The sequence below is a fragment of the Buteo buteo genome, chromosome 7 (genome assembly GCF_964188355.1).
Source record: "Buteo buteo chromosome 7, bButBut1.hap1.1, whole genome shotgun sequence".
NCBI classification, from domain to species: Eukaryota; Metazoa; Chordata; class Aves; order Accipitriformes; family Accipitridae; genus Buteo; species Buteo buteo.
The window spans coordinates 2,923,046-2,983,993 of NC_134177.1; the positions used below are offsets into that span (position 1 = coordinate 2,923,046).

The 60,948-nt window shown below is 51.0% G+C and overlaps 1 protein-coding gene across 4 annotated transcripts; it reads left to right on the top strand.

Moving 5' to 3' along the window:
- Positions 1-10,617: 10,617 nt before the first annotated feature.
- On the top strand, positions 10,618-52,859 carry SCHIP1 (schwannomin interacting protein 1). 4 transcript variants are annotated; one of them, XM_075031304.1, is made up of 7 exons: positions 10,618-11,277; positions 44,744-44,862; positions 47,630-47,747; positions 48,407-48,604; positions 49,160-49,283; positions 50,754-50,847; positions 52,223-52,859. In XM_075031304.1, the coding sequence occupies exons 1-7, from the start codon at positions 10,783-10,785 to the stop codon at positions 52,272-52,274; spliced, it is 1,200 nt and encodes a 399-aa protein (XP_074887405.1). In that variant the 5' UTR covers positions 10,618-10,782; the 3' UTR covers positions 52,275-52,859. The 4 variants fall into 4 exon arrangements, with proteins under 4 accessions (XP_074887405.1, XP_074887408.1, XP_074887407.1 ...); XM_075031307.1 differs by having other exon boundaries at positions 10,856-11,277; positions 44,744-44,866; XM_075031306.1 differs by lacking the exon at positions 10,618-11,277 and adding an exon at positions 32,287-32,428.
- Positions 52,860-60,948: the final 8,089 nt, after the last annotated feature.

Here is a 60,948-nt window from a genome sequence, read left to right on the forward strand (position 1 = left end):
AAATGGGCTCACCATTTAATAAGATAATTATATTTGGTACCTATCCTTTTCACCTTTTCTGGCTGCGACTGCAGAACATTCCTCCCACCACCTGCACCCCATGCGTGCTCCCACTTCCATCTTTTCTTAGGGAATAAGGCTCCCGGGGCAAACCCGTTGCCCGTCTGTGCTGGGGATTTGCTGCCAGCCACGCCGCAGCTGCGTTACGCCAACAGCCATCCTCACCGGTCATCCCAGCTCCAGGGAAGCCTGTCCGGTTGGCATCACGCCATAAATTAGAGACGATATTAATCAAATTGCAGAACAAGACCCGTGGCTCTCGCAGCAGCTCCCATCTCTGGCGCTGGGTCGCAGAGGCACGGCACCCACCCCGGCCTGTCCCTCCACCTTTTCTTGGGTGCCACAAGCCCTAAGGCTCTGCCCATCGCTCGGGGCTGGGGAGATGCCATGCAGCAAGGTCGCTACGCGGTCTATGTCCCCTCGCTCCCTCGTTGCGATTTTGGGGCTGGAAAAGCCAGGGAACGGGGCTGTTTGCCGGAGCGAAGCTGCGCTCGGAGGCCCCAGCCCAGCACTTGAAGGCAACCAGCTGAAAAGAGCAGTGAGTGATGGAACCAAGGCAAGACAAAGCACGTACAGTTGCTTTCAGGCTAATATGTAGATTTATGCAGAAAACAAATATAAAGAGCTGCATCTGTTGCAAGCGAAGTATAATTCATCATCAGGGAAGAGGGCTTGTTTCCTCGCAGCTACATTTGCTGTAGTTACATATTTTATTTTCCCTGGTTTTGCGTGTCCTGTGGGGGTTTGGAGGTTTTTTGAAGTTACGTTTCTTACTTTGAATACAGATGAGTACCAAAATACTTCCCAGTGATGGGTGACCAGATTCCTAATGTGGTACATTAGAAATCTACGGCCATTGGCTCTTTGGTATGTTTTGCAAAACCAAGTGGGTAAAAAGCCAGCAATCAGGCTTTGAATGAGTGCAGAGCTGTGAGGTGTGATAACAGATAAGGCTTTCCTGGCCTTTCCGTATCTGCAATCTGTTTAGTCTTCTGCAACCCAAGGGATGACGGAGGAAAAGCTTCCTAACGGAAATTTGCCCTCTAACAGGCGGCTGTTATGCATGCACATATATTTTGCAAAGCAATTCTCCTTTGGTGCTTGAAAGGAAGCTGTGACCGTGCAGCTGCATGTTCTGAGACCCTTTGCTGCCTCTCTGGGCTCCCGCGTTGCCCCCGCTGCTATGGGGCTGCCCCACGGGCACAGCACCCCGAGCCCAGGTTTCAGGGATAACGGCAGGGAGACGCTGGGGGAGGCTGCTGGCTCTGCCCCAGACCACAAAAAATGGGTCGGTGGTCTCGGCGATACCCTTGCAAAGGCAGCTCTCATCAGCCAAAGCAGAAAGGAGAGCAAAGGCGGGGGGCTGAGGGGGGATATCCCCACGTCACCCAGCACTGTGCTGCCTTTAGTGAAATAAATGATAGGAAATGCCGTGGAGGAGAAGGCAGTACAGGGATTTCGATCTCGTCCCTGAAATTTAGGCGAAAATAAACCCAACTAACTAAGAACAGTTCATCCTTAGTCTGTTTATTGAGCTGTTATGTTAATATTGCATTGCTGTGAACGGCTGTATTAAGCATATCATAAATCATTAGAGGAAAGCAAAGCAGCAGCATGTACTCCGGTAAACCTGAACTGCATCTAAATGCACATGGCCTCGTAAAGATGCAGGGACAAAGAAATAACAAAAGATAATTGCCCTTGACTGGACACTGGCAATCAGCAACAGTTGTAGGCTCAAAACGAACTGGTAATTGAGCAGATTGATGGAACCCGATCCCACCCTTTGAAGGACACCTGCGGCAATATCTCTTTCAGCAGTAATTGCACCTTCCCCTCGCCCAGCGCACCGGTTCCCTCCGCGTCCCAGGCTCTGGCTGCTTTAGGCTGGGCCTATTTATGTGTAACCTGAACTGAACAGAAGAGAGTGGTGAAAGGATGGTAAAACTTCTTGGTAAACATTACGCTTGGGAAGAGATTGCATGACTGTGTAAGGAATATCCTAACTTTATTTTTCCAAAGCGTTTCCTGTGACTCTCGTTTCATAGCTTTGGGCAAGAAATGATTCACTATCAGATATTTACGGTCCCAGAAAAAAATTCTCAGCCCTAATTCAGGCAGCGGGCTGGATCGCCCGGAGTGCAGCAGAAAGTTGGGAGAAATTCCTGAACGTTGGCTCTTGCTCTAAATGTTACCAGCTTCAGCTCAGCCAGGCGGGACGAAATCTGCTGCAATACCGATGGAGCTGAGCGCTGTCCTCCCTGGTTTTGTTAATAGTTACCTTCAAACCCCAGCTACGGTAACTAGAGGCCCCCAAGGCAGATATCGCTCTCCTCGTTGAAGCTTAATTAAGGGGCCGATTCCTCCGCTGGCTCCCGCTGCCCTCGCCCCACACCTCTCTCTGCAGGGCAGCAGCGGTTGTGCCCAAAGGTTCGGGAGCAGGAGGGGTTTCTGTGCAGACACACCGCACAACCTTCTCTGCACACGTTGAAATTTGTGAGTTAATGTGTTTAGACTAACATCAATATTAAGATCCAGACTCGTGCATTTGAAATATTTCAGCTATTTCCGTACTTGCATTCTTTACCCACGTGCCTGCGAAACCAGTTTATAAAAGGGCATTTTTTTTTTCCACAGCCTTGATGATTACACCAAATTCCAGAGGCCTTTTGACAGATAAGGAGGATCCCTATTGACCTTGCTTTTTGTTTACCCTAAGCGTTTTACTGGCCCTCCTGTGCCTCTAGACGGGAACTGGCACAGGGAAAGCAGCCCCGGCAGGATGGATAACAGAAGGAAAGAGGAATTTATAACCTCCCCGAGTGTCGGTGAACCCCAGCAATGTGTCCTGGTTGGAAAAATATGGGATAGCAGACGTATTTCTGGCTTGGTTGAGAGGAGGAGGAGGGATGATAATCAGGTTTCCTAAGGTACCAAGCACATCTGCGTCAACCCATCTCAGCTTCCCAGTCCCGGTCCCCAAGATGCCCCGTGTGCCCCCCAAGGGCAGCGGGACAGTGGGGTGCGTTGGGTGATGCCGTGCTGGAGGCGATGGGCAAGGCCAGGGCAAGGTGGAGGAGGTGGACATCCACACCAGGAGGAGTCGAAGGAGAAGGGATAAGCAGAACTCTCCATCAGGAGATAACCATCATCTGAGCAGTCCTTGGGGAATGCCGGCATAGGACTGGTAATAATGTACCTTTTTTTTTTTTACTCCTTGAAGGGTACTTTTTGGTAATTTCCTTTAGTGCATCTTTGTTAAAGCAATGAGGCAGTATTCACTTCCTACTGATGTCAGCATAATTTCAGTTTAAATATATTCAGGTGGTAATCCCCACCTTGCCGAAGCAGTGATAAACCCTGTGGTGTGTGTATCAGCACATTTCACAGTGTTTGGGAATAAAATTAGTTATCCTGACTGGCCGCTTTGGTCTCCTGAACGACAGATGTCAAGAGATTTCAGCCCTTTTCTGTTCTACTCTATTAAAATGGTCAAGAAAAATTTAATTTAAGGGGATTTTTTCCTTCCTTGTTTTCTCCTTCATAAGCCACCAAGAAGCAGAAAGGCATGGTGAGTGCCTCTGAAAACAGAGGTGTGCCCTTTCCTCTTCCTTCCCCACTGTTATCTTTTTGAGTATTCCCCAGATGTCAGAATGTGAATTTGGCATTGAGTTTGGTCAGAGATGCATATAAAAAGAGTTAAATAAGATATTTAAGAAAGGTTGTTTAAAAAGCTCGCCCCTTTCCTTCCACTCGGTTCATTCATCCTCCGCCCTGTAGCAAATTATTTAGAGGAAAACCAGTTTGGGCAGGACCATCTTTTTTATTCTCCAATTCGTACAAAGGATAGGAGGCAAAGCGGTCCTTGCAGATGTGTTAGGACACCAGCAACAGCCATTTTTGCAGCCGTTCTATTGCCGCAGCGGTCTCGACACGGCCGTTGTGCTGTGACCCCGGTGGTGTGGGGAAGACCTGCGGGAGCTCCGGGCTTCCCCGAACCTCGGCGAGGGAGCTGGGGAAGCCCTGGCAGGGCACGCGCCGTCCCAGCGGCTGCTCTTGCTGTAAAAATTGAATCCCAGTATGGGGAACTGGGGCCCACCAGCGCCAAAAAAGATGAACACGAACTAAGAGGGGATTAGTTTTGAGATGCTGCCGTTATCCCTCTCCTCCACCTCCGTTACCTCCTCTGCCAGCAGAAGAGCTTTAATGAGAGCGTAATCACACAGACTCTTGCTGCCTCGTGCCATTTCCCTTCCCCCTTATCCCCCCTCTAAATTAAGCAAAGGATTAATTTGCTAAATTTAAATAGTTAAACCTGCAAATCCAAATGGCAACGTACAAAAACAATTCCCGCAAAGGTTTTTGCTTGCAGCCACCTCAGCTGCCCTGTGCCGTGCCCTCCAGCAGTGCCAGGGGAGGGATGCTGCCACCAGACCCCCCGTCTGCACCCCGCCGGGCTGCAGGCGAGTGTCCCAGCCTGTTAATTTTTAAATGAAATGGCGTCATTTTGTGCGTTTCAGGGGCGGCGAGCGTTTGGTTTGTCGCTGGAGTCTCAGTTGCAGGGATGCACAGGGCTGGCTGGGAAACGTGGAGCAATGCAGCATCCTTGTGGTTCTAACTCCCGAGGCCAAACCGTCGGGATTGTGACCTGTGATAGGGGTAATCTGAGTGTGCAGGGACTGCAAGATGTTATTTGTGATTTTGAGAGAGGAGATGACCCTTTATGTATGAATAAGCAGTAGTAAATCAGTAAAAAAAAAAAGTTGAAATACCAGATGCAATGCAAGTTGATATCGAATGCGGTGAGTCAGCAGCACACAAGGGCATTTGGCTGCTCGAGCTTTTAAAAGTTTGTGAAGGAGTTGAGGACCACACTGCACAGGGCTGGAGCCAGAGCTGCGGCAGCGGTCTGGATGTGCACCTACTCTTCCAAAATATTTATCCTTGTGAAGGGATTGCAGAATTTCTGATCTGATCCGGGGACCATTTTCAAGCATTTTTATCACGAGGCTCTTCTCCTGCTACTCTCAAGCCAAAGCAATCTAGTTTTCTTCCTTTTCTGGTTTTATTTACTGGGTGGGGATGTACGCTACCAGCCTCAGAGGTCACACAGCACTTAAACGGGGCTCAAACGCTCCCTGAAACAAAAGTGCTGAGCAAAATCCCATCCCAGCGCCCTGGGGTGGGGAGAGAGCTGGAGCCTCTTCTCCTTCACTTGGGACAAGATGGTGCAAGAAGCCCCGGGTAGGTTTGAACACGGCTGCCCCCAGAACAGCAGAAATCCTATGAGGTGGGAAAATCTTACAGGTGAGACCTTGTGCTCAGGATAAGGAAAGTTAGTGCAGGTAAAAAATAAACCAAAGCATTGGTGCCCGGCTGCACGGGTGAGCAGGAGACGGCCGAGGCGCGGGTACCGCCTGCGGCAGGCGGCACCGAGGACAGCTGAGGGAGGGAATAGCACCTCTTGCACGGGTATATTTATAAACGCATTATAGTCATCACTTCTGTATGAGTGATACATTCCTTTTCCCAGCAGCATTCGAGCTTAAATTTGACCTTTTTTTCATTCCCCTGCCTACTCTGATGGCTGCGGAAATTATTTTAGAGGCACCAATCTGCCAGCTCGGTTGTATCTGGGACTCTCAGCGTCACCTGGGAAAATAGCAAAGTAACACCAACCGCAGCTGAACGCGGTGAGGGCGATACTCCAACGTCCCCGCGTTGTGGCTCCATCCTCCCGCAGTCGTCCCCGGCCCCTCCGGTAGCTGGTGGTGGGACCTTGGCGTGGCTTGTCCCGCTCTCTCCCACGCGCTGCAAGACGTGCGTGGGAGGTTGGCACGGCTCGGCACGGCTTGGCCAGGCAGCAGGCCAGGGCTGCCTTGCACAGGAGTTCGTTAAATCTCTCCAACAGAGCTTAGAAAGCGTGAGCGGTTCCTCCCAGCGCTAGCTGGGGGCTAGGCTGGCTGTGGGGAATTAATCAAGCAAAGGGTACTAATAGGAAACAGCAACAGATGTCATGCGTGTGTTGCTCCTATATATAATTTGGCCTTAAAACACGAATTCATGAGTTCCTGTTTGCTTTCGTAATGTTGGAAGGTGTCTGTCACCATGGTATCTGTGTGCTGCAGGCAGGACAGAACCAGGCTCTCCTCCACACCAAAAAAAGCAGGTTTGGTTTTTGGGTTTTTTTTTCCTTGGAAATGGCATAATGCCCATCCTGAGCTGTGGGGAGAAGCTGGGGGGTGTGCAAGGGATGGTGCTGCTGAGGGATGTCCCAGATGGAGGCAGCTTGTGGGTTCTCTTCCCTCCTCCTCCTCCTCCTCCCCCAGACGGTGCCGGAGCAGGGCTGTGGCACGTTGGGGACAGCTGTGGTTCCTGGGACGGCGAATATTTACCAGGGCGGATATTTTAAAGATGCCTCAGAATTAAGGCAGTGACGTGAATGAAGCCAGGGACCCTTCTGGCTCCTGCAGGCTTGGGAAGAAGAAACCACAGCTATTGCACTTGGCTTACGCCTTATGCAAAAGCTGGCAGATGCATTATTTGTAATGAAAGATTAGAATACCTCCACAGCGAGTTCAGCAAGGACAGACCCACGAAATGTGTGGCAGAAAACTTTTCTAGAAGAGGAATGGGTAAAAAAAAGCTCCTGAATAAAAATGGCCGGTTTAGAGGCCAGGGAATATATCAGCCATCCAGTTTTTGGAGGCCTACGCTCACTTGTGTGTGTGTGTTGGGGTCCGGTGCAGACTCCAGGCAGATGCTGACAGCCTTTCTCCTGCCCACAGGGTGACAAAACCCAGAAATACTTAACAGAGGGCTTGTGCCGGGAAAAGGAAATGTGCATTGATCTCAGTGCAACCCTTTTCCTGTTTAGGGGTGGTGGGAAGCATAAATTCTTTGTGTTTGGAGGAAACTATGCTTTCCTGTACTATCTCGGGGCAGGTAGGTCAGCATCATTTCCCTGACAAGTCCCCACCTGCATAATGACAGAGGTCAGCTCCGGGTGGAAGCTGATTTAAGAGAAATCCCTCCGGAAACCCCAGCCGGACTTTTAGGGTTTCCTTGGACCAATTACGGGTCTAGTTTGGGGCTCTCAGTGGGCTCCTGGTTGCACAGGTATGAGCTGCAAACCTGTTTGCTATGAGGAACACAATCCAGTTTCAACTCAAAGTACCCGCAGGACGTGGTTTTGTCCTCTCCCCTTAAAACGCAGCCCAGACTGAAGTAGCCCACCTGGAAATCCTCTGGCTGAGGCTCCTCGAGGAGAGGAGAGACTAAATCAACGAGCCTGGCAGGAAAGACAGACTTCCGAAGCTGGGAAAAATCCAAACTTTTTAAAAAGTTACAATCCAAAAGCATTTGGTTAAAAAATATCAGATCAAATATCATCGGACAGCGTGTCCTGTGCAGGGCTGCTTAGGGTTTGGGAGCTCAGGGTGGAGGTGAGGGTGCGGAATGGTAGGTGAGATGAAGACCCAGCTGGCGGAGATGTTCTCGTACTTCTGGATTTGGATGATGTCTGTGAAGGGCAGGAGAAGGAGGCAGCTTAAGGGTGGTTGTTAATTTGCTGTCTCCTTACCTTCCTCCTTCCCTGACCCAAAAGCTTCTGCAATTTGGCGTGAGAGAGAGAGCGAGAGCACATGAAACGCATTTTCGAATGGGGTTAGAGTGGTGCCAAACTGGTAAAATGAAATAAATTTAATAGCTTATGATAATAAGCAAATTGGCTTTTAAAACGGCCTTGCATTCATCCAATGAAAGTAGTAAGTATCTTATTTTTACGATATATTTCTGTTTCAGAATAAACTTTTAACAAGCCTTGTTTGTATTAAAACCTCCTTTGCACTGAATAAAATAACTGTAAAGTGCGTTCTTTCATCTACAAGGGCTTGTGTTCACACTCTTCACCCTTTAAAATTCATATGAATTTCAAGTTTTTCATTGCATTGGAGAAGCAACCTATTTGATGTAGGCTTGTAAAAGAGATAAATTACATATGTGTTTTGAATAACAATAGCTGGTTTCTTCTTGTGAAGGGTCGAGTGGAAATAGACTCTCCGTATATAATTAGAAACGTAGAGGGCTTACTACAAGACAAAAAATGATTGTATTTGCACGGAAAAGAGACTTTAAAAGAAAAAAAGAGAAACTTAGAAAATCATCAAACACATGTATTCTTGTTAACCTCGTGAGAGAACGCCATCGTTTGAAGACAGGGCGGCAGGCAGGTATTTGCGAGGTCTGGCAGTATGGAAAAGCAGTGCCGGGGAGTCAACTGAGTCAACTGTGTGGGTTGAACGATGGTCACAGTGGCTGAAAGAGTCTTATTCCACCCAGAACAGGCAAATTTGCGATGGGAGGTGGCTGCCACCCGCATCGCGCCCCTCCGGGCACCGCGGACTGGTGCTGCACTGGGAAATTCAATGGGCTACGTGGGCGGGGAGCGCTCTCATCTTCCACGAGATGTTATCAATGCACTCGTCGCATTGAAGAAAAGAAATCTTCCTAATCAATCAGGCACACCGTGACATCCTATAAATAAAGCTTTCCGCAGCCTGCCACTGCCAGACTGGAACCAATGAGGCAGCTCCTCCGCTTTGCTCAGCAGATATTCGCTTCTTAGGGTGGTGGCGATGTAAAAATAGACTCAAATAAAGAATTACTCCCTGCAAAGTATGTCAAAAGCCATCCCCCTCCTAACCTTACAGGTGTGCGCCTGGTAAAAACTTTTGCCAATATAATCCATTTCCAGGATTGAGGCTTAACTCTTGCACCCTCCTGTCAGTTGCTGGAATTATTTTGAAAACTGCGTTTTGCACAGTTACTAATTTTATGAGTCACAACCACAAGTGCTGGCAGCCTGGGGAGTCAAGCAGGGACCGAGCGGGGAGGAGGGCTGCAGCCTTGAACACGGCTGCCCTGGGTTAACATGAGTGTAACTTGAGTAAATCTGTGCCGGTAACCTGGAGAGCGCCCAGTAGAGACACTTAACCAGAGAGGTTAATATCATCTTGGCCAAATAAGCCGTGTTACTGTTCGCCATGGATCGTTGTCCCATTTTATCCCTCCCAAGCTGTGGCTAGGAGCCAGGGTCTCCCAGCCCGCGGGGCACACTTAGATGGGAGAAAAGCGGGTGTCTCCGCGACCCCTAAAACATTTCAGCCCACGTCTGTGCCCTGGCTCCCGACAAGTTATGCCATCTCTTTTCTGTCTGCCTCACGGTGTCGGTTTTTCAGTAGCCCGCGTGAGTTCCTGGGACTGAAATCGTGACCCTCCGCGGCACTCGGTCTCTGCTGCCAAAGAGACGACCGTTGGATAAGACTTGTAAGTCAGCGGAGTAGGCATGTCCTCCCCCCGCTCCTCCGGTGCAGGTCTCTACTCTCCTCCGGATGAACAGCTGCATAGCAACGACTTCAAAAATCCCGGGAGTTAACCAGCTGCAGATGTTTCCCTCCTTCCCCTTTTCCCTCTACCCCCTTTGGAAGAACTGACAACCCCAGGCTGGACTGCCTGCGTGCAGGCAGGGCACCGGCAGCGCCGGAGCAGGGAACCGCAGAGGATGGATTCCCCCGGCGCTGCCACGCCAGACCCGAACACGCTCACTGCCTGTGCCACGTACGTGCTCCGGCGTGTCGGTGCTTGGCATCACCCTCGCCATCCGACGCAACGGGACATTTTTAAACCCCACGCAACCTTAAGGATGTGTCTCGTACATGGCTTTCCTGATTTCTGCCCAAAAAATAAACTCTCGACCCAATTAAATGTTTGAATTTAATTATAATTACAACTAGTATCTGGCTCTCCCTCTGGGTTGGGTCTGTAGGTACCCGCCACCCAAAGCTCAGAGGCCAGCCGGGTGCTGCCACGTCTCCCAAATACCGCGTTGAAGGTGCTCTTCAGTGTGATTAATGCTCTCCATTTCGACCACGCAACCTTAAAAGGTCTTCTTGAAATGAATTTGGGGATGAGAACATTTGCATGTTAAACTTGGCTTCAGTGACCCAGAATACATAAATTAGGTGAGTTTTTTAAGCAGAGTTATTTATAGGCTACTCTTAACTAGTTACTTTACTACCAAAAAAAAAAAAAAAAGGAAAGAAATGGGGGAGTGTGAGAAGTGGTAATTTGTAACGTGCGCCTGTACACGTCCCTCGGGGTGCGCGGTGGAGGATCCCACTCGCCTGGTAATTAACGACGAACCCCCCCCGCAAACCCGGGCATCCTAAACCTGACGCAAAAGGCTCCACACGCCACCCACCCCCTTTCCCCAACCCCTTTTTTTTTTTTTTTTTTTTTTTTTGCCCCGTAAGACCTGCGTTTGTACGGCAAACCAGCCTTCCCCCCCCACCTCCTGAAGGGCGGAGGCCCGGCCCTGCCTGCAAGCAACCGGGCGGCTGCCCCGGCTCCTCCGGCTGCTCCGGCTCCCCCCGCGGCTGCAGCGAGAAGTGCCGCCCCCCCCCCGCCCCGGCTCCCCGGCCCCGCTCCCGCCCGCGGGGGGGCGCTGCGACCGCGGGGCCGCCGCCTCCCTCCACCCCTCCCGCCCTCCCGGCCGGGGCCGCCCCGCGGTAGCGGCGGCTCCGGTGCGGGGCGGGGGGGGGCCGGCCCGTCCGCCCCGGGCCGGCGGGTTCCCCCGTTGTTCCCGGCGGGTAGGACCGGCGGCGTTTGTTATCTGACGCGGAGCCTCTCGCTTCTCTCCGGCAGGACTCCCGGGAGGATGGGATGGATTTAGGGAGCGACGCCGGCAGCAGCCGCTCCAGCTCGGAGTCCAACTCCAGCAAAGCCACGCCGTGCTCGGAGGGCAAGTCCTCGCCGTCCCCCAGCAGCCTGGACCTGGCGGCGCTGGAGGACTCGGAGGAGGAGGAGGAGGACGGGGGCTACCTGCCCTCCCCGCCGGCGCGCCGGGACCCGCCGCGCTGCCCCGCCGGCGATGCCCGCTGCCGCGCCGCGCCCGCCCGCCGGAGCGGCTCCCCCGCCGCCGCCGCCGCCGCCTCCCTCCGCCCGCGATCGCACCAGCGGCCGCCGCCGCTGCCCCCGCAGGAACGGCGGCGCGGCGGGGCGGCGGGACCGGGCGGGCGGCGGGGGCGGCGGGGCGGCGGAGAGCAACCCCCGCGGGAACCGCAGCCGCCGGCCATGGACTGGGCCGCCCTGGAGAGGCACCTGGCGGGGCTGCAGTGCCGGGAGCAGGAGCGGGGCCAGCGGGCCGACCCCGCCTCGGTGAGTCGGGCCGGGAGGGCGGAGGAGGAGCGGGCGGGAGGGAGCGGCTCGGCCCCGGGGCGGTGACTCGCCGCCCGGTGCCGCGGCCGTGGGGGGCTCCCACGGGGGGGGGAGCCCGGCTTGGCGGGGAGGGCGAGGGGGACGTTCTCCCCGCCGGGACCGGCAGCCGGGGGCGGCGTGGGGTCGTGCTTCGGGGCGGGAGAACCCCCCTCCCCGGTGCGGGAGGCCGGGGGAAGGTAACTTTGCCGGAGCATCTTCGGCCCGGCTCCGGGGATGGGGCAGAGGCCGGTGGCCGGCGGGAGCGAGGGGTCTCCGGCACCGCTGGGCCACCCTCCGAGGTGGTTTTTCCCTCGGGGAGGCTGAGGAAGAGCAGCCTTCCCGCTGGCTGGGGGCAGCGGCTGCCCAGCGGCGTACGTTGTTCCCCTTTGGTGAGGGATGATGATGGTGAGAACCTGGTGCCAAGCCAAGGTGAAACCCCCGGGACGCGTTTTTAGAGAAGACCCTGTAAATCGTTGCGCGATCGCGTTACCTACAGGGTGCTTTAGAAATTGTACGCAACTTCTGAGACGCAAGCCGCAGCGACGGTTAGATGAACAAGCACTGCACACGCGCCTGTGGCACCGCGCCGGCTGAGACTCTTCCATAATGTATGAATTAAAAGGAGTCTACAAAATCTCCTGAAACCGCTGCAGGAGCCCTCGGATGTGATGACACACGTGATGAGAGATGTGTGCCTCACCACCCACGCCCTGCGGCCTCGCCGCTGGCGTGCCTGGTTTTATTTCTTTATTTTTTAAAAGGCATTCCATCCCCTGACTTCCCGTGAAGTCATCTGGCTCCGGGAGGTGGGGATTTCCCCCTAAATCCTTGAATTACAACTAATTGGTGAGAAATCTGGGTGGCAGCTGGATATGATAAATAGCCTGATAGAGGAGTGGGGCAGCTGCTGTGCAGGTTGCTTTTTCCGAAGCCTGAACATTGTAGCCTCGGTGCCCTGAGGAGCTGACAGGTAACATCCTTAATTATAGTCATTTGTGCAGAAATTCGGCTTAAAAAAAAAAAAAACAACTCATTTTTGTGGTTTGGGAGCTCATTTCTACAGCGTTATCTGATAAACTCCTGCTGCCCGAGCTGCTGGCAGCATCTGCTTTTCTGGAAACTCTTTGCCTCTGGCTATGTGCTTAACCAGGTGAGGTGTCACCTAAGGAATTTTGCCTGTTCACCTCTGTAAGAATTTTCCTCCGCCGTCCTTCCGTTCCCTCCTGCGAGCACAAGGGCACTAGAAGGCATTGACGGCTGCCTCACGCCCTGACTTGTCCTGCCGAGAGTCGGGGTTCGTAGCTTGTGCCGTGCAGCCCGAGCGCTCCTCGGCAGCACGCGGAGCCGGTCTGAACCGCGATGGGCACCCAGGTTTGGGCACTGAGGAGCCCAGCGCCTGGAGAGCGTCACCCATGGGTAGGGCTGAGCTGCCAGTCCCCTTAGAAGCAACTGGAGTTTTCTGCTCTGCAGACGTGAGTTTTCCGGCATGCGTGGCCCCGGAGAGACTTTTTCCTCAACCTTCCACCCAACCAGCGGTCCTGGAGGCACCTGAGCAGGGCGGCTTTCGGTTTGCTTTCCCAGCCTTGTCTTCGCTCCTGCGATGCCGGGACTCCCCTTCCCCTGGTGCACAGAGAGGAGGAAGAGGAGGAGATTTTCCAGCTCTGCTCCTTCCATTTCCCACCTGGGGCAAAGGGAGAGGGCTGTCGGCAGCAGCCCAGACCCTGCTGGGAAAAGGCATTTCACCTCCTGGCCAGCTCGGAGGAGGTGGTCGATGTCCCCCATGGCACCGCTGTCCCCTCCCGCACGGTTTGGGCTGGGTCTCTAGCACCCAGACCTATGCCCCACAAGCTGCGGGGACTCAATACCTTCAAGGCTAACTAAAATCAGATTGAAGAGCAATCTCTCTCTTTATTTTTTTTCTCCTGCCTTTGACATTTTCCTGCGGTTCAGTATCTTGCTATTTATAACAAAACCTTGCCTTGCCCTGCTGGAAGCCAAAGTGTTTGTAAACATGAAAATCATGAAGTGAAACCAGCCAGGAAGCAACTACAGAGAAGATGGACTAGCTTGCTCCAACTGCTAGCAGAATATATTAGAAAAAGGGAAATTTCAGTATTATAGGCTTTGGCTGGTGTAGTCTGAAATGATCTCGTCACCAGGGATGAGATGTGAAAGCAGCTGCTGCTTTGAGTGGAAGTGTTTCTTGGGCTGGTTTATGTTACTGGGAATCCAGCGTAGATGTTCTAGTAAGGAAAATAAAATCCTGAGCAACTTGTGTGACGTTAGAGAAATAGAGAGTTCTTTCCGCCCTCGGTACCTGTATTTAATTGCTTTTTATCATGCTCCAAGAGCAGGCGGGGCAGAGGCCACCGTGCTGGGACAGGAGTGAGCCCTCAGGGCTCCGTCTGGCCTCAGCTTTGCTGCCCGGTTGGTGCTGTGCTCCTCATCGGGCCAGACATGGTGCTGGGTGCTGGGAGAGGATCCCTGCCCGCTCCAGCCCTGCCTCCTGTCCCTGGCTGGCAGCACCCAAAGCTGGTTTCAGGAGTTTCTGGTGATCCACGAGCCTGCAGTGCTGAGTCCTTGCTGCAGGGTGCTGGTGGGGCTGGAGTCACAGGAGAAGGAAATTTGAACTTCTAAGGAAACGCTAACCTGGTTTTAGGAGGTTTTCTAGGCGAGGAGGATCTGGGCTGAAATGCGAGGAGGAGTCGGGAGGGCTGCAGCTGGACTAAATAAAAGGTTTAAGCTGAAGAGGGACCGTCAGTCACATCTGCACGTGCAGAGATCCGCCCCAAGTTGCAGGGAAGGTTGGAGGAAGTGAATGTTAATTATGTGGGAATGGCTGCTGTTAAGCTTCCAGATGCAATTACACAACACAAACGAGACGTGAGGGCCAAGGCTGGTTCCTCAGGTTGCAGATGGGGTAGTGGTGGCTGAGAAGCTCCTACCAGGAGCATTCGGGAAGAGGCTGGCGACTCCTGCTTGGCGTCGGCAGCCCTGTTAAGTGATGCTGGTGAGAGAACCACAGGACCAGCTGGGTTGGATGGTGCTGGGCTGTGGGTCTGTCCGTCCTGGCCATACCGTGTCCACGGGAAGGTTGTTCTCAAGACATGGGGGGGTCCCTAACACCGCATCGGTCTGGTGGCTCTGGGAGGGTTCACGTGGGCCAGGTACCCGTGGAAAGATGATGTCTAGAAATGGAGAATGTTTCCTTCTTTCTCCCCAAATGAGGGTGAAATGGCTGTTTCTGGAGCTGCAGTTGGGCAGACAAGCTGCCTGCAAGCCTGCTTGTTGACATGCACGAGCCCAACGGGTTGCGTTAGATGGCTCTCGAGTCTGCTGGACATCGACCTAAGAGAAGAAATGACATCTTCTCTGAAGGCAGTTGATGCGTAGAAGGTTCATTAAAAAGATGCTTGGACCAGTCTCAACACCCAGCTGCGTGAAGCCTGCCCCTCCCATTTTTTTTCTCTTTGCTCAATTCCTGGCTGTATCTGAAGCGGCAACAAATGTGCCGTGAGATGATTTATGGCGCTTAGGAGCTGTTGAGGTGCTCGGGAAGCGACGGCGCTCTGCTTGCCGTTTCACTAATGGGCCTAATAAAATCCAAATCAGCGTTAATGGTTTTAATATTCTTTCCATTGCATCTCGGAGGAGGGTAATTATAATCAATAGGATGTATTTTCTGAAAAGAATATCTGCAAATTCCATAGTCAATTAAAAAAACACTTGCAGGAGAGGAAGCGGCTCAGCCAGCCGACTTACCCTGGCGGAGACTTGGATGCTTGTGACAGTCTGTAGATGGATGGCACTACCGAATGAATTTTGCTGTCCACAAAGTAGGCTTATTGCAGGCAGCGGTGATAAAAGCTCATCCCTGCAGCCTCCAGGACTTCTGCAGAAGCCTGCTGTATGGGTAAGATTGTGCTGGAGTCTGTATTTCCCCTTTTCATCACTAAAATATTCCTACATACGCTGTCAAGACAGATAGATGCCCGTTATCTGGTACCTTTGGCAGTACATATAACAGATCGCGCATCGGCCCTGTCTGCCCAGACGCACAACGTTTAGCCTCAGGCCTGTGGGCTCGTGCATTTACAGCGTGTGAGGAGGTTAAATTTGTTTCCTTCTGACTCACTTGGTCCTTGAGGCTGTCCTGAGTTAGCGGAGGTGGGCACGGTGGTCCTGCTTCGCTCAGAGCTGCGTTTGATCGGTGACTGGCTGCCCGCGGAGGTCTGCGGACCGCTTTGGGGGGGACCCTGAAAGGCAGTGAAGAAGAGCCAGAGCCGGGGGTGGCAGTCCTAAATTCACTGTGCGTGGGTTGGGAAAGTTTCAAGTCTGTGTCTGAAAACGGTTGGAAACCTCTGCAAAAGGCTTTAAGGGCTAACACGGGAGATGCCAAAAGCTGGGAGGAGGGAAGTTGTCATGGACCATGTAAATATCTGTTTCTTCTGCCTGTGGCTGCTGAAAATTTGAAATGAATTCAAAGTGTATGCTACAGTGCGGGATGAAATCTTTAAATAATTTAATAATTGGCCATGGAGAGGGGTCTGGTTTTGACGGAGCTGTAGGGCAGCTCTGAAGAGAGAGCTGGCTCAGAGCAGCCATCGTGGAAGGAATGTGTAGACCGGGTTGGCAAGAGGGAGTAGAGGAATGGAGCGAGCAAGGACGCTTCTGTGCCCGACGAGTGCTTGTTAAAGCCCTGCGAGAGTATCTGTGTAGCAGGGCTGTCAGGAACGTGGGCCGGGATCAAGCGCAGAGCCTTGGTGTTGCACGTTGCAAAGCTTTGGTCTACCTCAGCGTGTTGTCCCCAGCATGTAGGGAGCAAATATTTGCTTGACGAGGTTGGCAGTGAGTTTGTTCTCACTTAAAACAAGTAATAATTGCTTGTTTGAGCTTGCTTGAAGTGCTAGGTTCTTCGTCCCTAGATGATGTTCGATGTTGGCTTGGCTTGCAAGTGTTGGGAGCGGGGAGTAACAGCCAGGGGTTTAATGCGTGAAAGCAATTTTCCCCAGACAAGAACTGTCGGTGCATTAACTTCTGACACACTGATTTTCAAATCAAACTTCTGGCTTGCAGGAAATTGCATTTCTGTTATTCCTACAGCATAGAGGCCCAGCAAGACCTCCTCTCTCCACCTGACAGCTCCTTCACCTATTCGATTTGACTATTTAACTCCTCATTGGGCACCTGAAGAAAGTCAGAGTCGTGATGAAAGAGGTTCTTCGGGGCAGTTCGTTTGTTTTAAGGCCTAGCTGAGTTGAAAAACAAACCTTTTAGCTGTGGAAAATACTGTAATTTCCATCAAACCAGGGGTTTGTGTTTGCTTTGTGCCAGCGTCCCCTCAGTTTCGCTGAGGGTGGGACGTGCGGGGATGTATTGCAGTGGGCGATGCATCGCTGTCGTGTTCTGCTGCGGAGGAATCAAAGCAGCACTGTACTTTGGCCACTTTCCACCCAGCTCAAAGGTTAGATGAGGCTGGCAAGATATTAATGATTCTGCCAAAGTGTGCAGTGTCATTAAGCTAAGAAAACATCTATAGGTACTCTAAAGTGCTTGTTGCTTGAAGAGCGTTGGTAATTACATAGATTGGAAAGATGTACATTTGCTGCTTCTGAAACCGGGCCAGGCAAAATACCTGCGATTAATAATCTTGAGCAAAAACTTTATCTCCATTGCTGCTGCAGAGCCTTTCATTAAAGAAAGTGCTAAATACATGGGGTGACAGCATACAGATTTTTTTTTGATGAATGATTCTCCTTGATCTGAGTATTACTATTATGTGAATTCCTCTGTGTGATGGACCCCAGTGAGCTGGCAGTGCTTCCCAGTCGACTGGTAAGTGAACGACTCGTATGAGATGTGGAAATTGCTGAAGAAAGCTGAGAAAGTTGGCTTGTTCTAATGCTAATTGCATTGCAGGCAGCAGTAAATCTCCCTTTAATGTACTTGTGTGCAATACTAAAGGGTGCTATTTGTGATGCTGGCTATATAAGGCCAATGAGTGTATTTTTGGCGTTGGGTATCGTAAGTAGCAAACACTAAGGATTTCGAAAGAGAGAAGTGAGCCTTTACACAAGACAAAATTTTTATTGTCTCAGAACATCATTTTGTTGGTATAATCTTGAAATCGAGGGATTCTGCGGTCTGGAGCCCTGTACCCCTCCCCTGCTGCGCCCTCACTAATACTTTCAAATTCCCACTTAAACCCGAGTGAGTATCTCGGGTTGAAATCACAGTGGGCAGCAGGAACACTTATTTGACAGGATAATAATTATGTACTTACACATCTGTTTCTTGCATATTGGGTGTGCTAAATGCAAGGGTAGTGGTTTTGAATTCTCAGAATCGACCCGTGCTGTGTAAAACCTGTTATTTTTACTGCTGAAGGACAGCAGTTACTGCGGTTGCACTCTGCCTGGCAGTGGCGTGGGATGGGGTGTCGGTAACACCTGGCACTATGGAAAATAATGCTCTATGGGGAGAGAGAAATTCGAGGCAGAGGGTATTTAAAAACCGTATGAAGAGAAACTGCAACTCAAACCCACATTGCAGATCTACCGAGGAGCACTCGAAAGCCAAGCTAGCTCCATCCCAGCAGCGATTGCTGGAGCTGCTGCTGACAAAGCCTTTCAGGAACAAGTATTAAACTCACCAGGCCCTCAAACTCTCGCGAGCACGTAGTGAAAGGTAATAAAATAAATGTAGCGAGCAGAAAGCGATAGGCTTGAAGTCTAATCAGGCGGAGATTGCTGGAGGAGCTGGAACGGCGAGTGGGGATTTGCGAAGCGCGGAGCAGCCCCTCCTGCCTCGCCGGCATCAGTGGGCAAGTGGTCCTGGGTCTGCCGTGGAGAAAGCTCTGCCCTTTTCGTGATCCGTCCTCGACTCCGAAGCTAATGGTCACGGTTGTGGCACGGGGACCTCGGGCACGTCTGCTGAAACGCCTTATTTAACTATTTTAAATAATACTCCAAATACCCCCAAAACCTTACCACGTGTGTTCATATTAACAGCAGAATTGGGTTAGCAGTGATACAGACAGCAAGAATTGTTGTGATTTATTTCCTTATTTCTCGCTGCCTGGATTTAAGGCGGCTTTGCATTAACTGGCTGCTGGTTGGAAAATCAAGTGCGGTAGTTGGTTATTTTTAAAAGTTTGTGTAGAAACTGGAAAGAAAGAACTGGGTTCTGGCTGCATTCAGGGCATCATTTCTCCTACTCCTAACAGCAAAAAAAAAAAATCAGTAAAATTCATGTCAGTGGTGTAAAGCTGGGTCCTCATCTCCTGCAGAGGCAGGTGTGCTTGAAGCACCTGAGCCAAGCAATGCTCCTGCTATAACCTGGTATTTTAAACAGCATTTAGAGAGAGATTTTCCAGGCGTACTGCTTCATGGTGTGCTTTAAATAATTCCTCGATATTGTTCATGTAGCATCAATAGGAGTTGCTCCAGAGCGGAGATGCTGCCTGAAGCTTGTGCGCACCGGAGCCCGATCCTGCTCCCAGCGCGTTTCTGATGCTGCTGCATCTCCTCCCGTCGGGAAAACGGCTGTCCTGTTCTCCGGCATAACTTTTGTTATGGGGGGAAGGAGCGCCTCGGCTCGCGGTGCCTGTAGGACGGGGAGCGATGGGAGCGAGCGTGCGCTGCAAACACACGAAACCCAAACTGGGTTTGCAAGGGCTACTTGAGATGTTCTCTTGCATCTTAAGAAAGCAAAGGGTAAAGAGAAAGCCAAAGTGAGCTTCCCGGCGCTGTGTGATCTGGTTTGTGAATGCTTATATGTGAAGCAGACCATTGACCAATATTTTGGCTAAGCAGCCTTTGAGAAGGCAAAATAAGCGTTCTGAATTCCAAACCGGGTTGTGTTTGGAACCGTACGGCTTCCCCCACTGAAATAAAACGTTTCCTTTCTTGTGTCAGGAGACTTGTGTTTGGTAACTATTTTAACAAATAAGCTTACACACTTAACTGTGCAAGTTACTGTACTTACAGCAGGGCTAGGATGTGGTCGTACAGCCCAAAGGAGGTTTCCAGGGAGCACCATTTCATACCTGGTGGGAAAAATGGACTTTTGTGATGTTTTTTGAGGGGAAAGCCTGCTGTGAGGGTGTATAAAATTCCCATGTTAGGCTACGAAAATTAGGAATAATCACTACTGGAAGGAAATCTGATTTCCCAGTTTCTCCCAATGTCTCAGTATAGGTATTTATGTTCTAAACCAAATAGCTGTTTAAAATAATCACATCATCTGATCAGTTTAGTGTTTTCCAAGGCTGGCCACCTTGGCCCACGAGTTACTGTGGCTCGGGGCTGCTCCCCCAGAAAGGCATCTCCCAGCTGAGCATCGCAGGTACAGGGCAGAATAATACTGCCGAGGAGCGGCTGCGACTCCTCCAGCAGTGGGGTTTGCTCCGGTTTTGGCTGTTAAATCTGCAAATAATTCCGCTTTTGTGTGAGAAGTTTCCTTAGCTATAACTAAAAAGATTCGAAAATATTTCCTCCAGCTCCCACGCTAACCTGGATCTGAACTCAATCCTGCTTCTGTAAGCAAAGCGCTGATGGCTTCCGTGGAAAACGAGTTTCCCTCTTGCAATTATCTGCAGTTGTTGCCGTAGACGTGAGCTGCTACATAATCGCTCTTCTCTTCAAGGATTTCCAGCTTTTTCAAGTGCTTGTATCGTTTTGGGGTGCTTTGTCTTTCCCTGTCGCGCCTATGGAGTCATTTGCGTCACAGAAGTGGTAGATCTTATTTATATCGCCAATCTGGGTTTCCTGCTCAGTGATCTATAGATCTCCTTTAAATGAGAAAATCGTACTAAGGCCATTTATTTCAGCTCATCCGTGCTTTGTTAAAATGAAATCCAAGCGTTCGGCTGGGCTGGAGGAAATAGCTGCAATTCAGAGGGGTTGGGGAGGAAAGGGAAGTGCCGGGCTGAGATTTAAATCCTCTCTCAGCTGGTAGATGGCAACGCTAAAAAAAGAGAACTATATTAAAGTGCTTAATTCTTTATGCATACAAAAGCTGCTAGTACGTACAGGCCGTAGGGAATTGAAATGCTTTTAGTGAGTTATTAAAAATGTAATCTAAACTTTTTATTTAATGTAATTCCTATATTGAATTTATTAAAGAGGGACTTGGGGAAATACCAGATTTCTGTACCTGAGTCATGTGTGGCCATCCTCTTCTCTGTTTCCCTTGCCTGATAGGAGTTTGATCATAAACTGTTCTTACTAGTTTAAAAGAAAAAATTAATCTGTGAATCATTTTTCCTTACTGAATTCTCTGTGCTGTGCGTTTGCATTAATGCATAACATCCAACAGCTTAGCATATATCCTGGCACAATCTAGCTGGCCTTTTCTTTCGTCTTCTGCTTTCTCATCTATTATTTCTCAGCTTGGAAATTGTAAAGCCAGCTTCTAGCTGTGCCTTGCAAAGATGAAAGAGGCCTGTTCTTAGGAGGAAGACTCCCAGCTTGCTCCTTCTGGAGGCTGACCTGGGAAGCCTTGGAAGCAGCGGGGAAACATCCTGTAACCTTGAAAAAACATCTCCAGGACCTTTTCCAGTTGTCTGCTTGTGGGGAGGGCAAAGTAGGTGAAAATCAGGGCACGCGCCTGCAAACCAGACCTCTGTACAGCCTTGTCCCCCTCTTCTTGTCGACGTCTTTTAAAACATGTCCTTCAATGACCAAAATGGCTAATATTTCCATACCTTAAGAGTATTTAAATTGCACGAAAAAGTTGCTCAGGAGCTCATCCAGTCTTCCTCCCCGCACAAAGGCTGGATGACCTATACCTGTTGTTTCCCAGGAATATCAGTCCAGGCTGTCCATAAGATATGTGGATGAGGGTTTCCCATGTTTTACAGATAGTACCGTCTCTCCCTATATGCCATATTGCCATATACATATAGACATATATCTTGCTTGATGTAAAGATGCAAGATGAGTTTCTGTGGTGCTGGTCCCGGGCTGTTCCCTATCCCAGCCCTCTGCACGGCTGGATCCGACACCAAGCGGAAAACTGCGTTATCCCTGGGAAGCTGCGCTGCCGTTTCAGGATCACTCTGAATTCCCATCTTCTCCAGCGCTTCGTTTGCAGGCCCTCCCACCTTATCTGTGCATTTTCGTACTCGTGAAATGGTTTGGACGTAGAATTAGCTGAAGGTTAATATCATCGAGATTGCTGGTACTAATAATAGATGCTGGAGAGCTTCTGCAGCATCCAAAAACTCTTCTAAGGGCTTCAGCGGCCAGGCAGGGCTGAGCCTTTAGGAAGCCGCGCGCTAACGAGGCTGGAGCTTGCAGCCAGTGTTGTCTGTGGAATGTAACACACTGCTTAAGGCATGCCTGTTTACTCTTATTTTTATGTTTTGCACTGGACCAAACAAAACTGGAATCAAGGCTGGAGTAGTTTGATGTCTGGATCCAACCCTGCAGATGTCCCTGCCTGGATCCCCAAGGGACAAGCATTTCATCCCAGAGATAGAGCCAGCTTGCTTGATGTAGTGACTATAGCTTTATTAACATTTTTTTCGCTTGTTGAAGCAATGTATTTGGAGGAAAACTAGTAAACATGTAACATAACACATGTCTGGCGGAGAAATAACAGCTTCTGGTAAAATAAACTTTCCGCAGTGAAGGCCACCAGAAGTATCTCCGTGCCTTGGACGCGCTGCTGCTGTTCCAGGGATGGCGATGAGTATTCCTTGGAAAAATACCCGCTGCGGCAAAGCAAAGCGCTCGCTGCTTCCCCAAAGCAGCACCCTGAGACCTGGGGCGATTTATTTTGTAACTTTAAGCTGTAATTGCTTCGCTGTAGCAGCTACGTTCCATCGCCTTCTCTTTTTCCTCCCACGGCCCAGGTATTCGGTATCCCTCATTCCCTTCCAGCTGTGCCGTGATGGGTTTCGGGCCAGCCCTAGGCTCTGCTCCCCAGACGGGGTGTCGATGCGAGCTCCCGCACAGCCCGCGCGTGACCTGCAGAAACAATGGCCCCAAGCGAACAAAATGCCCAATAATTGCATTTGTTACAAAGAGCTTTGCTTTGCTCTCTCCGGGTTGGTGCGTCAGTGGCTCTGAGCAAACGGTGACCCGTCAGGTGCCAAAGCCAAATTCTCTGGAGCAGCCAGTCGCCACGAAGAGCGAGGACAGACCGCGCAGCTTTCTCTGACCCCGAGCTGTAGCTCTTTGGACCAGAAGATATTTTACATACACTTCATCAAGAACCGATTGGGAAGGTGCAGGGGCGCGGGGAGGCCGTGGAGATGCGCGGGCTGCTTTCTGCAGAGGTGCCGGCGAAGGGGTGACCGTGATTCCTTGGCTTACAAACCAGGGCTCCTGCCTGGCTGTTGCTCCACTTTCATGTTAAAATGCCATTTATTATCCTTCTGCTCTGGGCTCGCAGCTGCAGAAAGCAAACACCTTCTCTGAGCGTTTTCTTTCTGCGAGCAGCTTTTCTGCAGCTCCTTTTGCACTGATAGGTCGGTAAAATCCAAAAATATAAGCTAATTTCTCTGTAGAGGGAGTCTGAGGCCCAGAAACAGCTTCTGCTTAATGGCATATCGAGAGGTTGTGCTGATACCTGATTGCTGGGGAGTTCCTGAAGCTTTGCAAAAACATTACTGGGCTTGTTTGCAAAAGGTAGGGCTTAGTCCTAGAGCCACCTCAGCCTGCCCCGGCGGTGCAGGGGTGTAATGGTGGATTTAATGTCCCTGACATTAAATGCAGAAGTCCAATATACCCTTAAACGCGGAGGCCGTGGGAGGGCACAGGCTGGGGTGAGTACTCCGATTCCCCCGGCCAGCTGCAGGGGCTGAAATGGGGCCAAGGCAGGGGTTTGAGCTGCAGCGCCGCTCTTTTCTTCTTTATGTTTGACTTCTCGTTTGTCTTCACGAGTGTTGAAGTACCGAAGCCTTACTTCGCTGCTTAATTATCGTTATTCGGTCTAAACTCGAAAATTAGATTGGAGTAGCGCGCGGAGAGGCCGAACGCGTTGCGTGCGCGTTAGTTCTGCTGGAAAAGGGGCTAGGAGAGCCAAACGCTGGGTTGGATGAATGTGATGCTTAGAAAAGCTCGGAAGACGGCCCCTGTCATGCAAACAAATGGTAATTCTCTGCGGTTTGGCCTTGGGAACAAGGAGCCACTGTGTGCAAATGCAGCCCTGCTGCGCAGGGATGACGTGCTGCTCCCCGCTCCCAGGTGTTTTGAGCGCTCCCAGGGATTTTCGCGTCGGAGATGCCGGAAAGCCGCAGGCAGTCGCTTTGCTGGGTCGGGGCATCCAGGTGGCCAAGCCGCGCAAAGGCGCGTCTTCGGGTGAGGTGGTGCTGGGACGTGTCCTCAGCACCCGCCGGCCTCCAGCAGAGGCTGGGCAGCATCGGTGCAGGGCTGCTACCCGTCCGCTGGGCTGAGGGACTGGACGGTGTCCCGCGTGTCCCCTCGGCGAGGCGACGGCCCCGCTCCTTTTGGGGCTGGCTGGGCGGAGCGTGGTGGAATCGGTGGGGTGCTGTAATTGCAATTAGCTCCAGGGGAGACGATGGGGGAGATGGATGGGGCTGGGGTGGCCGAGTGCTGCTGGAGCAGCCTTGGAGGGGGTTCCCACCGGGCTAAGCTGGGTTTGATTATCGATCCCTCCGTTGTCCCGTGCCTTCATCCCGGGATAAACCACTGCGCGTTGCGCCTCGCCCTTTCTGCTCATCCAAATTAATCCTCCTGCCACTGCTGGGCCCTCCTGTCACCAGTCACTCAATCATCACTCGGCTCAGAGGTTCAATTTTGACACAAAGATGGTGTTAAGTAAAAAAAAAAAAACAAACCTCTAACAAACCCTGCACATGCCTCTGTCAATATTGGTCCAATTCCAGCAGACACCCTAAAATGAATCACCCGTGATCTTTATTCTCTTTAAAGACTCACAGAAAACAATACACTGTATTATTAGTAGAAGCTGGAGGCTGCCAGAGCAAGTCTGCTCAGAGGAAAAGAGTGCCTGAGGCAGAACAGGAGAGGGGAAAAATCTGATTTAAGAGACAAGAGTCGTTGTCTTGCTCTTATATGGTTCTGCTCTGCCACCAGGCAGCAGCCCCACGCGCGCAGCTCCCTCGCTCCATGACTAATAAGGCTCAGCTGGGATCCACCCTTGCTTATCCTGTTATTTTTAGCTTTTTCCAGCCTCCTGCTCAGTGTGCCTGCCCTACTGAGGGGATATAACTTCACGTCTTATTTTAAATACTGGTTTTGCAGCCTGGCAGACTCCCGTGGAGGGCTGTGGTGTCAGGAACGGGCAGGGATGCAGTTTGTTATCACTGACGGTATTGTTTTTGGAGCTTGTAATTGATATCCATTGCAAAATGTGCCACGTCCATTAAGTGTAATCAGCTTTCTGACCTACAGGCTGCTGCAGCACAAGAGGATTATTATTTTTTTCCTTTTCAAGTGACAGTGAGGTTGGGAGTCAAACTCAGAAAATCATCTTGACATCCATCTTCTTAAAGGCTGAAAATGTAAAACAAACTTAAAGCAAGGGCCGGGTTTTGCTCACACGGACCTGGGTTTGCTCCCACACCGTAACTGCATCCTTCCAAAAAACCCTGATCTTGACAGTGTAGGGGTTTGAACCTCTTATTCTTATTGATTAAGAGGTTCAGGCTTACTGATTTTTGGAGAGTTGTGTGCATAGTGCAAGTAGACCCCCCCAGAAAAGGAGTAGATTTCTGCCAGGCTGTGTTAGTAAGCTTGGAGTTATGGACATCAGACTTAAGAGCTGTGTGAAAAATCCCCTTCCGCCTATTTTTATCCCAACCATGACTCAGAGGGAGGTTTGTCTCCGTAAACTCAGGCTTTTATTATGGAAGCATGTAAAGGACACTGCCGCTACCTGTTTGTATTAGTATATTCACATTTATGGTATTTGGCTCTGTTAGAAAAAGAAACTTTTTATTTCAGAGTGAGTTTGTAGTACGGTTTGTTTACTTCTTCAGCCTGCAAGTCCCCATTCTGTGCTTTTACCATCCATTTTGCAATTAAAATGAGTTGCAATATAAAGCCAGCCCATAAATAAGCCCTCTCAGCCACTCCCTGCCGGAAAGCACAAGGGGAATGGAAAGGGATAGACGGGCTGGAGGCGACCGGTGGCAGGATAATCCCGTCCCCATCCACAGACGTTGCCCTCTGACTCCCGTGGGGTCACTGACTTAATTTAGAATTGATAACTCAGTGCTTAATTTTTGTTATTGGATGAACGTAGGTGCAGCCTGTCGCTATGCACCATGCTGAAGGCAAATTAATCGCCCGTATTTAAATGCAGGTTCTACTGCTGTCTGTCTGCCTGCCTGCATGGCCGGACTGGAGTTTCTGGGACTTTGCCACAATTAAAAGGGCTTAATATTTCATCCAGAAATTGCTTTTGGCCCCAGACCAGTAGCTTAATGGTTGCTAAGTGTTGAGCGTGGGACGTGGGATTTCTGTATGTGCTTCCAACTCATCAACATTTCCATGTAACTCTTGCTGTCCCCAGTCTGAGGAAGCCAAAGGCCACCTTGTCCTTCATCCTCTCAGGGAAAATCTCTCTCTTCTCCCTCTTTTCATGCCGTTTTTTCCCTCTTCATTGTTGGAAAATACTTTAATTCCTCTCCCTGCCTGCTGTTAAAATGTGAGGGTGTGTAATGGGGGCCTAGTGCAACTTTATTTTTTTCAAATATAACAAATTTATATTTGAAAAATGAAAATGAAAAAAATAAAGGGGGGGAAGAGGGATAGGAAAGCTGCAGGCAGCAAGCCCGAATGTGCCGTAGAGCGAGGGGAATTTGAAAAGGCGTAACTGGGTTATTAGCTCCCTTTAAAAACTTCTACCAAATTTGTTATTGAAGAGATCTGACGAAGATGTTACTCGGCGCTCACGCGTGAGAAGAAACAGCTTTGATGCTTTTCAGTTATTCTGTACCAGTCCTTATACGGCTGCAGCTTCGGGGATGTTTTCTGTAAGATTTCAGTTGTTTTGGGGAGCTGCTGGGTTCCTCCCGCAGGTGCCAGCATCCCCCCCAGCCGGGCACGGCTCGGAGCAGAAAATGGGCTTTTGAGCCGAAGTGGGGGGTACGGGCTGTCGTGGCCGTGCCGGGCGCGGATGCCGGAGCCTGGCTGCTGCTGGCGAAGGCAGGAGGAGGAGGAGGTCGGACGCAGCTGGTCCGGGCGGCGCTGGGGGGGCACGGCCGGGTCCATCGGCCGGCTGGGGATGCTGCCGGGGGTCAGTTATCCCCGGGGACGGTTCGGCTGCGGGGAGAGCCGGTGGGCGAGGTTTGGTTTTGGTTTGGTCGAGGCGACGTAGAAATGATAGGCTGCGGCTGAGCGACGCGTGGGTTTATTCTGGGGACCCCAGCCCCTTTGCTTTCGCGGGACGTCGGGGTCTCCTGCACTGCGCCATCTGCGCGTACGGGCCAAAAATGCTGAAAATTGTTTGTAGCTGATGGGATTTGCTACAAATCCTCTCCCAAATGGGACAGAAATAGTGCTGCGGAGCGAGGTGGATTGTAACATTTTTTAATTTATTGATGCTAATGCAAAAAACTTACAAGTTTACCTTGTCCTGCTGAAAAGCTTGTGTTCTCCATAGCATTTTGCATACCGTGAATACTGCATTTTCAAAAGACCGGCCTGTTCTTAAGAATATAAACAAAATTGCAAGGAGGCAGCTGTAGCTTTTCTGTTGCTGTCTCCCCATGCTCCTTAGGAGCTGGTCGGTGAAATGGTTCTCCATTCATTAGCAGTAAATACTTGGTGGGCTATCATACCTGCTCATCATCAGAGCGCTTGTAAATACGCTGTTAAGCACGTGTGATCCAGCTTGTAAATTGTACAATTGAAAATTAAGCCCGTGAACTGTATCAGTGAGTCTTTCTAGATGGGTTTCATGGAAAAGTCTGATTGTTTACCATGTATTTTGTCACTTCTGTATCACCAGAAAGTTATAAATACTTGGGTGACTTAAATTACTCACCCCAATTCCCTGTAAAGCGTTTGACATCCTGTGCATCAGAGGTATCAGAATGTGAAATTGCTGTAACCTTCTGTTCCATGTTTTGAGGGAAGAGAAAGTCATGGTTTGATTATGTAATGGCAAGGATGCCGTCTGTGGGACGTGTAGAAAACTGACATTTTTGGACAAATCTCTTACCGCTAAAAATGGAGCATGAGACCGTTAAGAATGCAAGATGTGCACTTCTGCATCAAAATAAAAATGCAACAGGTACCCTTGCTGGTGCTCCTTCATTCCCCAGTCACGCAGGTATTCCAAAATAATAGTAACTCACTACAGAGTGGGGTTTTTCCCCTGCATTTCCCTGATAATGTCAAATTTGGTCCTCGGAAGACTGAGAAGAGTTTTATTCTAACATTTCAGGGCACAAGTATTTATCCCTAAAAATTGATCAGTTGGTACCCCCGTGCTTCAGGAGGGGTTTGTAAAGCTGCTGCTTGTAAAGGACTCCAGAAACCTCCGTGGAAGTAGAAGGGGCACGGAGGAGGGAAGGGCACTGTTTGGATTCTTAAACCGTCAGAGGTTTATCCCCTCGTAGAGAAGAGTAACACATCCAAAATGATGGGAAACACCTCAGCATCATCTTCCTTAAATAAAAAAGTAATAGTCTAAAGCATTGTATATGAATGTAATCCAAACAAATACTCCCCTTTCCAAGCAGATGTCTAGTATTAACTGATTAAAAAATAATCTTTTTCAGTTTTTTTCTTGCTAGATTTAAACCCTGGAAAAGCTTTAGCTTGGCTTAAAGAAGAGCTAAATCCATCACTCCCAGTAAATCGTCAGCAAATAAAGCTGAAATCCCATGATGCTGGATATAATTCCCGGTTCCCCGCAAGCTCGGTGTGCTTGGGCTCAGGTCAGCGGGAGCATCCCGGAGAGGTCGGTGGGGTTCGCTCGGGGCGGGCTCCCTGCCTCCACCGCTGCTACTGATGCAGTGTTCAACTCCTCCCTCATTTTCACCCGCCACATGATCCAGCTGCGTATTTATTTTGAGATTTGAAGAAAAAGTGTGTTAATTTAGACTAGCTTTTTGTATCAACCAAATGGATCGGCCGATACCAACCCAAAAAATAAACCTTCCCAGCGCTCAACCTGATAAGGCCCCTCAAGGAATGACTGCGGGCAGGAAAAAGTTTCTGGTGTTTTTTTCGGAGATGAGGAAACCCATTGCTAGCCTGCCTTGGTGATCGAAGGCTGCTCCTACCCTTTGCTTTCCCCTCGCATAGCTCTTGGGCTGAAGGGCTGTGTAAGTCCTTGCAGCTGGTGGGGTTCAGGCACGCAGCGCGGGACACGTGTGTGTAAAAATAAATGTGTGGGACAGTGAGAAATGACAAACGCATAAGGAAAAGGGCTGCTCGTGGCTTTCATGTGAGTAATGCGTCCAGGCTCCTTCCCTTCCCTCCCACGGTGGCGAGAACGTTCCCCGCTCGGCTGCCCTCTGCTCCCAGGCAGTGCGAACGGGAGGGTTTGCTTTATTTTTTTTTTAAGGAGTGTTTTCCCCGAGTAGGAATGATGATGGGAGAGTTGATAACCTCCGTGTATTACCCCCTTCTCCCTGTTAATGATTTCCTCGGTCCTGGGACAGAGGTGTAGCACAAAGGGCTGCGATGGGGGCAGGCAGGGCCAGCCTGCCTGGGGGAACGGTGCTGCCTGCGTCTGCCACCTTGTGCTGCGGGTACAGCTGCTAGAGAGGGCCAGGCTTTGGGATGTGCTGGGGGACCCAGCCAGAGGGCTTTCTGTAAGTTTAAAAAAGAAAAAACAAAAAAAAAAAACCACAAAAAAACCCAACTAAAAGGTGTGCAGAGAATCAGAAATTATATATTTTCCCCCAAGAACTGGGGATACCAGGTGTTTTCGTCTTCTGTAGATGGATAATTAATGAAATCTTGTTGTTTCACTATGAGAATTATAGTGTATCTGGTAAAGCTGCATCGTCTTTCTCTGCGGGGCAGCTGCCCCGGTGGTGCGTCCGTGGGGAGTAAGTGGAGGGATACTGCTGCCTGTGCCGCGGGATTGAATTTCTTGTGCCGTCACCCCTAAAGCCCTGCAAGCATCCGGGGCATCCGGACTGGTCTGTTCCTGGTGGCCCAACTTAACGGCAGCACAGGTCCAGGCTTGGGCACTGCTCAGCCCAGATTGACCCTGCCCCTGAGCAGCATCTTCCCCAACCCTCTGGAGAAGACCTGGAGCGGGGGTTTTGAAGGGAAGTGTTGCGTGCTGGTGTCCCCAGCTAGGTGTCAGACCCCCTGGAGATGTTCTCCAGGGCTTTCTGAACCACGCGTTTCTAGTTCAGAGCTGGTTTTGGGGCAAGCTTCAGGAAAACGTGTCGAGATCGTCTCACAAGTGGTGTAAGACACCCAAAGTTAGAGGGTGCCTCAATACAAAAAGCAAAAGGAGGCAGTGGAAATACCTCCTGGGTTTCTCTCCCCAGCTGACAGGGGCTGTTGGGGGTCCCCGGGGGTTTCCTGGGGGTCCCTGGGGGTTTCCTTGGGGCTTCCCGCTGGCTTGTGCCTCTGCAGAGGGCAGCAGCGCTTCTTCACCGCCTTCATCCAGGAGCATCCTTTCCCATTGACCCACCTGGACGACTGCCAGCAGTCTTTCACTCAATTTAATCACTCATTGCTTTAATTATTACCTGCCTGCCCGCCTCATTTCTGAACGGGTAATCGCAAATGGATGCAGAACAGAGGAGCAAATCCAGAGGTTGAGGCCGATGCCTGGCCCTTTCCACCTGCATCTGCCCCGGTGGGAAGAGCCTTGCTGCAAACGGGTGGTTTTGCTGCAGCAGGTGACACGCTAAGGCAAAGGTAGCGCTGTCCCTCGGGTCATTTTGCAAAAGGAATAAGATGATAAATAGGTTGGGGGGGGGGGGGTTCGCCCCGTGCCGCAGCAGACCTGGGCGCAGGGAGGTTGGTGCAGTCCCCGCCGGGGATCTGCTGCGCGCGGCGCGGCTCTGAGTCACTGCCGTTATAGATAGACCCGCACGTGGGAAGCGGGGGGTAATTTCAGGAGTTTTCCTTGTGATGCACATAATAAATGGCATTAGAGATTATGTAATACGTGGAGCTGCTTTTAGCTTGCCACAGATACTTTTCCAAAGCAAGCCTGAGATTTATGCAGTATATTGAAGAGTGGGGATGTTTTATTTTGATGTTTGGAAATAGCTGCCTAGTTGAATGGGATTCTTTGCAGATCCGGTAAAAAAATAGGCATGACTTCATCTTCTCTTAAAAACTTATGCAGAATATTTTTTTTTTTTTACTTTTTAAATGAAAGCTCTGTTTTTTTTAAAGCTCTCCTCCTGTAGGGGAGAGGGCATCGGGGAGGAGGGTCTGTGTGTTTGTCCCCATCCGTGCCGCCCAGCTGCGCGGGACTCGAGGGACCCTCCGTCCGCCCACGGCTGCTCCGGCCTGTTTGGGCGGGTGAGAAGCTGGGAAAACTGGGACAGAGCGATGGTCCTACAAAGGCCTTTTTTTCTAGAGGCACATCTGGCGTAGGGAATCAAATCTGAGACGCCTCGCGAGCAAGTGTTTCTGGTTTTCAGAGTCATGTGCGCTTCTGAGCTTAGCCACAGCGGGCGGCGGCTAGGAGCAGAATAAAGCCCTGTTTGCCTAACGAAGGAAGGTGAGGCATGGAGTTTCTGTTAGTTGCAAGCCAAAACGCTGTCGCCTGCCTGGGTAAGGGCACCCAGTGCGCGGTGCAAGCCCAGCCTGTGGCGCTGCCGTCGCTCTCTGGGCATCCCGGTGCCCCTCGGATGGGTCGTGTCCAGCCAAAAATAGGGCCTGAATGGGAGACTGGCTGTGTCCTCGCCCCCAGCTGCGGCCAGGGCCAGCCTAGCCCCAAAATCTTGCAAATGAGGCTACTGGGGTATGTGTTACCCCTGGAGAATGAGTGGTGAAGTCGAACCGAGCTACCAGAGCCCAGCGCTCGGCAGATCGCAAAGGCAGAGAATGATAAACAATCTGCTCGTCCCGCCGCTCCGTCCAGTCTCTCCTATTAAGGACTTTTAAAATAGAAAGCAAAATCAGGGTTCGGTTCCCTCCACGCGTCAGGCCTCCAGCCTGAGCCTGCAAACAGGGCAGAAAGTTTGACAACCTCACAGTGTTATTTTGGGGTAGCAGCGGGGTATTCTGCAAACGGCAGTGAATTCCCACTGGGTGCGCAGTGACGGTGGGGGGGGGCAGCCTACCCGGCCATCAACGTGCAGAAAACATCCTGGCTGGATATTTGCTTGATCCTCACAGGCCTTTTTTTGGGGAGAAACATGTCCGGAGACGGCCCTCGCTTCCATCCAACCCCAAGCGTGGCCGCAATCGGGTCTCCTCCGCGGTCGAAGCCCAGCCCCGGTGGGTGCCGTAGTGGGGGACCCCCCCATGCTTCACCCTCTCTGCAGGTGGATGTATAATTAGCTGGAAATGTAGGGCAGAGCCTTTTTCCAGAAAAAAAACAAAAACAAACAAACAAAAAACCACACAAAAAAAAAACCCCACCAAAAAACCCCAAAACCTGCGCTACGTTTCCGCAGCGGAGGGTAAAAGAAAGGTGCCCGCTCCTTTTTTATTTCACACCCCGGTGTCTCGCAGCGTTTTGGGGAGCTGATGCCAGCGGCTGCGCTCCATGGAGCCGCCATCCAGCCCCCCCAGCCCCCAGCGCGGTGCTGCCGCAGCCTTGGGGGGGGGACACACGGGGGGGGCTGGAACTGCGGCTGCCGCAGCATCGCCCCGGGGCCGGGGGGGGGACACACGATACGACACGGGACTTCCCACCCATAGCGCAGTGTCTGGGGAGGAGGAGGGGGGTCCGACACGGTGCCCCCCCCCTCTCTTTGTGCCGGCGGGGGCGGGACCGGCCGCCCCCCCCCCCCCCGGGGGCTGCCGCTGCGCAGGCGGAGCAGCGCGGCAGCATCCATCTTCCCGGCTGGCCCGGGCTCCCATCTTCCTCCTCCTCTTTCCCATCCTCCTCCTCCGGGGCCGGAGACCCCGCGGGGGTTGAAAGGGAGGGAGGGGGGGGGGGGCCGGCTGCCGAGCTGGGCGGCAGCGGCGGATGATGCTCGGAGATGGTCCACCAGGAAAACTGCTCCTACCAGGTAAGGGGCGAAACAGGCCTGGCCCCCCCCTTATATACACCCCCCCGGGGGGCTCCGGGCAGCCCGAGCTTGCTGGGTTGGTGTGTGTCCCCCCCCCCGGGGCTGGCGAGGCAGCGGTGGTGGGGAGAAGCCCCCGAAAAGTCTGTTCGCCCGGGGGGGCTTTGTACTCGCCGTGCGATGCTCGCAGGCACCGGGGATGCGCTCGACCCGGGGGGGGGGGGGACGGCTTTGGCACCCCACTCCTGCCTGCACCCCACTCCCTGCACCCCACTCCCTGCACCCCACTCCTGCCTGCACCCCACTCCCTGCACCCCACTCCCTGCACCCCAATCCCTGCACCCCACTCCTGCCTGCACCCCACTCCCTGCACCCCACTCCCGCCTGCACCCCACTCCCTGCACCCCGCTCGCCATCCACCTGCCTGGATGAAACTGCTCCCCGTGAGCCAGCCAGCTGCGGGTTTTTGCGCTTTTGGGTGTCGCCGATGCAAATTTGAGGAGAGAATAAATGGGAGGATTTTTTTATTTTTTTCTTCTCTGCGCTTTCCAGATTTATCGAAGCGTGAGGGCTGACCCGCAAGATAATTATTTTCAGCCGCGGTCTCGTCGCGGTTCGTTCTGCTAAATAAGCCGCGCGAGAACGGGTGATGGGTTGGGGGGTCGGCTTTGCCCTCTCGGAGCATCCATCAGGGTCGCCCCCGTCCCCGGGGGGGCCCTGGGGCCTGGCAGCACCGCTGACAGCCGTGTCAGGATTCTCGTAGCGGGGCGAGCGAGAGCTTGGGGGGGGTTGTTATTGCGGCTTCGTTTCCCTCTAAAGAGAGGGCGGGTGCCGGTGGGTGCACCTGCGCGGGATAACGGCACGTTTCGGGCTCGGTGGTCCAGGTGGGTCACTAAATGCACGAACGCCTGTCCGTCCGCGACGGCGGTGCTGAGAAACGCGGCTGCCTACGTGCAGTGGAGCGTGTTTTGCAAAATACCCAACAGGCGTTCCCGGCGGCCGAGCTGGACCCTCGGGAGACGGGGCCTTGCCCAGGACAGCGGCTCTTCCTCGTTTTCCCCCACCGCCGCGTTTAATTCAAACTTCAACCTGTGTTTTAGGACAAAAGATCTCCTATTGCAAAATATATCGGGAAGGGAAAAGATACCAACAGATAAGTACAGAGAGAGAGAAGAGTTGAAAAGATTTTTTGCTGAACGCTTTCAATCTAGCAAATGCTTCTGGAAATGAATTTCCATTTTTAGCTCCTTTGCAAGAAAAAAAAAAAAAATCCCATTTTTTCTTCAGCCTCTGTTTTAGGGGATCCGATTTTTCTGCAGCTCCGAGCCTGTTGCTCTCTGCTGCCTTAATAAATGGTGCCATTGTTTCTGCGCAGCGGATGTTTTCCCGGCGTACTCGTAGGAACGCAAGGGTTAAAGGTTGCGCATTGTTTCCCGGGTGGAAGCTGGTCCGTGGCGGTGGGCGAGCGATGCCGAGCCGTGGCTGCGGCGCAGGCCTGGCCAGCATCCCTGCATGTTAATGCGCCGGGCGCGCTGCGACGGCAGCGCTGCTGCCTTTTAGCTGCTTTCATCTACTTGCTTGTTTATGAATTGGTTCCTCTCCTCCAAACCAAGAAATAGTAGAGTGACAACAGCCAGAAAGCATGCACGTCGTAGAAAGAAGTCCGGAGAAGTGGTTTTTCAAATTAAATCTGTTTCGAAACCTTCCTACGACACCGCAAAGATGAGGAGCAACCCCAGCCCCCTCCCAAACCCATTAACCTAAAGGCCAAGTTTTAATTCTTTTGTGGCCAGCAATCCCGGGTGTCGGATCAGCCTGGAAGCCAGCAATGATCGGATTTTGGCGGCTGCCCGGAGTGCTCCGGGGGGAGGAGGGTGACAGCGTGTAACTCTGCTCTTCTCCCTCCTCTCACCCCTTTTTTCAAAGCTACTAAATAAACTAAAAATAAACCAAATAGAGGAACAAGCCAACGCACGGGGAAAACTTGAAAACGTGTTTGTTTTGGAGAAATTCAGCAGCAAAGCTCTGACGTGACGGGACAGGGCTGGGACATAAGCTGTGCAGCAGGGAGGGTGCTGGGGACGGGGCGCAGCGCTGGCAGGTGCCGAGGAAGAGGAGGGTATTTCTGTCGTATGCCGTGCCTTGCCTTGAAAGTCCTGTTTCGCACCATAAGTGAGCTGTCCCTGCTGCTCTCGGAAATGCAGGTGGCCGTAGGTGGTCCGCGGGTTTTGGATGTGGCTAAATCGGGTTCATCGCTTTGAATTTAGGGCAGGTTCCCCATGGTCAGGAGGTCCCAGCATCTGACGTCTTTCCCGTGGCCGCATCCTGGAGTCACGCAGGCTGCTGCCGCTTTTCGTGCCGTGTATTTTTCTCTTAGTTATTTCTCTTTTCCTATTTTATACCGATTTATTTTCCCATGCCAAACATTTTATTTAGGGCTCCGTATTTCCCCTACAGTTTGACAAGAAAAACGTCAGCTCGCGCACACTGGGCAATGCTTTGTGAGGTCCTGAGCTCGCACAGAATGAAAGGCCAGCGTGCAAATCCAGGCCTTAACACAGAAATAAAGGTTTTATTCCAACGTGCGTATTAGCAGTGCTTTACTGAAAGCCTTAGCCAGTGTTTCAGTTTGCTTTGTAAACGCCTATTTTCGGCGTTGCCCGACAGGTCCGCCTTTGCATGGAGCAAAACGGGACTCTCGGGGCTGTTGCCGGCTTCGTCTGTGTATCTTTGCCACCGCCGTACGAGTGGGTAATATGTCTAGATTGACGTCATCTCCTTGGGTTGATTTCTAATGTGCTTTTAAGAGCAGAGGAACCCCCCCGGCACCCGGTGCCCCTGCCTCAGGCAGGAGTCTCCAAACAGGCAGTTGCCCGTGGGAACCGGGTTTGGCTCCGTGCGCTGGCATCAGTCACGGTCTGAGCTATCTGCTGGTGGGAGAGTCGCTCTGGAGATGTTACCGGGCTTTACACGTGCGAAGAAAATTAAAAAGAAAAAAAAAAAAAAAATCTGATGTGAAAAACGAGATTTTTATTTGCTTAGAAGTCATCTCTCAGGCGGGTCGGGGCGTGGGGACCTGGTCCTGGTGCGCACATCGGGCTTGACTCTCCGCGGCTCTCGTGATGCCAGGTTTGTGCGTGTTTCTTGAGAGGGGTCTCTTAGAAAGACGCCTGTAGCGGGGAGGTGCTGGTGTTCACTTTGGCGCGGGGAGGTTGCTGGTGTCCCTGCGGGGCTGGACCAGGCAAGGCTGGCCAGCACCCACCGCTCCCAGGGTCTCACCGAGCACCGAACCATAAAAGTCAGGCCGTGCAAGTCACAAGCTTAAAATATGAAATGCTCATTAAATTTATTTTTTTTTTAATTAAGTTTATTTTGTTTGGTATCTTTAGGGTTTTGTAGGCTTTTGCGGCATGTAGAAATACCAGACTGTCATCAGCTTTTTCATTAAAAAGTGAATACAAATTCTCATGGCAGAATATAGCCCCAAAAGACAGGCCTTGGAGAAAAAACCTCAACCGCCACGAAGCCCACCGCAGAGCGCTGGCAGAGCTACCGGCCTGGCCTCTCGCCCGTGGCTGCCGCGCTGGAGGGGATGCTGCATCGTGGTACGGCAGAGGAACCTCGAGTTCGTGTGGCCGAGCGCGCTGACCCTGCATCCCAAACCAATTACAATAAAATAAAATAAAGCCTGCGTTATAGAGAGCTGAGGCTGAAGGCCTTCTTGTTTAGACAGAGATGGGAAAAAAAAAAAAAAAAAGCTCTGGGAAGTGGGTGGAAAGCACTTGGTGTGCTAAAGCTCAGGGAAGCATCATCAGAGAGGGAGGGGCACGGTCCACCTCATCCCAAAATTTGCAGGGACTGGTTGTAAGTGCCTTGTCCCGGCTGCTCTGCGCCGGAAGGATGCTGTGCTGTGAAGGGACTCTTCAGAAGAGATTTATTCTGACCTTTACAATAAAAGGAACGTTTTGTGCAATAGTTCTGGCAACTGGAGATTTCTATGAATCTGGAAGTCGCCTCGATGCCCTGGCCTGAGCGCCCCGTGGCCGTGAACGCTGGTTTGGCAGGGAGGGTGCTCGGAGGGCTTTCGTTGAGCTTCGCTGGGAATTTAGGGGTTTTATCTACTAACCTGGTAGCCGGCGGTGCGTGGGAGCTGATCCCCAACAGAAAGCTGGGGAGAGGTGGTTTCCCCAACAGCACTGAGGGGCTTTTTCATCGACTCAAGCAAGCGTTACGTATGCCCAGCAGAGTTAAATTTAGCTGCTTGCTTTTCCGTAAGCAATCGGCGCCTGTTTCAAGCCCGTAAAACTGGATGCGTCCTATTTCCTCGCCTCGCTTAAGGACGACTTGAGTGCCGCCGGCCCCTGCGTTCCCCGCGGCGCTGGCTCCGTGGCCGTCTGCTCCTGCAGCGGGGACACCCCAGCTGACCTGCTCCAGATACGCCTGTTCTGAGTTTTCCCTTCACGCTATAAAAAGAAAAAAGCAGGCGGAGGTGGCCGTGCCGGCGGAGCACCGGAGGGACAGTTTCAGGTGTTGGTGGGGTGGTCCGGCGCAGGCAGCGGTGCTGCCCGTCTGCCCGCGGTGGCCCTTTTGCATCAGGTGGGGAAGGGGCTGAACACCAAAGGGTTTGGTCCCTGCGCCGAGACAACCACAAAATCCATTTCCCTTGTGGTTTTGGTAGCCGGAGTTTAAACCTGGCCTTTTCTTTGCTGGTGGGGAGATGCTCCTCCCAGCTCCATCCCGGCTCGGAGGGCAGGGCGGAGGTGAGCTGGCCTGAAACCTGGGATGGGGGATAAAACCTTTTAAAAAAAGGCACAGGGACATCCCCCCTCCGATGGACGAGGGCAGGGTGATGTGGGGACTTGTCCCGAATTGGGGCGGCGGGGAGGGAAGCCCGTGGCAAATCGCAGGCTCAGCCCCCAGCCCGGTGCTCCTGGCCACCACATCCTTCCTGTCGGGCTATGGGATTTGTGGGTTTTTTTCAGATTTATTGTGTCAGGATCCATCCCCACGGCCAGGAGAGGAAGTTAATTTAGCAACAGCAGGAAAGGACACAATGAGTCAGTGGTAGAGGGGAACTAAAAATAATGAAATATCCAGAGAACAACTTTGTTTCATTTGGGAATTATAGTTACAAAGCAGCGTCCTGGGACAAGAATGGAATGAAACAATCCTGTTTATTATTACTGTTTTTGCCTGAAACTTCAGAGTGGAGTAACGCCATGATGCATAATTTGTATGTTGTCAGAGACAGTAATCTGACTAGAATACGCATTTTAGGTGAAATGATGTCAGCATGACTTGGATACATCATTTAATCATGTAAACTTTGTAGGGCTATTAAAATTACTTATCTAGCATGCCGCATAGTTGTGTTGCACCAGCAATCAGTGCTTTTGCTGCAGGTGTGCCACGTTTTGAGGATCACTGAGAAACTGTGGCATAAATTCCAATCTTTCTGAGGATTCCCTATAGAAATGCCTCACCCGCAGCCGATCCAGAGCAAACGTTGCACGCCGTGATGGGTGCGACACAGGTGGGATCTCAGCAAGGACTGAGCAGGATTTGTGCCGGGTCGGGGAGCAGCGGCCGTGCCTGGGAAGCCTGGATCTCCGGGCAGGACACAAGCTGGAGCTGTAAGCGGTGCAGGTTTGGGGGCTGCCGAGCCCACGGAGCCCCCCATGGGAGCCGGGGCTGGGGTGCTCAGCCACCCCTGAGCAGGGACCAGGCGGTGTGGGGGTCCCCAGGCTCTGCCAGCCCACAAGACGGGTGGCAGGTTAAGGCTGTGGACGCCTTTTTGAGCTCTTGGTTAATTCCTGGAAACTTTTTTTTTTTTTGCACCTTAAAAAGTTGGTTTAGCCAAGAAATCGCTCCCTGGGGTCCTTTCAGAGCGAAAACAAAACTTTGTCTCGTAGTTGACATTGCTGTGACTGCCCATCCTCCAGGTCCGCGCCGGCCGCGGGCAGCTCCTCCATCCGCCGGGATTTCGTTAAGATAAACTTCCACGGCGAAAACCCCGGGAGAAAGCCCCTTCCTCTTGCCCCCTCCAGCCGTGACTACGCCACCGGGCTCGGACTTTGACATCAGACACCGGGTTTTTTCCTGCCCTTGTGTAGCTGGCGAGGGCTCGGGGCTATTTTTATCCGGCGCTGGCAGTGGCTGGAGGAGGACGCGACTTCCCTGGCCCGTGCAGCCTTCGCCTCCCTCTCATCAGCCGGCCGAGGCTCCGACGCCGCCGTTGACTTTATTAGGGAAAAGCAAGGTGCTCCGGAGCGGCCGGGAAGCGAGAGAGGGGCCGGGGAAGCATCCCGGACGGTGGACGGTGGGCTGCCGCGGGTCTTGGCTCTTGGGGGGGCCGGCGTCCGATCCCACGGTGCCGATTGAAGAGCGGAGGAAGGATTGAGATGCCCCGGCGGGAACGTCGCGCCCGCCACGTGAGGACCCGGGAGCGAAGGAGATGAGTCGGGAGGGTGATGGCATGGGTGACGTCATCAGGAAAGCAGCCGTGCCGGCCGGGGAGGGGAGTTATAAAAAGGTAAGGGACAAAAAGGGGCCTTTTGTCTGCCCACAGTCGCCTTCTCGGCAGGAGGGGGACCCGCCGAATCGCTGCCCGAGACCCTCCCGGGGCGCTGGGTTTGGGGTGCCGGAGCAGGGAAGCGCTCGGCGGTGTTTAATGCACAGGCACGGGGCAGCAAACCTTCCTCCCTCTGCGTTTCCATATCACTTTATGATAAAGAAAACGCAGAGAGATGTTTCCAAACGCGTTCTCATCCCTCGAGACCCCTGGGTTTTAAGGCAGTTTGCCATGTGGCTTGAGATACGCAAGTTTGACTTGGGTTTGCATTTACTAGCAAATCTGCCATGAAAAAAAAGGAGATAAAAACAAATGTTCTGTGGCTACAAATTCTGTTTGTAAATCCAAGAATAGCCCCTGTACTTTACAGAGATAAAATAAGGTGCTGCCTATGGGTCTGCAACTTTAAATATAGTAATTGTCCGTGGCTGGTAATGACAGACCCTGGCAAAAATAGCCTCGGTGGCCCGGCTGTGTCCCGGCGCTGTGCACCCTGCTTGGCACCGATGGATGGATGCTCCGGGCATCCAGCCTCCGCCGGCCTCACTGCTTTTTAACCCCTCGCATTGCAGTGGCACTGCCTGGTTGGGACGGGGCTCTGCCAAAGTGTGGCTGGCACCCGTTAATCTGTAATTCCCCGTGTAATTAGACTCTTCCCTCTCCAAACAGGCAGAGCCTTAGCAAAGCACGCCTGGTATTCGGTCCAGGTTTGGTACCGGTCAGTACAACTCCAGAAGTGCCGTCCCCGGCCGTTATTAGGAGCTGGCTGCTCTACCCAAGGTGGGGGGTCTCAGAGCACGACGAGGAGCCTGGCAAATCACTGCTACACCTCAACGCCAAATAAATCTTCCATGTGCGATTTTATGTGCTATTTCGGGTGATATCTGTCATGAGTAAAGGCTGCTAGTACAGGTGCCTGCATGCTAAATAGCATGGTGAAAAGAATAGTCTGGCTACTACTTCATAAATGACATAAATCACACAGTATGGACTTTGCTCGGTTTCCCAGAAAACTGCAGAAATCTTGTGCCCACTGTTGTGGGGGTCCACTCTCCATCCTGCATCGGGTCGGTCAGGAACGGCCCCCAGCATCAGCGGCACCTCCGTGTGCCCCCAGGGATGGGGTCATATGGGAAGAAGGCATATATTGGATAAATTCAGGCTCTCGACCAAAAATGGGGAGGTTTTGGTGTCAAGGTGCCGCAGCGTGTCGGGGACGGGCTGGGTGCCGGCACGTGTCGGAGACGGGTGGTGAAGAGCACAAACGGTTCTGTATGATCTGCAAACACCGGCGAGGTGATTGCAATGGATTTATAACCAGCAATAATTACAGCAGGCGCCGGGGCTGCGGATATGGTGTGCTGAGTCCGCTGTGGGGAAAGGCTGAACCTCTCCTGGCAATTTCCCTTTGCTGAAACGGTTGTGTAAAGCATGTTACATGTAGGCAGTCACGGCCATAATCTTACATACTGTTTTTATTCGTGTACTTAAACAAAGGTAGCTACTGACCTTCCGAATTGGAAGGTCAATGGTAAGAAGGAAAACATCCGCCCAAAACTGTTTTGCCTTAAAAATAAAAAGCAGCCTTTTGTTTAAAATAATGGGCCGGACCAGACTTCAGCTCTACACCAGACCCCTCTTTCGGAAATACATACATTTTTTTATTCAGTGTCAAAATACATGTTTGAATAACATGGGTTTATGTTCTTCTTGCTAGTACCTTTGCATTTTGAGTATTTGATCCATTATTTTTTATATACCAAGTAAGTATATTTGATAGCCAAAAAACCACTTGCAATTTTCCTTCTCAATTTATAGTTTTCAATACCCGGCTCAGGATGTATATAGCAGCTGTTGAGTAATTTATCTAAAGCCTGAGGTCCAGTTCCCTTAGGTATATTCTATTCCTTAGTAACTGTTCCCTATTTTATAATAACAAATAGGACTCTTGATTTCTTTATGGTCATTAGCCTGTGTCTGGTTTATAAAATGGGATATTCTGAGCTCAGTCCTGGGAGCCGTGTTATTTAGTATCCTCAGTAATGACCTGGTGGAGAAAACAAATTGCACATTGATTAAATGTACAGATGGCAAACTGGGAGCAGTTCCGTCTCGGTGGGAAATGGAGCAAAATTAAAAAAGATGTGGAGAGACAGCCCCAACTGAAAGGGGTAAATATGTGAAAGTGTGCCTGTGCTTATGTGTATTTTAATGCAAAGACGACTAGTTTTCAGCACACCCTAGAGTAGGTAGGTATGCTGCTGGGGGAGGGAACGGTCTCAGTTGGGTGGAGGCTGGGATGTGCTGTCCTGGCTGGGCAGGAGGAGGTGGAGATGTGCTTTGGGCTCCTGATTTCATAGAATGGTTTGGGTTGGAAGGGATCTTAAAGATAAACCTAGTTCCAAGCCCCCTGCCATGGGCAGGGACACCTTCCACCAGACCAGGTTGCTCAAAGCCCCGTCCAACCTGGCCTGGAACACTGCCAGGGATGGATGGGGCATCCACAACTCCTCTGGGCAACCTGTCCCAGTGCCTCACCACCCTCACTGTGAAGAACTTCTTCCTTATGTCCAATCTAAATCTACCCTCTTCCAGTTTTAAACTGTTGCTCCTTGTCCTGTCACTACAGGCCCTTGTAAAAAGTCTCTCTCCATCTTTCTTATGAGCCCCCTTTATATAACTACTATAAGGTCTCCCCGGAGCCTTCTCTTCTCCAGGCTGAACAACCCCAACTCTCAGCCTGTCCCCATAGGAGAGGTGCTCCAGCCCTCTCATCGTCTTCATGGCCCTCCTCTGGACCTGCTCCAACAGGTCCATGTCCTTCTCATGTTGGGGACACCAGAGCTGGACGCAGGACCGCCGGTGGGGTCTCACCAGAGCGGAGTAGAGGGGCAGAAACCCCTCCCTCAACCTGCTGGTCGCGCTTGTCTTAATGCAGTCCAGAATGCGACTGGCTTTCTGGGCTGTGAGCGCACATTGCTGGCTCATACTCAGGTTTTCATCCATTAATACCCCAAGTCCTTCTCCTCAGGGCTGCTCTCAACCCACTCATCCCCCAGCCTGTATTTGTGCTTGGGATTGCCCTGACCCATGTGCAGGACCTTGCACTTGGCCTTGTTGCACTTCATGAGGTTGGCACGGGCCCACCTCTCCAGCCTGTCCAGGTCCCTCTGGACGACATCCCTTCCCTCCAGCGTGTCGACCGCGCCACACAGCGTGGTGTTGTCAGCAAACTTGCTGAGGGTGCGCTCGATCCCACCGTCCATGTCAGCAACAAAGATGTTAAACAGCGCCGGTCCCAGTACCGACCCCTGAGGAACGCCACTCGTCACTGGTCTCTACTTGGATACCAAGCTGTTGACCACAACTCTTTGAGTGCGACCATCCAGCCAATTCCTTATCCACCGAGTGGTCCACTCATCAAATCCATGTCTTTCCAATTTAGAGGCAAGGATGTCGTGCGGGACAGCGTCAAATGCTTTGCACAAGTCTGGGTAGATGACGTCTGTCACTCTCCCCTTCTCCACCAGTGCTGTAACCCTACTGTAGAAGGCCACCAGATTTGTCAGGCACAATTCGCCCTTGGTGAAGCCATGTTGGCTGTCACCGATCACCTCCTTATTTTCCATCTGCCTTAGTGTAGTTTCCAGGACGATCCGCTCCATAATCTTTGCTGGGCACAGAGGTGAGACTGACTGGCCTGTAGTTCCCCAGGTCTTTCTTTTTTCCCCTTTTAAAAACAAGGGTTATGTTTCCCCTTTTCCAGTCAGTGGGAACTTCCCTGGACTGCCACGACTTCTCAAATATGAGGGATAGTGGCTTAGCCACTTCATCCGCCAGTTCCCTCAGGACCCGCGGATGCATCTCATCAGATTCCCATGGACTTGTGCGCCTTCAGGTGCCTTAGATGGTCTTGAACCTGATCTTCTTGTACCCTGGGTGGTTCTTCATTCTCCCAGTCCCTGCCTTTGCCTTCTGCAACTTGGGCAGCGTGGCTGGAGCACTTGCCAGTAAAGACTGAGGCACAAAAGTCATTGAGAACGTCAGCTTCTCCATGTCCTGGGTAACCAGGTCTCCCGTTTCCTTGGGCCCACATTTTCCCTAGTCTTCTTTTTATCACCGATGTACCTATAGAAACTTTTCTTATTGCCCTTGATGTCCCTGGCCAGATTTAATTCTATCAGGGCTTTGGCTTTCCTAACCTGATCCCTGGCTGCTCGGACAATTTCTCTGTATTCCTCCCAGGGTCCCTGTCCTTGCTTCCACCTCTGTCGGCTTCCTTTTTCTGTCTGAGTTCGTCCAGGAGCTCCTTGTTCATCCACACATTTCTGTCGGAACACAAGGAAAATCAGAAGTAGATGGGAAGATGTGGGAGAGGATCATCCCAGTTGGAAAAACGGGGAGGCTAGGTATCCGTGGCTTCATGAATATTGTGGTGCTGAGGGATGCGGCTGGCACTCACAGGGGAGACACCCACGTCCATCGTGCGATGGGCAGCACGAGGAAACGGCACGGGCAACCCTGTCTCTGCTTTCAGTCCATTAAAAAATATTTCTCATTCATTTTTACTTATTTTTTTCACTGTGCTGCCTTCACCAGCTGGCTGGCTGGCTATTTTTTCTTCTAAATCTAACCGCCTCTGTGTGATCGAGGCATCGATTACTGAAACCTGAAAAAAACCAAAGCAGAAAAACATAGCTGCGCAGTCTGGGTAGAACCTCGGAAACTGGGAGCTGAACCCAAAAACTTGATACCACTTGATGCCATGGGCATTATTTTTAATACTTTAAATGAAAGGAGTTGGGTTACAAACGAAGTATGTATTTTGGTAAGGGATCAACAATATAATGGGCAGTGTGATAATGTAATATATGTAGTCAGCATTGGAGTTGGAATTAAATTATTAGCTATTTTAAGTTAATAATTTGCATTTCACTTCCTTGTATCAAAAAAAGGTGCTTTATTTTTAGTGAGACAGGTGAAATATGGGAAGCACAGTTATATTAATTAACACCGTGGAAGCAGCCCATGCTTGCCTGCTATGTTTTCTTTTGTTGTGTATTCTTGATCGGGTATATGTGTTATTTTAAAATGAAATGTTTGAGGGCTTCAAAATGTTCCTTCTATCAATAACTTGCCACCTTGTATGAATTTATTGTCAGCGTTGGCACATAATCTGTTAGTGACAGACACCGGGATAGTACTGGTACTAATTTTGAATCTAGATCTGTGATTTTCATTTATTGCACATTGATTCCACAGTCATCTCCATAATCATTGATGGGTGATTAATTTCAAATCACTTTGTAGTTTGCCGTTATTCAAAAAAACATATATACAAACCCACATTTTTAAAACTGTGCACAATTCAATGGCAATGGTTAAAAATATATCTCTAAGCACATTGGCAGAAGGAGGAGTGTGTGGTTTTGGAGGCTGCTCGGGGAAGTGGCAGATGTTAATGGCACGAGTGTGGCCTCGGTGGCTGTATATGGATAGATGTACAGATAGCGGTGTATGCATTAGGTATCTATCAGATGTGTGTGTATATATAGGTACCCATCTATCAGTATGTGGAGAGAGAGAGACGCAGGTGGGCTTCTCTGTTGGGATGGACTATGTGGTCCACCCAAGGATGGGAGACAGCTCGGGCGATGCTGGGCATCATCATCATCATCATCAACTCTCCTGCCTGCACACCGGTGTGACCGGCAGCTTCATCCTTTCTTGTCGCCCTTCCCTTTCAGGCCCAGAAGAATGAGCGGGAGTCCATCAGGCAGAAGTTGGCTCTGGGCAGTTTCTTCGACGATGGCCCGGGACTTTACACCAGCTGCAGCAAGAGCGGCAAGCCGAGCCTCTCCTCCCGGTAAGCCAGGCGGCCTCGCGGCCCAAAACCTCGTTGGAGGCTGAAAAGTGGGAGATGCCTCCAGTGGGACATCCTGAGACCTGCCCTTCAGAGGATCCCTCGGTTTTTGCTCGCAACCATATTCTTGAATTTTCCTTGTTTTAGAACAATGTCTTATGCTCCAAACGCAATAGTTGTGTGTTACGTGGATAATTGTAAATAATATGCTAAAATATTAGTTTAAAACCATGTAGAAGAGGTATTTGGATGCTCAGGGGACAAAGCAAATGAGTTTCCTGAGTTAGGTTTCCATCAGGTTTTCATTTAGGATCTCTGTCCTGAACTGAGAATTGCCTTTGGACTTGGGCAGACCAAGAACAGTGGTGGAAGTATCGTGAATGCACAACTGGAGTTATGGTCAGGAAAATAGTTGATTAATTATTTTTTTTCCCCAAGTTCTTTATGTTGAGTTGCAAAATACTGAGGATTTTAATGTCTGAATGCCTGGTTTAATGCCAGGCATGCATGTCCAGAGCAGGGCAGGGCATGAGGACGGTCCCATGGTCCCACCAGTCCCGGGTCAGGCAGCATGGTGATGGTTGGTGAAAATCCACGAGTTTGTGAAAGCGTATCTTCCTTCGGTGGCTCAGGAGGTGGCAGCCCGTTGGAAACAGATCTGATGCTGATAGCTAGCCCTGGTGACAGCAGGGCAGTGGAGAGCAATTAATCTCACCCACAGAAAGCAGCAGAGAATGAAAAAAATGACCTTTAACGTGGCTCCCTGCCTCCCCGCCACGTCCACGTGCTCCACGCAGGCTCTGCTGGCTGGACACGGCTCCGTCCCTGGGGCTGGCACGTTGCGTAGCATGGGTACCTCACTTATTCTGATTTTTAAAATCTCTACATCAAACCAACTCCAGAAAGGCTTGTTTATATTCAGCTGCTGGGGAGTAACCCATGGCACTTGGAAAGCACTGAACGCCTCCCACGTTGGGAGTGAAGATCTACCTGTTGCCATGGTGTGGGAGAAGAAAAAAGTCTTAGAGAGGCATAAAGCCAGGAGGAATACTGTTATTACACCAGAGAGGTACAATTGTGAAATTAAACTGAACTGCAAGTCATTTGAAAGGGAAAACAGTTTTGCTCTGTGTAGTTACATCTAAACCAGGAGCCGCTATCTTGTAATTATAGCGCGGGTCTAATTAACGCTGCACGGCAGGGTTTGGCAGCTGTGCCATGAGAAATTACCAGCTGTACCTGACCGCTTTGGTGTTTCGGTAATATTTATAGTCCAGGCAAAGCATTAGTATTGCACGCTGCCTGTTACAGGACCTACAGGAACCTTTGCAGGACCGTTGCTCTCGTGCTTGCATATGAAATTAAACAGAATAAATTGCTGGGTTTTGGGTGTTGGGGTCGTATGATGCAATTTTAAGCCGAGCCAAAGGTGCATCCTGCACCCCGGCCTGGGTACCCATGTCTGTCCACCATGGCTTAAAATCTTGTGCAGAATTATAGGATGGAATCATAGAATGGTTTGGGTTGGAAGGGACCTTTCACGGTCATCTAGTCCAACCCCGCTGCCGTGAGCAGGGACATCTTCCACCGGCTCAGGTTGCTCAGAGCCCCATCCAACCCGACCTGGAATGTTTGGGATGGGGCATCGACCACCGATCTGGGCAACCTGGGCCAGCGTTTCACCACTCTCGTTGCAAAAAAATTCAATTATTAATGCTATCTATTCTACTAAAATAAATGGAAAATAAGAGTTTGCTGTCTGTAAGTACTAATATAAGCCCCGCACATTGGGAATGGAGAATAACAGGCAGAAGAGCATGGGGGGAGGTTTGCCCCATCTTCAGCAGGCAGCGATGGAGTATGATGCACTGAGAAGGCTGATAGAGTTGACCCCAGAAATCTCTAGTTTCTGGGGTTAATTTTTAATGAGTTTGGAAGATGTGCAAAGCCTGAGCAGTTTCTGTAGGCGGCAAATGGGCTTGACCCCGGTGTCAGGTGGATGAATTTTCCTGGAGAGCTCGAGCTGCATGGGCTGGGCTGGTGGCTGTGGAGCTGCTCCACAGCGTGAGCATCAGCAGGGGCGTTCACAGACACCCTCTTCTCCAAAAAATCCAGTCCCTTGTTTGCTCTTCGAGGCTGATCTGAGCAGAGGGAGCCGTGGGGTCCACAAGCAGGCTTATTACCCTTCTGAATAAATAGCTTAAATCATTAACACATTATTTTATGTAATATAATAATATTATATATATGTTATATAGAACATATTTTATATATTAATATATTTACTATATTTTATATATACTTTATATATAGTATTTTATTTAATGTAATAATACAGACACCCGTGATGACAAAAGCTCTGCAGCACCTCGGTAATTCTGAAGTTCATCAATAGATGGTGGTAGAAGTATTGTTTTTATCATGCTGCTGAGCTTCCAGTCCCACATTGAAGTGCTGCTCAGAAATGACAGCGCTGGGCAGCAGCAGGAGCTTGCCCGTGCCCTGCCACCGTGGGCTGGTGGTCCTGGCTCTGCTTTTGGGTGGGCGATGACCATCCTCTTGGAAAAAAAAGTGAAAATGGTTATATTTTCCTGAGGCCCATACAAAATCAGGACAACAGCATCCTTCAAAAGGCGAACGACTTGCTGCTGACGCCGCCGCGGCATCTTGCCCACGTAACCCATCGGCGCGGTGGGGAGAGCCGCGGGTTGCCGGCAGCCGCGCCGGTGCGAGGGGGCTGCCGCGTCACCTCTCCCTTTTCCCCCCGCAGATTACAAAGTGGGATGAACCTGCAGATTTGCTTCGTGAACGACAGCGGCAGCGACAAGGACAGCGATGCTGATGACAGCAAGACAGAAACCAGCCTGGACACGCCGTTGTCGCCCATGGTAGGTCTGGGCACCCATCCCGCAGAGGCTCTGGAGCGTGGAAACCGTAGGGCATCCTTAATGGAAGCTGATAAAGAGCTGATCCTATTAAAATAGCAACGCTAAACCCCAGAGCAGCATCTTCAGCCATCGATAAAAGAAACGCGAGATGCTGAGGGGCAGATAGCAAAGTGCCCCTGGCTAGCACATTGCTGCTGTAGAGCAGATGCCTTCATGTGAAGGTGTTCCTTCTCCTCCCTTCCTCCCTTTCTTTTTGGCTCTGATAATTATCAGAGCAGTAATGGGTATGAAGTGGTATTAGGTTCCACCAGGTTTCTTCTCCTCTCCTCTCCAAATATAACACCACAGCCCCAGATGTTTTCCTCCAGCTTAACCAGTCTGTCCCTTCAACACCTATTGATCTGGTTGGCTCCTCTTTCCATCTCAAGCGCTCAAGTTGCTATTAGTAGTCAAGGGGGCCTATCTGGGAATTACTCTGATTTTTAAAGATAATCTTGTGAATTAAAATAAAAAAAAAAATCTGTGCTCCTCATCATTTCTGTAGAAATGATCCCACTTGTAAGTAAGTGCACAAAAAGACGTTAAGCCAACAGCAGCCACCTTTGCTGTGGCACGGTTGGGGTGACGGTGCCGTGACGGCTGCGTGTCTGCTTCCCTAGAGCAAGCAGAGCTCGTCCTACTCCGACAGAGACACGACGGAGGAAGAGTCAGAGTCCCTCGACGACATGGATTTCCTCACCAGGCAAAAGAAACTCCAAGCTGAAGCCAAAATGGCCTTGGCTATGGCGAAGCCCATGGCCAAAATGCAGGTTGAGGTGGAAAAGCAGAACAGGAAGAAATCGCCGGTAGCGGATCTTGTAAGTGGGGGCCGTGGGACGGCGCGCGGGGGTAACGCTAGCCCTTTTGCTGTTTGCTTTTGCTTGTCAAGCCATGGACACCAGCTGGCAGCTCTTGCTCGTGGTGCTTGTAGACACGCAGCCTTGGAGATAGGGACCGGCTGTCAGGACTTGAGGGGTCGACATGGGTCGTTTTATCGGGGCGTTACGGGAGCGGGAGGGATGCAGGGAATGAGATGATGAAGTGTGAAGGTTGTTACTGCCTCGAGGCCGGCATGATGCTGCTCATCCTCTAAGTCGTAGTCTGCTCATCCCATCCCATCCCGGAGCACTCCTGCCTTGGTACAACACGGCTCGTTGTAGCCCTCGCCTCCCTTTACATCAGTATATTGCTGATGGTGGTAGATTTGAAGACTTGGGCCAAATGTTGTGTAGATGTTTCGGCTCAGTGTGGTAGTCCCAGGGGAGTCGTTGATGCATGCTTGTGAGAGGAGGATGCAAGCAATGTAAACTGCCGCTGTTCAGAAATACAAATAGTTGGAAGAAAACAGCACAAAATTGAAAATTTCTTTTCAGCTGCCACATATGCCTCATATAAGTGAATGCCTGATGAAGAGAAGTTTAAAACCCACTGATCTAAGAGACATGACTATCGGGCAGCTACAAGTGATAGTCAATGATCTCCACTCACAGATAGAAAGTAAGTGATACTTGTTTAATTATTCTTTGGTATGTCCCATTTAATTGAGAACAGTTCTCCAGGATAAACATAGAAATGTTGGTAAATGTAGGATAACACAAGAATATGGAAGAGGCACACAGCAGTAGTTGGAGATGGAGTTCTCTCCAGATTTGGCTCCTTTGGCTTTTTTCTTTCCTTTTTTCAGTTTCTACTAGAGCTCTCGCTTGGCTCCATAAGAGAGGAGGGTTGTAGCCTTGTGCCAGCACCTAACGCCCCACTTGAAACTCAAAACCTGGTCGGGTAAAAATAGTTCTGGGAAGTCTGCCTGTCCTGGAAGCACCTGCCATTCGTGGCTTTATGGCTATGTCTTCACGTGACGCTATGCCATGGCATCAAAACTATCCATCAGTGGAGAAAGCCTCCAGTTTAGCAAACGTCCCGGGGTAGATCCACTCTTGCAGGGCTTCAATGCATTTCATGGGTCCTTGCATTTGCCCACAGGGACAGTGCCCCACCGCCTCATCTGTCTTTGCTGTCTCCAAAAGATCCAGGGTTTTTTTTCCTCCAGTGAATTGACATCTTCCTATTAATGAATTAATTAACAATTTGGGGAGTAGACTTCTCTGGTGGCTGTAGGTCAAAAAAAAGGTTGGTTGGGAGCTACTGTGCTGCTCCTTCCCTACTCAACGTTGGTTAATTGGCATCCCTTCTGGAAGCAGCCCTGCTGAGGATGCAGAACTGCGCCGTTGAGTCATGCTTTATTTTTTGCTGCAAAGGCAAAAAAATATGCTAATTAATTAGCGTCACTTTAGAAAGCACCCAAGTATGGGAACATGAGCTCATTTACACTGAGCTTGCTTCCCAAACTGAAGGGGCGTTAAGCCAGTAGAGCTGTAGTTAAGCAGTCTAAACACCAGCTCTGGCAGTGAGTGACAGCCAGGTACAGCCTTCAGGGGAGCCCGTGCCAGCAGGTTCATTTTTCACAGGGTCCTTTTTGTTTTTCTTTTTTTTTCCCTGCTCTTTGACACAACCCCGAGCAAGAATCCAATGTCACGAACATCCCTCTTGAGCAGAGGGGCCAGCTTGGACAGTAACCCCAAACCAGGACGGGTGGGCAGCGTGTTCTGCGTTGCTGCAGGGAATTAAAAAGTCAAACCTGAGGCTGGCTGGGCGAGTGGCTCGGCCGCTTTCCGCAGCCTGTTTCTTGCTCAGGGTTATTGCCCCCAAGCTGAACCAGCAGAACTCCAAGCCCTGAGAAGTTCATCTTTATTTTTGCTGCTGCATTAAGCTATTTCAAGAGAGGAACTGCTTGCATGCAGCGGCAAGGGGGCTTACAGTTCATCCCAGAAAACACGCGTCCTTTGGGGAGGTCCGTCCTGGTTCTCTGCACCAGCTTTTGTGTCACGAGGGGGGGAAGGATGACGTACGGGTCCCAAACCGGGGTTCCCTGGGACGTCACAGACTCACCCCCTTTCTCCCCGGCGCCAGGCTTGAACGAGGAGCTGGTGCAGCTGCTGCTCATTCGGGACGAGCTGCACACGGAGCAGGACGCCATGCTGGTGGACATCGAGGACCTGACCAGGTGAAGGAGGCTCCTCGGGGGGTTTCTCTCTCCTCGCAGGTCCCAGCCTACCGAGTAGCGGTTTTCTTTTAGCAGAATTTCGGTACTAAAGCTTTTGCCGTCAAAGGTAAGGGCAGAGCAGGATGCTGCTCTCTCCTCCAAACCAAGAAGTCAAGGCACTCAGGTTCTGGAGACTGTCAGCAGCTTTCAAGAGCTCCCAAACGCAGGTTTTGGTGCATGCTCTTGAACTGGTGTTCCCCTTTCCGAGGCCTGAAAAGAGCCTGGGAAGGGGTGATGCTGCAAACCCAAGGAAAACCCAAGCGGCTCCCGGTGTCACCCCACTCCTCTCGCTGGGGTCAGCGGGAACCGGTCTGCCTCCACCGTCAGGAGGACTTGACCGACGGGAGAATTTCTGAGTCTCTTAAATATTAATGTTCAATAGCCGATAAAATGGAAAACCCTGCAGAACATAGGCAGGTTTCCTGAAGGACTCCATCTCCCGGGCAGCAAGGCTGAAGAGGCATTTTCCTTTGAGATTTCCTGCAGAAACATTAAGAAGCATTGAAAGCTTTGGGGAAAAAAGCAGCTGAAAAAGAAGGTGCACTGGTTATTGTCAGCGCACTGTGACCACGGTTTCACAGCTGAAGCATTAAGCTTGCGAAAAATACGGCCTATATTTGTTTCTATTTTGAAACATCGTGGCGCTGCATAGCAGCTGGTTGAGATTTGACGGTGCTCTGCCTGGAAAAAGTTTCCGCCAGCTGGGGTGGCCAGTTCTCGTGCTGCCCAGGGGCTGGTGGCCGCGGGGACGAGCAGACAGGTTGTCACTTCGGAGTCTTGCGAGACACCGTCACTGCTTCCCTTAATGAAGAACAAGTGATGAAAGGGGGGGATTTGGGATGGGGGCTGGAGCTGGGTCAGTAGGCAAATGCCAACGCCACCTCGCGTCTCTTTCTCCTGGGCTTTGGGAAACGCTTTGCTTCCCAGGTGCAAGTAATGGCAGTTTAGTAAATGAAATTTATTTGGAAGCTGGTCAGGATGGTGGGGGCTTTGGGGGGGGGAGGCACCGGCGCTCCCCATCCCGGCGTTGTCCGGGGGTGAACGCGCCGGCCATCGCCGCAGGAGGGGAGAAAACGATCCCAGCTGACCCAAAACCCCTCGGGAGAAGGGTTTCCCTCCCCGTCCCCTCCCGCCGGGAAAGAACCCGGGCAGAAACCGCACGTAACCTCGCTCGGTGTTTGGGTTTTTTTTTTTCCCTCGGGAAAAATGTGATTTTTGGTTCGCTGCCAGAGCGGCGCGGATGCTGGCTGGGAGCGCAGCCCCGCGCGCGGTTCGGGTTTCCACCTCCCCTCGGCACAGCAAATAACGAAAATTCTTTCCTCTCCCCCCGCCCCAGACACGCCGAAAGTCAGCAGAAGCACATGGCAGAGAAGATGCCGGCAAAATGAACCCCGGAGCGCCGGGAGCAGAGCTGGAGCGAGACTTCATTTTGCTTCTGTGTGTGTCCAAGCGCTGATGTCCACGGTGGCGCACGAGAAAAACCAGTGTTAGTCATTGACCATGTCTGAAGCTTTATGTCCGGTGATTGGCCTCTGCTTCTTAATTTATTTTAATTTTTTTACTCGTGCCACTAAATATCAGGCATTTTAATAATATTATTACAAAAAATGTACAGTACTTATAACATTATAAATCATGGGTGAGAAGAGAGGGTAGTTTAACTTTATTTTTGTTTGTTTAGAGATTTTCAGTTGAACGATATTTTACCATTGACTACTTTTTTATTCTTCACTGTAGTTTTAAAATAAAGAAACTGTACTTGACGGTGCTATACAAGTCAAAAAAATACATGCCTGCCTCGTAGTGAAGTTGTAGCTTTCAGTAATATGTATATTTTAATCAGTTTTCAACATTTTGTGAATGTTGACTACCTGACATTCATTTTTAGATGTGCTATTAACATTCGGTTGGATTCAGAGAGTTACCTTGAAAGTTTTATGTATAAATATGTAAAATAAAAATTAAAAAAATTGTTTCATATGATACGTCTTTTTGTTGCCTAGTGGTTGACTTTGGTGATGCACCAGTAATGTATTCCTCGAACTAAATGTGCAATTCCGAGTTTGTCATCACCAGAAAGAGCCTTTTCTTTTTGCCGATCACATGAAATTACGGAGAGACGACAGGATTTTTGTAGAGTTATTTATTTGTAAGTTCATAATGTATGTATGACGTGGACTTAAGAGATTCTTCTATAATAACATTCACTGGGCCCTAATAGTGTGACTATTGTTAGAATCAGCAGGCACATACCGTAGATGGGGGTTTTTTTATATTTTATTGTCCGGGCTAAATATTTAAATGACTCAGCAATGTCAGAAATAAAAAAAAGTCTATGTTAAAAATCTAAGCAGCATATTAAATGTATTATATATGGTAATTACTCACCTCTCTGCCTTTGGGCTGCGCTCCCCGTTAGTAGCTGTGTTCGTCAGCTGAGTGCTGGATGTGTCCTCCTCCGCGCGTACAGGAGGAGGGACACTGGGAGACTAATAAGTCTGTCTCCGTCCCTCATTTATTTGATTTAATGCTGAAGGAGCTCAGCCATCCCCTTCCTAAGGCTGCCTGGCCGTAGCCAGCAGCAAACACGCATGTTGCGCGCACCAGCTTCTTACCTTTTAATTCTTTTTTTCCTCGGGGGCAAATTCATCTTAGCGAAGGGTCTGGCTAATGACTTATTCAGAGTGTTTTCATAAAAGCATGAGCTGCATTAAAATTTCATCCCCCGCCAAGAATGTATTTTATAAAATGACGGGGTTTTTCCCCTCTTTTTGCAGAAAGTGCAGGTTAGGGAAGCGCCAGCCCTTGGCGGGGTGTGGTGGGGCTGGGCAAAGGGGGTTGGTTTAACTTAGGGTTGTTTTTCCTTTCCCAGGAGTTGCTCCGGGGGGTTTCCAGCGGACAGTCCCGTGTCCCACGTCCCTGCCAGGCAGTGTCCCTGAGCAGGGAGCTCTGCCTGCCCCCGGCTTTTCAGAAAGATGTTGGGATGGGTTAGGCTGGAGAGCCCTCGCCTGCAGACAGGGGACGACATAAACTCCTCATATTTTGCTTTTTTTTTTTTAAATCTATGCAGAAAAAAAAAAATATATATAGGGGGTCTTAGTTTCGCTGTAGCTCTTGGTTGGCTTGATGCTGTTGCGTGCACGTGGGGAGACCTGCTGGGTTTTATATTTCTGCTCGGTGAAATGCCGTGTTTGCAGTGCTCCGAGGCTAAAAGCGTCCCCACGGAGCCGGTGCCTCCATCAGAAGCGGCCGGCTGTTCGGGTATCGGTGAGGAGGTGCCTGCCGCTGGATTTAAAGCATGGACAGCAAAAGCCCCAAAGACAAAAAGTTTGCTCTCAGCTTGGAAAAAAAAAAAAAAAGCAAGAAAACCCCCCGGGTCCTTCCAGGGAACCCCCCGCCCTCGCCAGCCGCCCCCGGCATCGTCCCTGGCATCGGCCCCGCCGGGGTCCAGCTTGTGGGGCACCGGGGTGTGAAGCAGCCTGGGCAGGCTGGAGTTTCGTTCCCTTGCTAAGTGCCTTTAACTTGCTGAAGAGAACTAGTTATTCCAGTCACCTACCGTTGGTTTTCCCCCTTACAGTCTTAGGGGATTGTTTTGTTGGGTTTTTTTTTCAAGAAAAGAAAAAAAAAGTGTTTCTGGGTAACTGCATCTCCTTGGCTCTGTGTCCCGTGTACCGAGGTGTCATGCTGGTGTGTATGATGGCAATGCTGTGGAATTAATGGATTAAATGACGTTTTTAAAAGAGAAAGGTGTTGTGTGGTTTCTGAGCTGCCGCTGCCACTCTTATCATGGGCAATATGTCCTTTGTCACCTACTCCTTTCTGGGTATCGGTCCCGCTTTTTGAGTGTCCTGTATCCTCCCGGGTGGGTTTTCGGCTCCTCCTCCCCTTTTCCCCACCAGCAGACATAAACCATCTCGCACGGGATGCCAAATTTCTGCAGGCTGCCCACAGCTCGCTGTGCACAACGGGAAAAAGTACCTCCTGAGACTAGAAGTCACCGAAAATACCTGATGCGGTCAGCAAAAACACCTACCCGCCCTGCATACGCACGGGGCGATGGGGCCGGGGGTCCCACGAGCTCTCCCCAACAGCCAGCCTGCTGCCCTCCAGCCACCAGCCACGCTTGGCTGTAGCTAATTCTGTATATCCACGAGGAATACCTGCTCCTCACAGAGCGGGATTTTTGGGAGCGCCATCCTTGGGGAGAATTTGGGATTTTTGTTCTGCCTTTTTTTTTTTTTTTGGATGTTTTTTTCTTCCATTAATGGGGCATTTACATGGTTCCACTTGGGACTCCCAGTATCAGTATTGTAACCCTGGAGCCGAATTCCCCGAAAGAGACTCAGAGGGCTCTCAGTCAGAAGGTCGCTTTCGGGGGGCGGTGAGCTCAGCAGGGCCAGTAATAAGCAGCTTCTGTTATGACAGCGGCCCCTGCTCCATCTCAGGGACCAGAATTCGGCGTCCGACCATCAGGTGCCTGAAGCAGCCCCCTTGCCTGGTGCCTCTCACCTGGGGAAGAAGAAAAAAAAAAAAAAAAAAAAAAGTGCTCATTTGGAGAAAACATTCAAATGACTAAAAAGCCGAAGGAAAGCGCAGCAGGGTATTGGATGCACTGGGGCTGGCAAATGTCCACCAGCGTTAGCTGCTGCCTGCGGGGATGCTGCCTCCAGGGATCAGTGGGCCCCCAGCAAACACGTATATAATTCATAGCATGGGGAAAAAAAAAAAATAAAGAAAGGCTGCAGAGCTGTGATAAATGGCTGCAAATGCCACGGGGTGCCGCCAGGCTCACCACCCACAGCAGATCCTCACCCAACGGAGAGCCGGGTGCTGCCGTGCCTTACCGGCCATTGGGGCAAGGGACAGGCGCAGAGCTTTGAGCAGCTTGGAAATGGTTTTGGAGCTTGTTTTTTGGCTGATGGAACTTTTTTTTTTTTTTTTCTTTTTTATGCTGCCTGAATAGCTGGGCAAGAAAGGACCTGCTCCTCCGTGTGCCATGTCCTGGCCCCATCATGCTTCCTTTCCACAGCCCTTTCCTCTGCCAATCCTGGGGAAATTCGGCTTCCTTTTCCTTGCTGGTCTCACAACATAGCGTTTCTTAATTTTTTAAGTCTGTCTCTGGGTCCTAAACTCACCTGTGCTTGAAAAGCGTGAAATGTTGCATTAAAAAAAAAGAAAAAAAAATCATTCTGATGTCTGAGATAGATAACATCCCGCTGACGTTAAAGCAGCCCTTGGGAACAGATGTGCTGCATGAGCCAGGCGCTTCCTCCCAAACAAACCTTGCTGCTTGGGTTCTCCTTTTATTTTTATTTTTTTCCTCCCTTTTTTTGTGACCCCATCCAGCAGCTCCCCACCGCAGAGAAGCCGTGCTGCACGGCATCTCGCTGGGCACGCGGGTACCACCACGGACTGTGAGCGTGTAAAACCACGGCGGAGCGTACACACGGCCTTTTACTTTTCTTATTTCATCCTCCAAAGGAGAAGCACTAAGGAACTTAAGAGAATTCAGTCCGACGGAGCTCGTTTTTACCTCTTTAAATCAAATCCATCCTTGCGCAGCCCCGAGGGAGGCTCAGCCTCGCAGAGGGCATCCCCAAGGAAAAGCCGTGGCGGGGGGGAGGTTACGGTCCGCACTCGCTTCTCTGCAGAAGCCCACGCCTGCTCTCGGGGAGTTTCTCTTCCTTCTTATTGTAAAGCAAAAAGTGAAACCCATGTGCGCAGGACCCTTCGTCCTCTCCCCGCCGCCGCAGCGGTGACTGGGGACATCCTGCACACCACTGGGTGCTTCGCCAGCAAGTACCAAAAGTCGTGCGCTAAAGCAGCTTTCCTTGGTCACACTCAGTAGGATTAGACCTTCCTGCTTCACTTATATCAACTTATATCAGCTCCTTCTTAGCAGTAAAATATTATTTAAAATTTTTCAAGTCTCTCGACTGGGGGGGGGGGAAGGATCTATGCAAAATAAATGATCCCAGTTCTCAGTAGTGCAAAAGGCTCTGACCCGTCACAGCCTCTTCTAGTCCATGGCTTTAGTATTTGGTGCCAAATTGGGATGCTGGCTCTACTGCTGATGGAGCGATTGCCATGAAAGACTGGCAGCAGAGCCTGGCCACCGCGCTGGTCACCGCCGTATCCACCTACCCCTCGGCTCCCTAACAACAGCACGTTTGGGGAAGAAACATGCCTTCAGAAGAAAAGTGAAATAGCTACAGCAGCATGAAAAAAAGGGAATTGCAGGGTTTCATGTGGATCTCCTGAGCTGACAGCCTGCGGGCAGCAGCCGTTTCCAGGCAGCCAGCTCAGCACTCCTCCGCTGCCCGTCAGAGCTGGGGGAGGACGAATTTTCCCAGGTATTGATCTCAGCCCACCGTGGAGGTAAGGCTGACCCTCCTGGGCGGACACTAGTTGGGAAAACTCCCATGGGGAGCTCAGGGAGTTTTGCCGGAGTAACCGGCACCTGCGGCTGCAGGAGACTGACCCCCCCCAAAGCAAGACTAAGAGCTGGCAAGGGGCTCTGCGGCTCCAAAACCACCCGGAGATTTATTCTGGGGAGCGGGGAAGGGATCCTCATCACTGAGTTCTCATCCTGCACCTTCCCGCTGCCTTGGAACGTGAGGTTCGGGGAGACCCCAGTCCCCACGTCGGTGCACAGATCAAGAGCCTGCAGCAGATGTTTTGGCTTGGAAGATGTGACTAGAGGTTGCGCACTCGTATTTGGGCTGCCTTTGAGCTCAACATCACGCCAGCAGCCTGGCACAGCCCACTTTTGGAAACGGTTTGGGTCTCCTGCAAAGCCCTCGCAGGGCCAGCAGCTGGATGTAGCCATGAGCAAAAACGAAGCCTCTGGGGTCTCGGTGCCTTTGCCAAGGGAAGGAGAGCACCTGCAAGAGCCACAGGCCCCGTCCGCACGGCAAACACAGGGTTTCTTCTTCCCCAGGTTTGAATTTGCTTCTTGTAGTGAACACCCAGCTCCAGCTTGGGGAAATAAGATTGACTTTGTCGCAGCATGCTTTCAAGTGACCCATTTAATTTTCCATACTCTGTATAAAATCCAATATAGCAATTTTTTTTCTTAATCAAAACCACGAGCGAATACCTGAGGACAGCTGAAGACTCGTTTATAGCACTACCAAACATTTTCTCCTCTCTGTACTGTACCTCCTCCCTGCTAGTTGACGAGCAGGGGCTGCCTTGGTGCTGGGACGTGCGGAGCGGTCAATGCTGCTTTGGCCTGGGAGAATACCCGACCTGACCACATCAGCAATTCTGCTCCTTGCCCAGCTTTGCAGCACGCGTTTGCCACCGCTCCTCCCTGTCTAAGCCCAATTCTCCCCGGGAGCTGCTGTACCCCTTACACCTCAGCTGTGACCCTGTCCCCAGCACACCAATTCCCCTCTGCAGGACATATTTGGGGTGACGTTCCCGGCCCAGCCCCGCACTTACGCACTCCGCAAGTTTCTTTACGAGCAGCAGCTTCCTCTTCCAGCGGAGGAAGACCCCGCAGTCAGCCGGCACGGAGCGAGCGGCGAGCCCGGTTGCGGCTGGGTGATTGACCCCCCCGCATTGCCCTGGAGGTCCTTCTGGCTCCACAAATAAATCTGGGACCAGCAGCTTCTTTGGGTTGGCTGCAAAGTCTTTGCTCCCCGCCAGTGAGGGCTTTGTAGCTCGTATTGCCTAGCCAGCTGCGCGCAGGAGGTGCCGTACGCGTGCCGGGCTACGGTGAGAGATAACAGAGGTTCAAATACCCGCGAGATGACCTCAAGGGAAGATTCTGTCCTGGTTTTGGCTGGGATAGAGTTAATTTTCTTCCTAGTAGCTGGTATAGTGCTATGTTTTGGGTTCAGTATGAGAAGAATGTTGATAACACACCGAGGTTTTCAGTTGTAGCTAAAAGTAGTGTTTGTACCAAGTCAAGGAGTTTTCAGCTTCTGATGCCCAGCCAGCAAGAAGGCTGGAGGGGCACAAGAAGTTGGGAGGGGACACAGCCAGGACAGCTGACCCCAACTGGCCAAAGGGGTATTCCACACCATGTTAGGTCATGCCCAGCATATAAACTGGGGGGAGTGGGGCTGGGGGGATCGCCGCTAGGGGACTAAGTGGGTATCAGTCAGTGAGTGGTGAGCAACTGCATTGTGCATCACTTGGTTTGTATATTCCAATCCTTTTACTATTATTATTGTCATTCTATTATTGTTATTATATTGTCATTGTTAGTTTCTTCCTTTCTGTTCTATTAAACTGTTCTTATCTCAACCCACGAGTTTTACCTTTTTCCTTCCGATTCTTGACCCGATCCCACGGGGCTGGGGGAGAGTGAGTGAGCGGCTGCGTGGTGCTTAGTTGCTGGCTGGGGTTAAACCACGATGACACCTAAGGAAAAAAAATAAAATTCAACACGTATGAGCATAGCTCACAGCTCTCCACATCACTCTTTCTAATTTCGGAGGGCTGCTCCTCCCAGCTGTTGGGTACCACGACCGCTGCTCCTCCCGGCTGTTGGGGGAGACGGCTCTGGGTGCTACCTTACCTCCGCACCCTCGTTAACGGGACCCGTGATGAACGAAGCCTCCCCACTGCCGAGGTGAAGCCAAACCCAACCAGGGGAGTCTCCTGGGGCAGCAGCTCTCCCTTGACTCGCGATGAAGCAGCAGATCCGCAGCGAAGGGCTGTCGGTGTCCCCGTATCGCAACCAGACGCTCATCCTCGGGCTCTGCAGTGGAGCCGGTGCCACCGCACTCTCCCGAGCCTGTGGAAATGCGGGATTATTTTGCCTAACAAGACGGCACAGCCTGCCCAGCCCCACGGCTGTCACTGGGGTTGTTTTGGGGGGTTTTTTTGCTTCCTTTGCACTGGGCAAAATGCAGCTTACCACACTCGCTGGCAGGAGTCGACCAACGCGTGCAGGTTCCCGGGACCCATCGGGGAGTCTGCTCCTCTGAGCAATGACACAGCCTTTGGGAAAAGAACTGGAAGTAGCCCACATGTAATTATACAGCTTCAAAGAGTTTAAATGTGATGTTTCTTTCGTGCTCTAATCAAACCAAATCCAGAAATTTCTATTATTTTGATTATTTTAAAATTAAACCAAAATCTGTTACACCGACATTAAAAATAATTTCAAACTCAAATCTGTTAAGATTTTGTTCTGTGACCGATATTTTCCTTCCCACTGACCGCTTCCAGCTAGCAGAGCTGCAGCCACAGCCCAGACACCGCGGCAGGGTCCGAGCGTGCGAAGGCAGACGCTGGGCTCGGGACGGTCGGCTTTCCTTTGCCGATGCGGATACCAAAGCATGCAGTCAGCTGTGAAACGAGTTGTTAACTCACCTGCAGAGCCCCTCACTTGTATTTAGTGGAAGGCAGCTAAAGAAAACCAGCACTCGGGCCCCGAAGGGCTTTAGTCACCCAGCCTAAGGAGCTTGCCCTCCTACAGCTGCTGATTCTCCAGGCGAAGGCAAGCCCCATCCTCGGCTTGTCCTCTCCTGGCTGTGCCAGCCCGCAGGATGGAGAGCAGCATCGCGATCTCCTCCAGAAGTGACTTCACATCGAGAAAAACCGAGCTAATATGGATTTGTAATGGGTTTCATTCAGAGCAACCTGGAACGCTAAATAAAAATATTTTTTTAAAGGCCTTGAGTTGAAACACAAGCTGTGATTGTGCTGTGTGTTCCCGTTATCATTCAGTAAGGTGTTTTTCTTGTGGCTTGGTCTAACCTGGAGACCGTGGCTCTGCCACAAGCACAGACCTGTGTCCGGCTGCCCCTCCGAACCCACAGTGGATTAAAAAGAGAACCACATCCCAGCTGGTGGCGGTTAAAGAAAGCTTTCACACGGCAATTGTTAGGATTCAAACCCGTTTAATGCTTCCCAGTCTTGCCATATGGGCATGGCCAAGCTCTGCTTCCCTGTGCAGCGGGAGAGCTGGACCCAGCGCCCCTGCACTGGATTCACGTGCTTTTGAAATCCTTCCTCCTTTCATTTCTGAGGATGAGGCAATCTGTAATTTGAAATTAGAGAAGCTGCTGCAAATATCTTTAATGTTCTCGTTCGGGATGGTTT

Excerpts from the sequence above, each read along its gene's own strand:
- SCHIP1 (XM_075031304.1), top strand. The coding sequence starts at position 10,783 with ATGGATTTAGGGAGCGACGCCGGCAGCAGCCGCTCCAGCTCGGAGTCC. Across the intron at positions 11,278-44,743 it reads AGCGGGCCGACCCCGCCTCG|GCCCAGAAGAATGAGCGGGA; the intron begins GTGAGTCGGGCC and ends CTTCCCTTTCAG. Across the intron at positions 48,605-49,159 it reads AATCGCCGGTAGCGGATCTT|CTGCCACATATGCCTCATAT; the intron begins GTAAGTGGGGGC and ends ATTTCTTTTCAG.